Source organism: Spermophilus citellus (assembly GCF_964194105.1).
Source record: "Spermophilus citellus genome assembly, chromosome: 2".
Taxonomy (NCBI): Eukaryota; Metazoa; Chordata; class Mammalia; order Rodentia; family Sciuridae; genus Spermophilus; species Spermophilus citellus.
Genome location: NC_138183.1, coordinates 217210672 through 217282760, shown reverse-complemented (window position 1 = coordinate 217282760; position 72089 = coordinate 217210672). Strand labels below are relative to the sequence as shown.

General features: G+C 34.4%; 1 pseudogene across 1 annotated transcript; it reads right to left on the bottom strand.

Moving 5' to 3' along the window:
• Window positions 1–31813: 31813 nt before the first annotated feature.
• On the bottom strand, window positions 31814–57901 carry LOC308641793 (ribonuclease H1-like; annotated as a pseudogene). The gene is made up of 2 exons: window positions 57805–57901; window positions 31814–32497 (listed from the first exon to the last, which is right to left on the bottom strand). The product of its transcript is annotated as a ribonuclease H1-like (transcript).
• Window positions 57902–72089: the final 14188 nt, after the last annotated feature.

The following is a 72089-nucleotide window of genomic DNA, read 5'->3' as shown; positions in this document are numbered from 1 at the left end:
TGTGTTTCTTTTGTCGTCTGTGTCTTTTGTTTTCTGTGTTTCTTTTGTTGTTGTGTCATGGGTGCCGCATCTTCAAGTCCGCTTCTCCTGGCCCTAGATGGCCTGTTACGTTCCAAGGGCCTGGAAGTGAAGCATCGTACTTTACAGAGATTTTTACAGAAGATAGATATTGCTGCACCGTGGTTTGCATTTTCGGGCAGCCTTACCATACCTAGTTGGGATAAATTAGGCAAAGATCTTGACTTTGCTTCTGAGCAGGGCATATTAGAGGGCGGGGTGATACCCCTTTGGAGAATAGTCCGTAGTTGCCTCACAGAGGACAGATGTCATGACGCACTTACTAAAGGACAGGAAGTTCTAGAACAATTACATGAGGAGAAATCAGAGACGGCAGGAAGTGAGGTATCTCGGGAGGATGGAAGTGTGCGGAGCGTGAAACAGGGGAAGAGGCGATTGTATCCAGATCTCAGTGCGCTGCGCACACCTCCATGTGAAAGTGGGTCAGAGGAAGAGGAGAATGAGGAGGAGGAGCTTGGGAGGCTGTCTCGCCAGCTAGGGAGTTTAGCTGTAGGAGAAGGGAGCAAAGATAAGCAGGGGCTCAAGAAATGTGATCCTCCGGATCCACCGCCGTATGGTGGGGGTGTTTCGGGGAGAGCTTTCCATGCTCAAACATGGAAGGCTGTTCACGCTGAGATGGGTCTTGCTTATCCAGTTTTTCAGGACGATAATAGGGGAAGATTCCATGAGCCTTTAGATTTTAAAATTGTGAAGACCCTGGCGGAGTCTGTGCGCACTTATGGGGTGGATGCCGCCTTCACACTAACTCAGGTGGAGAGTCTGTCTAGATACTGTATGACTCCCTCTGATTGGGCTAGCCTTGTTCGGGCTTGTGTTTCCCCAGGTAAATATTTGGACTGGAGAACATTTGTGTTAGAGGGCGCAATAGAACAGGCCGCCCAAAACCATGCGGCGGGACATCCTCATTGGGATAAGGACATGCTTTTGGGGCAAGGTAGATTTGCTAATCAACAGACAGGATTCCCTCTTGAGGTATATGATCAAATTAATAACATTTGCATTCGGGCATGGAAGTCACTTCCAAACAGAGGAGAGGTATCTGGTAATTTGACCAAGATTATACAAGGCCCTACAGAACCCTTTTCAGACTTTGTAGCAAGGATGGTGGATGCCGCTGGAAAGATTTTTGGGGATCCTGATAGAGCCATGCCCCTTGTTAAGCAATTGGTCTTTGAGCAATGCACCAAGGAATGTAAAGCAGCAATCGCTCCTTATAAGAACAAAGGCATAGAAGCATGGATGAAGGTGTGTAGAGAGATTGGAGGACCTTTAACTAATGCAGGTCTTGCAGCTGCTGTCCTTCGGATTGCAAAAGGGGGAGGTCCTGAAACAGGGGATTCTATTAAGTATTTGGGAGCAACAATTGGGTGTGACAAATTACGACCACAAAAAATCACCATACGAACTCAGGATCTCCAAACTCTAAATGATTATCAAAAACTGCTGGGAGATATTAATTGGATACGAGGATATTTACATATTTCTAATGTTATGCTACAGCCTTTGTATGCTACTCTTAGGGGTGATCCAGATCTTACTTCCCCTCGTAGCCTCACTAAAGAGGCTAGAGCGGCCCTTATGACAGTAGAAGAAGCTATACAACATGCTACTTTATGCAGGCTCCAGAGTGATAAACCTTTCCAATTACAAAAACAAAAGGGGGGAATAGGAGCTGAACATACTCCTAAAGAACGCCTGTCCTTAGCTCTCTTTACCATTAATTTTTTGAATTTGGATATTCACGGTCGCTCTGCGGCCTATAGACATGTGTCCCCTCAGCCCTCTGTGATTGGCTATGTTAAGTGGAAAGATGTTCTTACGGGCCAATGGAACGGCCCCGACCCCGTGCTGACATGGGCACGAGGATCTGTATGTGTTTTTTCCCAGGATCGCACGGAACCATTGTGGGTCCCTGAACGCCTGACAAGAAGAGTCTTGACGCCAGCTACTCAGCAACAAGAAATACCACAGCAACCCCGTGAAGAGGATCTTCATTCTGCTGAGTGCTCTGGCTCTGGTGCTGGTGCCGATGACATGGACGACACCAATGCAGTGGTGGGCAGCGGCACGGGCTTGGCCAATGCCGATGCCGGTTCATGATTTAATGATTCCAGGAATGCCTCCCGTATCATTGGCGAATATTTGGCCGGAAATTGGTCCAGATAAAGCTATGATCATACAAGCTCTTGCAGCTTTAGAAAATGGCATCTCATCTCAAGTCTGGCTTGCGCAGATTAAACAGTAAATCTTTGACATGGTCGTTGCACCCCAAGTTTTATGAACATTGCACTGGGATCGACATGTCTTTCTTTGTTATTCTCTTAGTGTTGGAAAGCCCTTGCACTCTGCCAGCTTTACTGCCATTGCACGCAGATGGGTTTCCACACTAGTGCTTTTCTATCGCCTTAAGACCCGTGCCTTTCTTTTAGGGTGTTGCCAACTTGTTTGTCGTCGTATTTCTATACAGCCACAGTTCAGCCTCAGCCATCCCCCTTCGTCCACCATCATCACGATACAGGATGCGAGGCAAGGCACTGCACTTGAGTGATCCTTGAAGTGGACCTCAAGGAGAGCATGTCCTATTGCATGCGGGTTAGACGCGTCCACGCCCCGTCCCACGAAAAAAGGCGTCGGCTGATATGGCCTCAGATCTGGGGAAGGGCCCTCCTTGGGGCTGAGCCATACTATGCAGCCACTTCTGCACAGTGGGATAGGACCTCTACTCTCGCCTGTATTGTTTTTGGAAAACAAAAGGGGGAACTGTGGTGAGCCGTTTCTGCGGACTGTGGTCGCCATTACAAGATGGCGCTGGCTCCGCTGTGGTCTGTAACAAACAACTCCTTATTTGGGAGAGTTGGCGCATGGTTTTTTAACACCCTATGAGAAAGCTCCACGTGGCAGCTTCGCATTGGGGCTTGAGATGCTTTATTAAGGCTGGGAGAGGCATCCGAGAGGGAGAAGAAGAAATATCAAGGACCTGAATAAACGGCTGAAAGAAGATTCCTGTTGTTGCGTCTTCCTTGCGGGCAAGGGGGTCGCGACATTGAATGATGGGAAAAACATAGGGACAGTAAGCCAAAGAATGCAGTGCCTTTTTATATTATCCTAAAATTCTTGATGAATTACTAAATATTGAGTATGAGATTCTTGCATGAATACCTGATAATGGAATTGATTTGTGCAGTTATTAAAAGTATGACTTAGGATACTTTAAATCAGCAATGACCTTGACCTACACATATGAGCATCCTGAGATCTGACTTTCAAAACCAAAGCCATAAAGCGGAAGCAAGCGTCAGAGTTGCTATTCTTATTTATGTTGAAACTTGATGTTACTTTATGGATATATTTTTGAGGGGCAAATCAAGCAGATATGTGGGAAGAAATATGCCAGTTTTATTTCATAGTGATTAGTTAAATTACTTCCTATACATATGGAAAGTTCAACTCAAAGCAACTGGTTGCAGGGATAGAGAAATGACTTACAGAGCTATTACACCAAATTTTATTCAAACTTCCATTGTTCATTAGGGTAATTTTATAGCTTCTCTATAATAGTATTTGAAACACTAAAATGACAGAATAAAAATTTCAAATATCACCTGGAAGATAAATTTCGTACTGAGTAAGACATAGGGTTAATGATATGTAAGATCCTGAAAAATATATGTATGGATACACATCCTCACACACACAACTACCTGTACATAACTTTAGCTACTGTATTGAGGCAAATTTCTATTTTGCAGTTTATTCTGTAGGCGAACACGTCATTGCCTGAGGCAGCAGAGAGGTGAAGGTCTTGTATCCAAGGACCAAGTATAGTTTCTGTGCAGTACAAAAATTTGCTAACATGTTGAAGTGGCTAGCTCATGAATTATTTGTCTTTGTTCTTTCTTGATACAGTTCATATCTAGGGCTGAGTTATTAAAAACTGTTATAGGAGACATTCAGAAAACAGAATAATTTTCAATGTGCTATAGATTCTGAATTTTTTTACATTATACCCTATTATATGTGTATTGATTTCATCAGATTTAAATAAAACTTGGAAAACTATTTTTATGCACAGAGGAATATTTGGGGGAGCATTCTGTTATTTCCAGATGAGTGTAGTTTATTCAACTAACGGTGAAATTATTTTTGCTTGTTTTCCTCATAAGTCTCAAATGCCCATGATCTCTAAATAATGATTGGTCAGAATTCAATTCTGGATGTTTATTTGTTATCTAGAGAAGAACATTTGTAGAAAAAATGCCATGTAAACTTTCTTATGGAAAATAAATAATTAAAATAGGAATTTTCTGTAAAACTTTCCCAAAATAATGAAATATTATATAACCAAAAAAGTTTGGTTCACTCTGAATAACATACTCAACAATAGATTCTAATATATAAACATTTTCATTGATTAAAAAATGATACAAATTCTTTTACTACAATTATAAAATTTTAAAAATTACTTAGAAGTGATTAAAATATGAGTAGTCAAAATTACAGTTGATGGATTTTCAAAATGTGATATGACATAATGTGGTAAATTGTAAATGTTTTCTCAAATGGTTTTATTCATTCTTTCTTGAATTTGACTTTTTTTCAGATAATGCATAATTTTTTCCTCTTGTTAAGCAAGTTTATGAAAAGTAGAGGCATCTTAACTAGGAGAGATATGTGAGCTCATATCCAAGATCATTTTTAATAGCTGTGTTTTTGTCAATTTTTAATTTTTTCAGACCTACATTCCACATGTGTATAAAAAGAAGAATTTATTTCTTACTTCAAAGAGCTGTTTCCTGGATAAGATTTGCAATTTAAATGTCACGATATTTGATACATAGTAGGTGCTTAATCAATGCTAGTTCCCTTCCCCTTCTAATATATGCTAATTATCATTTCATTTGTAAATGTGAACAGCTTTTTTATGGGGGATGCATTCTATCTTTGAATTTTAATAGCTTTTGATCTCATTACCCATTCTTGACAGTGATTGCATATATAAAATACCAAACCATTTAGTTATTTCTGATAATCACTCCATGTCTTTGTCTGCAGTATGCTCATCAACAATTAACTAAATTTGATGGTGTGCATTTGCTATCAAAAGAACAAAAGATTCTTAAATAAGGTCAAAAGTTCAAAAAAAAAAAACAGAGTCAGTACTTATAGTTTAAGCATTGAAAATAGCCTGAGGTGTAGATGAATTTTGTATTCACAACTAAAAGTGTTCAAAATCTTTTGCTGATGGTGATTTTTTTCATTGTGGTCAGTTGGAGAGATAGTGGGAAAATAAGACTGAAGAAACAATTGGAAATAAGATCCTGAAAGATCTTGTAAGTGTGTCCTATTGAAGTTTATTAAGTTAGAAGTTTAATTAAGTCTGCATTTCTCAATTGTCCAAATTCTCTGAATAATGTTCTGATCCCATTGTTTCTTTCTATAGAAAAATAGCACAAAGTATCTACTACTAGGTCTGGAAGAATAGAAACTGGAAAGCAGAAGAGTGTGTTTTGTATTCTGCATTTAATTCCCCATACCAAATATGTCATTAAGAAATGTTTTGTTCTTTTTCCTTAATGGGAATTTCAAATAGCAGAAATGTTAAATTTTCATTAGCTCAGCTTATTATATTTTCAAAGTGAAGTTGATCATACTTTCATAGATTACTATTTTGTGTCACGTTAAACAGACGTTTGCCCTTAAAGGTCTTGAATATTTTTTTCTGTATTTCTAGAAGTTTTACAATTTTACCTCGCATATTTAGATCTCATTCATTTTGAATTCATTTTTTAATTGAAAATCTTACCCTTTCTTGTCAGCCTTGACACTTCTGTTGAAATTAATTAACTATGTATGTGAGGCTCCTTTTTTTACTCAGTTTCGTTTGAATAATTTGTTTCCATCCTTTCACAAATATCATATTCAATTACTCTTAAAATCATATAGTATAAGTCCCCCACCTTTGTGCTCGATCATAAATTTTGGAAATTGAAGCAACTTTGTTTTCTGTGTAAATTTCAGAATCAATTAGTCAATTTTCACAAAAATAATTCCAGGAAAAATACTAAATTTTATTATTAGGTCATATTTACAGTTCTCTTTAATAATGTGAATATTGTTGTATATAAACATGTCTCTCCATTTATGTAAGTTTCACGGAGTCAAAAGTTATTCTCAGGTTTTTGGTTTGGGTATTGTGGTTTTTGCCTGTCACATATACCTACTCCCCTCCTTGCTTATGTGTCCTGGATTTTGTTTCAGATAGCAATGTAGCCAACTGAAAACTTGATTTACATAAACCACATATGGGTAAGTATAACCAAGTGCCATAACTTTTGCCTAAGAGATGTAGTAGGAGTCTAGGTGTGGCTTCTGGCAAGCTCTGAATTTCTGTTCTTTATTTTAACAATGTAAACACTCATCAGGACTCTTTTCTCCTGTGCCTGCTCCTCCTCTCTGGGTGGGTGTATTGAATGCTTGGTAGACAGGAGTTAAGATGTAACTGGGGAAAGTAAGTCATTATATGATGAATGACAAAGGGGGAAAAAGGAACATATGTTTCTAAAATCAATGTTTAGTAACTATCTCACCCTGACTGCCTTCTTCCTAATGTTTATTACACAGAACCACCAAAACTCCGCTTATCAAAACCCGTATGAACCGATTTCTTTTCTGTTACATGAAGCAAAAATCATTTTGGATACAATCATACAGAGAGCCGGTGTTATCATTTACTGATATGTGGAAGAAAGAAAAAGGAATTATGTCTAGTATCATTCCATTAAGCCATTCCAGGGTAGGTATAAATGCCCATTTGTAAAGGTGTAATTTAGAATAAAGTAGAGAAGGCTGTTGCTTTGGTTTTAACTGTAGAGAATAAAATTGAAATACTGCTATTGCACATAAAGCTTCACATATTTTGTTTTGTGCTGGTGGTATATTTGTCATGGAACAAACTGGTTTCAAAAATAATACATTATGCTTTGGAAACAATGAAATACTATCTTAATTTGTAATTTTTGAGTGAGCCACATTTATATATACACCTTATGTTCCTGGAAGAAGAAATGATGTATCTAGTGTGAACCTATTTTCTGCATGTCCTTAAGTCCTGTGAATTATGTTGCTTACTGTAAATCATTGTCTTTGCCTTAACAATCAATAACTTATTTTTCATTAAATATGAAATTGAGCTTCACATTTTTGAAATGTGTCTCGAATCCACCAATTTTTTTATTTTTATTTTATTTTTTGTATCCTTCTTTATCTATAGCATCATATTTTAAAGTATCATTCAACTTAGCTAATAAAATATGAGTTCTTAGTAATATTTGCTAATTTTTTTCAATCATAATGAGAAAAATTTAATGGAGAAACATAAGACATAACAATTGTAGAGGTAGCAATAGAGTGACATAAATAAAAAAATCACATGGAACAATATAAAATAATTTCTAGGAATTATACGAGCCACCTAAGATCTTAGACATTAAATGCAATCTCCATCTGGTTATCCAATAAAGTAGAGGTAAAGCTAGCATTATCTAATTCATATTTAGAGGCAGATTTAAAATGATATAATATCCCATTATAGGTATATTTCTAATTATTCAGTTTGGCTTAATTTGATTCCCAAATTAATATTTTCATTACAATTTATTCCTCATTTATTTTTGTTCTTTAAAATACTTCTTATTATTTCAGACCAGGACACAAGGTAAAAACGTTCTTCAACTGTCAGTCAAAATCACCTGTCTTTACTTCAATATTCCTAGAGCTTTGCATCATATTTCTACCATCACTTTATTGTCTTCCCCTCATGCAATATTTACTTGTACATGTCTTTCCCATAAGGAATTCTGTTACTTCAAGGTAAATTCGTGGCCTTCTTCTCTTTTTGCCTTCTGTTAATACTTTTTTTTCTTCCTATACTCATTAAGCATTATTTCTGAAAGAATTTTTTAAAAACTACTATTATGCAAAGTGTAAAAAATAATAACATTTAAAGAAATATATGAATTATTTGATGCTGTCTCTCATGGGCATCATTATTTTGAAATTATTTTCTTTATATAGTATAAAAAGTAATTAAGAAACTATAATGGTTATTTTTATTGTTAGAAAGGACATAATTATTTTAAAAGAAATTGAGATAGAAACTATATAGAGAGTATAAATTGAACCACAAACTTCCTTTTGTACTTTTTTTGAAATTTTAAAACATACTTCTTCCAGGTTTTTCCAGTAAAGTAGGCTGGAAACAATGCCTCTCCTACAGTAATGAGCATCCTAATCTGACAACTTTCTTTCTTAATGTCTTCCTGTAAGGAAGAAAAAAAAAAAAAACATTGCCTAGAGAAATGTTTGATTTTAGGTATGACTCATCCATCAGTTCTGTGTCCAAGAAGACCCTTGGACTACAAGTTTTTCTTGGTCTTTTTTTTTTTTTTTTAATGTTTTGGTCCAATTTATCTGCCTCTATTTAGGGTACCCTCAACTCCCTAACTGACCCAGGTGTTGAAGTATCTTGATTATTTGTCTTCAACTTAGACCAGGAAAGGGAGCTTCTATGGTCTCAGTTTTTCAGTTGAAAGCTCAAGTCTGTTTCCTAACATTCATGATTGAGAGCACTCCATTGTACCATCCTTGGGAGCTTTCAACCAGGAAAAGTAAGAACATTTCTCTCTAGATTATACTAGGTGCTGAAGAAACTCACAGGCTTATGTAAACTGAAATATCATCAGAAAAGCATAAAATATTAATCTTCACCTGGTACTTGAAGCAAAACAAAGTCAGCCAGGCATGGTGACACATGACTACTGTCTCAGCACTCCAGGTAGGAGAATCTCAAGATTGAGCCAGGAGTTTGAAGCCAGCCTGGGCAACACAGAGAAACTCCATCCTAAAGAGAAAAATAAAAACAAAGAACATTTCTCCTCTGCTGATGGTCTACGGCTTTCTGTAAACTTGAAGATGATATAATTTCATGTTTGAACTTACCTTGGAAACCTGGACATGTAGGAGGAATCCCAAAACTTCAATACACTCTTATAATTTATTACAACAATGTACCTATCTATCCCTACCCTCAGTTCTCACCATCTGTAGTATTATAGCAAAAATGGAACTAAGAGGGAGAGAGCCAAAAATCCATGTTTAACCCAGTATTTTTCAAGAGTTCTCTGGATACTTGTTAGATCATAAACCTATTTGTATATTTTATAAATGTTTTCCTTCAATGTTGTTGATGATTTTCCCACAGGATGTTTAAAAGCTGATGTGTATGCATCCTCCCTTCAATGTCAGCCACAGATCAATCCAAAGGAAAATGGAAGGTTGCTCTCTCATGTTTAAATGAACTCCCTTCACCTGCTTTAGCTGTCTGGCAGGCAGCTTCCTGGCACACTACAGAAGTGCAACAGAGAAATCCATTCGTGACTAAAGAAGCAATCTTAGTTAAAACTAATGAGAAAGGTAATTGTAGTCGTTTATCTTCATGTCAGGTTCATTACTGTACTGAGGCTCTTCTTTGTGTTAAGGTGGTCAAAGTGTTCATGTGAATAAACAATTGATCAGTTTTTGCATTGTTGAAATTAGGGCATCAAAATGGAGTTTATTGCTTATTTAACTGATGCACGTATGAGAATAAATGTATTATTGCCCTTGACTTTTCATTTTTTAAAGTAAAATCTTATATATCCATACTCTTCATGAGGTTTGTAATTGAACTTCATGAGTTATGTGACTTTGCTGACAATTTCTGAAGAAGTTTCTACTAAGATATAGCAGATATTATAAGAACAAAAATTTAAAATACATTTAATACACTTTCTTTGATGATTTTATTACAAATCAAAAACTTTTTGAAACATGATTTTCTCTAAAGAATGCATTTCCTTAAAGAGCAAATCATAGTGCTTTTACAAATGAAATATGCCCTTTAAAATTTTGCCTCAGTTTATTGAAAAACAAGTCAACAATGACATTACAGATCATAACACAGATTAAATTACTTATAATTATCATATTACAGATTACATTATGTGTTGTAATTATCACATTACAGATAATTAAATTTTAAATATTTAAAAGCACCTGACGACTTCTAAGTCCAATTTCTTGCCACCATATGAAAATATATGTATCATATACATAGAAAAATATGATACATCTCAGTTTTTGGCAAAAGAGTGGAAAATGTTGGAAAAACTGATGGTATAAATGGATTAAAAAATAATGAAGAATCTATTTTTTTAATGCTGAAAGGTGAAAATGTGAGAAAGAAATGATATATACAGGGCCAGTTTTTCAGTTGAGTGGTTTCTGAATGTGTAAAGATTATGATCACATAACAGAGTTCTTAACACAAAATGTAATTTTCATAACTTCTACTTTTACATGCTTTCTAGCAAGTGACACTGATCTCCAAGTTGAACTGAATGATCCTGGCCAGTGGTCTGTGCAAACCTTGATTTTGGCCCCAGGATATTTACCAATAGATCTCTTTTTCACTATGCATGCACCTCCAAATAAGATCTTTCTCCCTTAACAATGAAAAATAATCTGATTACTCAGGGGGTCCTCTGAGTAAGTCACACTTCAATACACATTTGAGTTGAATTAATGCTGTACCTGTCCAGGGGCTAAAAGACTCAACTAGGGCAAACTCTATATGCAGTGGACTACATGAGATATGTCTCTCTACACTAATTAAAGAGTAATAAAATCATTTTTCATATCATTAATAAAAGCACTTGAAAATTGGTTGAAAATTGAGCAAGAAATCAAGAATGACATTACAGATAATAATATAGATTGCATTTTCTGGTAAGTGCTGTAACTAACACATTATAAATACTCTTCTTCTCTTGCTGAATGGCAAAGCCTGATTTAATTTATATGCATACATTATATATATTTTATAAAGATGATTAATTGGGATTAAATAGAATGATGATATAAAATTAATATTAAAATATCCCTGGACAGACTCTTTGATAAATGTCAAATAACAAAGGGCAAAATAAACAAAGGAAAGTAGTAAAGGATAAAGTAAGGAATGGAATGGAGAGGGAGGGAGGAGGACAAATAGTAGCATAATTCTTTTAAACTCAGTAGCAGAATGATTAACAAAGACCTGGGATTAACTCTATTGCTGGAGCTAAAAAAAAAATTTCTACTGTGCATGATTTGCCTTGATAATCATTTATTCTTTTTATAATTCAATTTTCATGATTTTTTACCTTCTGAAAAAAATTATTTATGCTGAGTGCTTCCTTTATATGATGATAGAAAAATAAAAATAAATATCAACCAGCTTTTATATGGGCATGGTGACATGTGAAATGATTTATTTTATGTAACACACTAAAATTAAAGCACATTAACAAGCAGGGAACCAGATCCCATGGACATCTGGATCAATATCACACATATTAGCATAAATATGTCAGAAATTATTTTCAAATTGATTTTTCAGTAGATATTTTACCATTTTCCTCATTTTGCCTGATGCCCTTCATCATATTATTCTTTTCTCTGTATTTATATTCAGTTTAGAGAAAAGGAAATAAGTAGTATTTAAAGAAAAAATACATAACATTTTATGAGTACTTTTAACATCCAAAAATGTAAATAATTATCTAAACAGTAAATATGGTGAATAATATTTCTAAGAATTGTGATTTTTAGATGAAAATAAATGTGACATCATGAAATTATAAGACTGATTGTGTTTGTTTGTATCATGATGTTAACCTGAACATCATAAATTGCAGTTGCAATATGTTTTTTATAGAGTCATTCAAATAAGGGTGTTATTATTATAGCCTAGTGAATCTGTTAAAGGAAATACCTATTTAGAAGTTTATGTATGTCCCCAAATTAAGTAATCACAGATCAGTTTATTTTTTGTCTTCTACCATTCTCTTAATCTTCTTTGTTGCCTCTCTCTAAAACACATTTCTTTCAAATCTTTCATGGAAATGGTTTTCCTGCTACATATTCTCTTATCAGCCTCTTTCTCCAATCTCTTTGCAAGAGAACTGACTCTCTCACAGGGACATGTTTGACATGTTGCTTTAAGACTTTTTATACAAACAAGGTAGGAAAGTAAGACTCTGATTTTGTTTGTTTAAAACACAAAAAGCAGAACTGGAAAATATCTGTTCATGTCCTTTGTCTATGTTTTCATCGGGTCTTTTGCTTTTGTTATTTTTGCAGTTGAGTTTCATGAGTTCCTTACATATTTTAGATACTAACTGATTATTAGATATGTGGTTTGGAGATGTTCTATCCTGTTGTGCCTGTTATCTTTTCATTTGTTAATTGTGTCCTTTGCCTTGCAGAAGTTTTGAGGCATCAGGTAGTTCCACAGGCTTTTTTGTTTTTGTTGTGTAGGATGTGGAAATGACCAACACTTATATGAAAATGTTCTCAAAATCATTAATCACTAGAAAAAAGCAAATAAAAATTATAATGAGAGATCATCTCATAATCACTAAGATGACTATGTATAGATAAAGTTATGAATTGGAAACAATAAATTCTGAGAATATAAATGCTATAGAAATTATGACAAATAGTATGGAGCTTTCAAAAACAAATAAAAATGGAAATATCATAAGATCCAGCAGAGTCACAGCTGGGTATATATTGAAAGGAAATAGACTCACTATTTGAAAAAGTTATGTGCATTTCCATGGTCACTGTAGCATTATTCTTAGTTGGCAAGATATGAAAACAACATAAAAGCCCATAGACAGATGAGTAGATAAAGAAAATTACACATACATAAATGCACACAAACAGGATATAATATTATTTTGCAAAGAAGGAAAACTTGTCACATGGGCAATATTTATGAACATCATAATCTTCATGCCAGATGAAATAAGGAGTCACTTAAGGACAAATGCTGCATGATTGAACTTAAAGGAGGTATTTAAAAATAGTCCCCTTATAGAATTAGAGAGTAGAGCAATGGTTGCCAAGAATTAGGGAGAGGGAAAGCAGGTTTTTGTTCAATGGGTTTAAGCTTTCAATGATAAAAGATAAATAAGTTCTAGAGATCTGTCACACGATGCAGTGCCCATAGCATTTTACTGTACAGTATAGTGACCTTCAATTTCATTAAGAATATATACATCTGTGTTCTTATGACATGTTTTTTTTAAATAATGATAGGAGAATAATGATAGGAAAAATAAATACCCATTTATATTACCTGAAGTTCCTTGAATTATTGAAGAATATAATCTCAAATACAATCTGTAATTTGAAAGATACAGAACTGGAGTTCAGGTCTGTCTTCCCCTACAACCGTCCCTTTTTTTTTTAAGATTTTTTTTTTTTAAAGAGAGAAAGAGAGAGGAGAGAGAGAGAGAGAATTTTTAATATTTATTTTTTAGTTCTCGGCGGACACAACATCTTTGTTTGTATGTGGTGCTGAGGATCGAACCCAGGCTGCACGCATGCCAGGCGAGCGCGCTACCGCTTGAGCCACATCCCCAGCACCCAACGGTCCCTTTTATTTGCTAGGCTACTTTGCCCTTTAGAAATGCAGCAAAATATTAAACCAGTTGTGGTTATTCACACCATGCTGCTTCACTTCTGTGCATTAGTTCATGCTTTCTTTGGCTTGAATGCCCTTTTAAAGCTCCTCTATCCTATTACCTGCAAATTAACCTCTAAAACACTCTTATGAACTAAAGCTTATAGGACGATTTCCCTGACCCTGAGTCTAGGTGGAAGAAGTTAGTTAATCTCTTTCAATCTTAAAATATTTTTTCCTTAAATCATAAGACTTTTCCTCCCAAATTTAAAAGTAAACTCATAATGTGATTAATTTTCAAAATCTTAAGCCTTTAATGGTTCCAAAATATTTAAAAACATAAGTCCAAAATTCTTACTTAACCTTCAATACTCTTCCCTTCCTAATTTAACCTGCTTGTTTAGCTTGGACTACTTCTACTTGTCCCATACAAGAATCAACATTCTTCCATTGCATGGGCTAGGGTTGTGGCTCAGTGGTAGAGAGCTTGCAGAGCACATGTGAGGCACTGGGTTCAATTCTCATTTATTTATAAAAATACATAAAAATAAATGTATTGTAAGTCCATCTACCCCTAAAAAATAAATATTCTTTCATTGCTAAGTCCTCATATCTAATATGATTTCCCTTTTCCTGTCTACCTTCCTGGGCCCACTTTGGCCTAGTATATCCTGTCGCCATCTCTGCAAATTAAAGTCCTTTCCATTCTTCAAGAATGGAATCAAGAATCAAAGTAACTTCTTCCTATAAATTGCTTTCATCACCCAAACCAAATATGAATTGTCTTCATCCTAAGCTGCTTTAGTTTCTGTCTCTTTTTTATAAAATTCTTTTCTGCCCCGTAGTTTTCATGATATATTTCATTACATAAAATTCAATAAATATTTTCACCATACCTTTTAAATATAAGTGTTGTTAGAAAGATTTAAAAATGGGAGAGTGCTATTTTAAGTTGCATAAGGTGAATTATTGGGTAATACGTTATGAAAACAGTGACCTGTTAGTGTTTTATAATGAGTATTATTAAAAATAAAAATAAGGATATTACAAGCCAGAACCAAATCGCTTACAGGGAGAGAATTTGAGACAAGAAAGCAGCAAGATGTCATGCTCGTTTAAGGAATAGTGAGTGCTCTGGTTTTGCTGGTTTTGTGTTTGTACATCCCCTTTAGTGTTGTCTGATGGCTTGGCAACAATAAACTTAACCATTATTGCCTCAAAGTTGCCTGAAGAGCTTCCTCTGGGGTGCATTCAGAGAGTGCCCAGAGTCGTCTTGATTGCCAAAGGGACAGACAGGATGGCCTGGTTCACTGAGCGAAATTCCTCCATCTGAGATTTTGCAGGAGCCTTTCCCTTTGCCTGTTAAGCATGGCTCCCGCAGTGACTGCATCTGCCTATGGCCCCATTTTGTTGAGATTGTTTAATAGCCGCCCATGCTGGGAAGGTTTATTTACTCACTTGCCAGACACCTGCACCTTCTGATGATTTTTTTTTCCTTTTCTTTCATAAATCAGAGTGAGGGTGAAACACATTTTATGTCCAATGAAAACGTTTAGGCATGACAGTAGACAACACATTGTTTTAATTTCACAGTCCATTGGAAACATTAGCTCATTAACAAACTAATTAAGAAAGAGGAAAAAGAGGTGATTTGGGATGGAGTACATTGTTTACTCTAGTGAACAGGCAGTGGCAGAGCCCATAGATCTTTAACCATTAAACACACATAAGATCTCTGCCTAACCTCCATCGACTCCTAACTCTATTAGATTTGGACTTCTTTCTTTCTCTTCTGTGTCACAGAAAATAAAATTGTTTCCCTGACTAGAAGTAACTGGGTCAGTTTTATATCCATGTTAGTTTTGTATCTTGGAAATTGAATGGAATGATATAGAAAAATAATATCTTCATTTACTACCCCTTGTCCTCAATAATTAAACATTCTGAAGAGTTCACGACCGTGGGAGGGGTGAGTGAAACATAGCCTTTGCCTTTCGTTTTATTCTTGAAGAACGATTTTTAAGGAAGGATTTACAGTGCAAGTAAATGACCAAATTAAACATCATAAAAAGAAGTGAAAAGATGAGATGTTTAGGGAGTGTTTCCCATAAAAGATGGCTATTTAAAGTTAGATATTTAATTTTGCTTTTTAATACACTGCATTAAAATTCTACCAAAATTTATATATTATGTTCTTCTATAACCATAACCCAAAGAGGAGGAGAGATTAAAGAAATACAAGTTATAGTTGCTACCATTGTTTGTTTCCTAGTTGGTTGGCCCTGCTGTATATGCCTGGCATGAATTTATTTATTTAGTCTTTATAAGGAAAATACCATTTTTATCACATCCATTTTGCAGCTCGAAATCACAAGCTTAGAAATGTAGGGTAATTTATCAAAACATCACTGAAAGCAAGTTGCAAAACCACATTCAAACCCAGGCAATCAGATCCCCCTGCATTTGGTTATAACACTGTGAAATGGAAATGAGAGATGTTGAAAAAGTGAGACAAAATTCTGTAGGAACATTAATCTGTTCAGGGTTCAATCTGGATACAGGTACCATACCAATATGGGAATAGGGTAATTTTAACCTAAAGAATTGTCAGTTATAACTACATTTAGAAGTCAGTGAAATTTCCTTAGGAAAAACAAATTAGGAAGACAGCTACCATGGTCATGCCTTAATATATTTAATTTATTGAGGCATTGTCTCTGAGACCCACTGTATTGTAGAGAAATTTTCTGAGATTACAGGGGAGGAGGGCAGTAAACCAACTACCTTCTATCTTCCATTAAAAATTGAGCAGGCACCTGTTTGGTTCTACAGGTAAAGCTTTCCTGAGGTGCATATTGGGAACTCTATGGCATCGCTGAGCAGGAAGCTGGAAGGAAAGCCCTAGACCAGGAAAAAAAAATGTACCCACACTGACAGTGGTATGAGCCCAATATAATGCCAAATAGTAAGCAAAGGTATGTACAGGATTGAGCTACAGTAATATAAAGTCATGGCAAACATGGGTTGATTTGCAGCACAGAGGCAATACACTGGTAACTAATATGGAACTGAAGATTTTTATAAATCCCAACATACAAAAATGCAGTATTTGAGCATATGTTATCCAAAATAAAACAAATAATACTTTATAAAAATAATAATATATTAAAATGTTTTGCATTTTCTCTAAAAACTAGATTCATATGTAAACACACATACAAACACACACACTCATAAGTAATAAATCATTTCAAGTAAATGATCTGTAGTTTAATATATATATGCTTTGTTTATCTATTGAAAAATCTAGCAATGGGGACATCTCTTCTCTAAAAGCCTGGACTGTAGACAAATAATGCATTTTTTAATTAATCTTCCAACAATATAGCTCTTCCTTTTTAAATTTATCTTTTTTCCATCTTTTGGAAGTTTTCCCATCTAGAAAATTTTCCTATTGAGAGTCTTATTCCTTGAACTACATGTAAATTGTTTCCCCTCCTATATCATAATCCAGTATTCTGAAATAAAATTCTTAAACTGAGATTAGTTTCATATCTGTTAAATATTGTCCTCTTCCACTATTTTAAGAATATGAGCCATGGGTAACCTTTTACCCCAATACAAACAAAGTAAAGTTTGTTTCAAAAGATGTACCATGGCTTGTTCTTATCCACTCCCTAGAACCTTAAAAACCCCTGGACTCTAAAGCAACACCTAAATTAGTACAAAGAGAACAAGATTATGACAACACCATTTGTTTTTGTGTTATAATTGATGACTTGGTCTTCAGAAAGAACAAATTTGGTCTTTGAAATTACAATGCTATTAAGTTTCTTTGGCATTCTGCAAGATATTTTTGTTCTTTTCTGTTTTAGGGAAAAAACTCTATGAATCTACTATACCAACATGTCTCAGGGTGTGAGAGAAAATGTATGTATAATGTCATTTATATTTAGCACAGGAGTTATAGAACAAGTATGGATTTGATTATCCAAAGAATATCCATTCATGTGTTTTAACTTTTTTCTGGATTTATTTGCACAGATTAAAATAAACATGGACCAGCAAGCATGCTGGCTCACTCGTGTAATATCAGAGACTCCACAGGCTGAGGCTGAGGTAGGTGGGTTCAAGTGCAAAGCCAGTCTCTGAAATTTAGCAGGAACCTATATCAAAGTAAAAAAAAAAAAAAAAAAAAAAGAAGGAAAAGGACTGGGGATATATATACTCAATCATGGAGGACCCTTGGGTTCAATCTCCATGACCAAAAACAACAAAAGCAAACAAAAACAAAAACAAAAAAACAAAACCCCATAAATTACAATAGTTCATTTCTAAGTCTTTTGTGGTTTAATTTCTATGATTTTATCATGAGTAAAATTTTTATGATGAGTAATTTTTTTTTTCAAATCAACTAATGAATTAGTCATTGTTTCATTAGTCAATACCCTGTAACAAAGATATCCTAAAAAATATATAAACTATGAGATTTATTTTAGTATTTTTCATAGATATACAGGAAAGCCATTAAAAAAGTGCAAAGTATCAAAAGTATCATTATTTTTAAAACTTTAAAATGAGATATTTTATTTCCAAATTAGAAAAATACCATGAGTTGCAGAATCAGAATGTTCATTGATGTTTTGGTGTTCTATAATATCCTTCATATTTAGAAATTCAGTACATTAAGTATATGAAAAATTTAAAAAAAATCTTTTGGGTCAGTGCATAAGGAAGAGGAAGGAATTACAATTCAGAGTGATTAAATTAATGGCCTGATTTTTTTTCCAAATCACAACAAGCAGTTTAAACTGTTGTTCAAAGCTTTTTTTCTTTATAATTTTCAAGTTTCTGCAATATCCAAAGTTTTTTTTTTTTAAAAAGTGTTAAAATCCCATTAATTTTTCAAGGAGGGTATAGAAAATATTCAGTAAGATATTGAAGTATTTTCAGGACTGTAATGTATTATGTAATGCAAAAAACAACTGACAGTACAAAGAATATACTGTTCTTTATAAAAGACATCACCAAGGAACACAATATTTAATCTCCCTTCCATAATATCCCTCAGTGTTTTTCTAGGCTCAGAAGTTTTTATTTTTCAATAAGAATGAGGAATCTTAATAGTCAGTAATCAGTAATTACAATCAGCTTGTTTAATTTTGTTTAATTAATTCTTGGGCTGCCTCATAAAATATTTCTTCATATTATCAGCAGTCAAACTTGATAAAACTCAAATAAGACCTTGGATTATAAAACAAATGAGCTCTGTTTGTGTTTTCTACATAACCAACTTGCTGTATGTGCATTTTTTTTTCTTCAAATGTACCTGGTATGTAGATGGGTAAATTTTGCTTTTAGAGACATTAATTTTATAAAAGGGTCTGGTATTACTATTAAGATCACACTCAACTTATATGATTAAAGAGCAACTGTTTTAATTAAAATTGAAAGATATTCTTGTAAAGAAATCACACTAAAATAACTGAAAGATCTGCTTCTTTCAAAGAATGAAATGGATATTGTTTAAGATTAGTCTTACCAAGTTGAAAAAAAGGTATAAACAAAGACAATTGTCTCTACAATTCAGGAGATCTTGCACAGTTATATCTTCTTCAAAAGAGTTGTCTTTCCAGTCAGCAACAACATTGTGCATTTTACTGATGTAAGTTGTTATCCTTTTTTTAAAAAAAAAATTTTTAAAGAGAGAGTGAGAGAGGAGAGAGAGTGAGAGAGAGAATTTTTAATATTTATTTTTTAGTTCTCGGCGGACACAACATCTTTGTTGGTATGTGGTGCTGAGGATCGAACCCGGGCCGCACGCATGCCAGGCGAGCGCGCTACCGCTTGAGCCACATCCCCAGCCCCAAGTTGCTATTCTTATAGACAATATTTTCCTTGATTTCAACTTGACATATATTACAAAATTTAACTCAATGTACTATTTGTTTGATTAATACCTATATATTTTTTGGAATTTTTAAATGTACAGCTTGATGAATTGTCACAAACAGTGGACACAACCATGTAACCACTCTTCAGGTCAGGAAGTCAAATTCTCTGAGCACTCAAAAGCCCTCATGCCTTCTCAAACCACTACCCTTACTTTATTACCAAATAAATACTAGTGATTCATAATTGCATAGTTTAGTTTGGCCTGTTGTTAGTATTTGCATAAATAGAATTTCACAGTGCACGTATTCTGAATTTTTTGCTCAACGTTATGTGAGACCCATTACATGTGATCACTCATTTTCATTACTATGTATATGGATTGTATTCTAATTGCCAATGCTGTAAAACAACCTCCTTCAGCCCAGAAATTTTCAATAGGATAAAGCAGTAACTTTATTATTCAAACTGATTGTGAGGAATGGAATATGGGCAGGTCCTACTAAGAAGTATTTGTTTCTTCTCCTCATATTTCTAGGTCTTCATTGAAGAATATGTGAAGGCCAAGGGTGTATCAATGTTTTGAGTTGGAATCCCTGGAGGCTTCCTAACACATGTCTAGTAGAACTCTTAGGATTCCTATGGGAAATCTGTCTTCAGAATTACATGGGTCTTGTCTGTGAACGCTTGTTTGGACTTCAGAACTACAGAATGACTGAGCTCTAAAAGTAAATATCTTTAAAAACCCAAGTGACATCATGACATCTGCATGATCTAACCTTAGGGGTCACATAGCATGTCTGCCTCCATTCTCTGTTGTAAAAAAACAGTATCAAAGGAAAAGTTAGTGTAAGTGAAAGAACTGTAAAAACAATCATTATATAGGAGGAGAATTAAAGTCAATTTTTTAAGAAAGGCGGAAAGGATGGGAGATACTGCTGTAGTTGTTTTTGTTAAATATAGTCTGGTACATGCTGTATTCAAATATAAGGGAGTAAAATGGAAACATAGGTAGTGAAAGAATAAACATACATGTCGATAAGCTTCTGATTTATTTACAGTTTATTTCCTGTTTGAGGCTATTATGAGCAATGTTGTTGTGAATATATCTGCACATAGTATTTGGTGTACAAGGTATACAATTTACTGCTGGGTCTGTTCCAAAAAGGGAATTTCTGGGTCACAGCAAATTCCAAGTTCTATTCTCAAGAAGCAGTAACTGAAACACATATTCAAATATAATTGATTTATCTAGGAAGTGATTTTTTTAAAAAAAAATATATAGGCGTGAGAGAAGCAGAATACAAAAAGGAGAAGTGTAGCTAGAACATCTTTTCAGACAAAGTCAAGACTTGGCCTCATCTGCAGTAGGGTCTCAGGTATGAATCATATTGCAGTGTTGTTTCCCCCAGGAGACATGGGAGCCAGAATTCTGTAGTATATCAGTTGATCTCAGCATGTGAGCTGTTCACCTCATTGAGTATAACAATTGGAGATTGGACAGTGGAATAGTGCCTCACTACAGCAGTGTCTACTGCCAAGTGAGGGCAACTGCCAAGAGGCAGTACTCACAGTAGTTGGGGTAACCAAATAGAAATCTAGTTGGAAGCATTAGCTTTATTTACCAAAGTACAATGTCCCTTTTGCACTTGAATCTCACATCCAATTCATTTCACCCACCAAAGTATCTGCATTCTTGTTTCACAATTCCTAGAATATTGTAGAAGAGGAAAGTTGTTGGTCTGAACTATAAACTTCTCCAGTGCAGTTGCTCCCAAGACTGATTATTGCTTTTCTCCTCCTTTACTTAATATTTCTCAACACCTATTCTTCACTCCCTTGGCAACACTTCTTATGGCCTCAATTACTTGTCTTGTGGAATCACCCAGATGCTCAAATATGAATCGTTAGAGACTTATTATTTCATATTGCTATACATGTCAACTTATAATTAAAATTTGGCATAGAAATAAATACAGGTCCTTTGGAAGATCATAGTACAAACACTTCCTCCCACCCACCATTGGGTAGTGGAAGGATTATCTCCTCATGATTACTATGGATATTTATCCTTGGAGGTATGCTAATTCCTTTTCTCTGTAACCTACAGATAGACTGACTCAAGGTAAGTACTTAACCATTATTCAGGGTTTTATGTTTAGAGGACATCTTTCTGTTTCCCCCAGGTAGAAGTAGTCCTTCTGTGAGAACCAGGATTTTTGGCCAAGTGAAATACACTTTTTATAATCACTGGAAATTGTGGTAAGTCAGGCCATCACTACTTCAACTCCTACATTCTGAAATCTATGCCTTCAACTTACTGAGCCCAGAGAATCAGCCAGACACCATTGGTTTAGGAAGCACCTAACATAAAAAAAGGCAACAAAACTGGTAATTATTACCTTTTTGTTTTAGTTGTTAAAATTTGTGTTTAATATTGTCTCTTTTCACTTACATGGAAGTTCTCTGTGTTGGTTAATTTTGGTAAATATTGTCATTGACATTTTAAATATCCTCTTTTGCAAATTCCTATTCCTGTCTCTTAACCACGTTTCTAATTTAATTAATTACCATTTTTTCTTATTGATTTGTAAGTATTGTTTTACACATCTTGAATATGAAACCTTGTCTTCTAAACAAGTTGCAAAATCTTCTACCAATATGTAGCTAGTTTTTCACTTTATTAATAATGTCAATGATGAACAATTTTTATTTTAATATAGTGTATTTTGTCATCTCCTTCATAGGTAGTTATTGCATTTTTATTTGGTGCTTTAGAAATATTTGGCTAGTTCAAGGTCATAAAGATCTCCTTTGTTACCTTTGTTGTTTACATATGCAAGTATATAAATTACTGTTTTGCCATTGATATTTAGAGTGAAAATATTTCCATATACAATCATGTATTGTGGAGATTTTAAAGTGGTTCATTAATTAATTCTTAATTAAAAGAATTCAGACAGTGAGCTAGGGTTGTAGCTCAGCATTAGTGCACTTGCCTAGCATGTGCAATGCCCTGGGTTCCATCCTCAGCACCACATAAAAAAATAAGTAAATAAAATAAAGGTATTATGTCCAACTATAACTAAAAAAACAAATAAATGAATATTAGAAAAAGAATTGACAATAATATACCCCTTATCTTTTACTTTGTAGAATTAAAATGAAGATAAAATAACTTCATTCTATTTTGACAGATTTTAATGGCAATATAATTCAATGATTTATAGACTAATTTGAATTGATTTTACTAATTTTTGCCAATTTTTGGTAATATTAATTGAGGAAATTTGTTCCCATAAATTTACTCATAATATGGATCTTCTCATAGCATATCCTGCATTGTTAGATTCAGGTAGTGATTTTTTATTCTAGCATTCTAGTACTATTTGAATATGCTCAATTATTTTTAACTAAAATTAACATGAACTAAAAGAAAAAAATTGTTTTTTAAAATATGTAAATAAATGAGAAATTGGAAAATCTCCTTAACCAAGAGGTAAAATATGTTCTATTCCTCATGACAAATTGAAAACAAACTGAACAGTTAACAAAAATAGACAACAGGATGTTGTGAACATTTGGAATTTGCCTTATTTTGAGATTTGGTTTTAGATGTCATTGCTTTAGATGTTGTGTTTGACAATTAAATACATGTTTATTAAAAGCAGGCATATGTAATTTCTTAACACTGGGGCCATGTGTTTGTTATGCTTTTCTGAATTGACAATTCTTATTGTTATTCACCAACTCCAAGAAAGCTTCTTAGACATTGATGGCAATGAACCTATGAGAATGTAGCTGGGATTGTCCAAGGGAGCCTTAAGATACATCAGCCTGTTTCCTAGAAATGACTGGCCCCAATTCCTTTAGCCACTTACTTCCACCTGCTGTCTCCACATTTATTAATTTTTACTTTCACATTGTAGAGAACAACCAAATCAATCTCTCCACACCAGACTTTACATTTTCCGTTAGGTCACCCCACTCTTTAACTGACAATGGCCCTATAGACAACTCCATCCTGCTGTATCCAATGTCAATATATACTTTTCTAGAACTATGAATGCATGTCATCCCTGAATTTGGTTCTACTCTTCTAGTTCAGTGCAAAATAACATTTGTTACCACTGTGCAGTCCTAATAAAATATGACAGGATATTTATGAGCTATTCAACCCTCTGTAGTACTGTCTTTTTCACTTGCATAAGTACATGAAGATTTTGCTGTCTCATGACATTTCTTGATCTAAAGTATCTGTCATTACTTGTGACATTGCAATTCAGACTAAAGCTCAGCCTGCAGCATTGAGTCCAGTGGACCTTGAGTTCCTGAGAGTGGTTCTATGCCACACAACTTCACTGTGGGCTTGTCTGTCCCAGGTTGGGGCTCTCCTGACACAAAGGCTGCCTTGCTTAAGGTAAGTCTATTATTAAAGTTTTCTGGCTTAGTGGAAGAAAGAAGGTCTCAACAGGCAGGTTTTTGAAATAATATAATTATAAAATCATTTTGAGAACTAAATCTGTTATTGGTCCTCTGCTACACATTTTTCTGCTAGATTTTCAAGATAATACTAGATTTTCAGATTGCTCTGTCCATATGATATTCTAAGTGACTAAAAATAAATTGATTAATGAATAAATAGAAAAACGACTAAATAGGACAAAATAGAAAAAAAAATTGTAGTATAGAACTCAGGATCCTTATGACTAACCCTTAGGACAATGGTGATATGGAAGAAAAAAATAAGTTACAAAATTTTATTCAGCTTCTTCATGTGCCTTTCACATATCAGTCTATATATATATATATATATATATATATATATATATATATATATATTGATTTTCATTTTTGCCAGCAAAACTGAAGTGAAATTGTTACTAGCTAAGTCATTGTATAGTGGAGAATGAAGGCCCTGGAAGATGTAATATAAGATGAATCATCAAGTGAAATGATATCAAGATTAAATCTTATAGCAAGTATGATTTTGAGTGGACATCTTAAATGTTCTCAAGTATTAAAAAAAAACTTGCATGCAATACATAAAAGTGATTAATTTGGTAACATTGCCAAGGAGTTAGATTTCATTATAAAGACTAAAACCATTAATAAATGGTAGATGAAGTTATTTTTTAAAAGTAGTTGATAAATCAATGAATGAATACTATTAGAGAGAAATACTATTATAAATTGACTATAAAACATACTTTTGGATGCTGAGGACCCTTTAAAACCTGAGATTCATGGTAGGTACGACTTCGAAGTTATTTTTTAAAAGTAGTTGATAAATCAATGAATGAATACTATTAGAGAGAAATACTATTATAAATTGACTATAAAACATAGTTTTGGATGCTGAGGACCCTTTAAAACCTGAGATTCATGGTAGGTACGACTTCAATAATCTAATCTGGGATGTTCTGGGTAAAAATAGTAGACTGAAACTAAACTAAATATAAATCCCACTGAAATTACAACAAAGGGAATATTTTAAAGACATATATCCATCAAAACAGAGAAAATGAAAAATTGAACGAGAAAAACAAAAGTTTGGAGGAAACAGAAATAGAATTAATCCATTTTTCTCATTGTTTCAGATAATGAAGGAAGTATATAACCTAACTATACTATATGATGTACCATATATTTATATCATATAATTATATATGATTGACGATTTATTACACTATAATTATAATATTAGTTAATACAGTATATAAGTTCTAGATTATTATTTCCAACCTATCTTAAAGCTTCTGTCTCAATTTTTTGGAATATTCACAGAATTGAAAATTTGGGACTCAATGAATTATAAGAGCATGATACTGGCATAAAAGCTCTTATGAACATAAGTGCAAAAATTTTCAATGAAATACTAGCAAATTGAGTTCAACAGCACATCAATAGGATCATACACAACAATCAAGTGGGATTTATCACTGGATGCAATGTTATACACAATGTTAGCAGAATGAAAAATAAAAATCACATTTTTTCCAACAGATGCATAAAAGCATTTGACAAAGGTCAACAATCATTCATGATAAAACTTGAAACAAAAGAAAAGTAATTTTTAGAATTTAGACTCCAGGACATACAGGATCACATGTGTAATAAAGGATCACTAAACTTGGAGACCAGGTATTTGCTTTTTGGTTGCACCAACTGTGAGACCATGGGCATGTTATTTTTCTGTATGACCTTCAGTTGTTTGATTAAAAAAATAACAAAGATTTGGATTAATTACATGTTGTTAAAGCCCTTTTATTAATCCACAATTTCAAAGGGAAAAAGACAAAGTTTATTTATAGTCATTTATGGTTGGAGTGACAGTCACATTTAGAAATGACAAGGTCAGAATTGCTGAGATGAGAGTGATTCTCCTAGGAATTTGTCGCCTTCTGACTTTGCTTATTCCTAGGAACTGAATGATATTTTATATGGGAACCAGCATCTGATGACCTGAAAAGAAAACAAAATAACTTGAGATATGTTCTCTCATTCCACTTGAGAGATATAATTTGGAATAAAAAAAATAGTGCAACTGGAGGAAAACTACAACTATGGGCTTCACCTCTTTTATGCTCATCTGTTAAGGTGTGCTAAAGATGGATCTAGTGCTAGGAATTGAATCTACACCATAAGTTTTTCTAGTTGTTGAATGCATTAAGAAACATTAAACAATGTGTTGTTTAGACAAATGACTTCAGGATGCATGTCCTTAAGAAAATATAATTTATGTAGAAGAAAGAATAAAGAATGTCTCCAACCTGTATGAGCTTCACAAGTAAAAGATGGAGTCATTCTTTTTAACAAAACACTCAGGACTTTATGAGAAGTCTTAGAAAACTAGCCTGGACTAAAAAAAATCCTGGATTCATAGTTTTTCATTTTCATTAAACAAAGATATTATTTGAGTTTTCCCTGTATACTTTTATTTACAGAGAACATCCCTCAGTTAAAACAAATAATTATATCAAAATTTATATACGCACTTATAAATGCCTTGCCTTGAAGAACACCAGCAAATAAATGAAAGAGGGGAAACAAATATTTTAGTGTTCTCTGCAACGTTTCTTCCGCTTATGCTACTTAAATTTTACAAAATGCATATTGTTAATAGTGCTATAGAAATTACTGGATTATTTCATATTGGTCTTTCTTACTGGAAACAGGAAAGCAGAATTGCATATCCATGTACCAACAATGAAGCTTTGGGACTCCTTTAAATCAAGAGTGCAGGGTTTGGTTATAACCAGGAATTCTTCCTACTGTAAGTTTTATGGAGTTCAGATTTTAGTCGATATTCCAAGTGTTTGCCTTTTTCAAATATATTTGAATTTACTGCATTTTAATAATCATCTTGAACCATTTGAAAGGAATAAGTATAGTCAGTGAGGTAACAGGCTAAAGTAATGTGACAATTTGGTTAAAACATGGTAACCTTTCCATCACTAACAGGTATTTATTCTAAAATAAGTTCTTTAAAATCTTCTCTAACAAACAGCTGAAATTGTATGCCTCAATACAGATGGCCATTTTCAGTTTTGTATGATGTTTAAAAGGGTCAAAGTTTCAGAAAATGGAGCACTTTATTTAGCTTTATAAATTACATTTTTTCCCAGGGAGAACTCCAGATTATAGTGTATGATTAATACAAGTACTTTTAAAGAACTTTCACTACTCTCATATCGCTCAAATAAGTGTGGAGCAAGTGTACAAATAATAACCAGGAATAATAGTTTTCTTATATGAAATTCAGGCATGCTGGTGACAAAGCAGAATACTAAAGTTTTATGGTATAGGCCATCTATTATTTTAGAAAATGGGCTTCTTCAATTGCAAAGTATCTTTTAAAATATTTTTAAGAACATGTATATGAATAACAGCACATATCTCAGGATATTCAATTGCAGTTCATCACATTTTCAAACTAAGATTGAGTGCAAAGGCAAGTATATAGAAGTTCATACCCCTCTTTTTTTTATTGGTTGTTCAAAACATTACAAAGCTCATGACATATCATCTTTCATACATTTGATTCAAGTGAGTTATGAACTCCCATTTTTACCCCAAATACAAATTGCAGAATCACATCAGTTACACATTCACATTTTTACATATTGCCATATTAGTGACTGTTGTATTCTGCTGCCTTTCCTATCCCCTACTATCCCCCCTCCCTTCCCCTCCCATCTTCCCTCTCTACCTAATCTGTTGTTGTTGAGTTCTCTCCCTCTTTATTTTAGTAGTGAAAATTTTAACTCCTTTTCCTGTTTCCAACTCAATTTTTTTTTCAAAACAAAGTTAGCATATAGTGTATTAACTATTATAAGTTGTATCTCAACTATTAAAAGGAATTGAGGTTCAGGACATTCAGAGTAGCAAAAAGTATTGATGAGTCTCTAAGAACTTATGTCCCTGAACAAGCAGGGCATACACATGCCAAAAATATCCAATGCAAGGTGGAAAGGAACCCAACATCAAATAGATGTTAATTAAAGTCAATAAAGAACAGAATTCGGGCTGAGGTTGTGGCTCAGTGGTAGAGCACTTGCCTAGCACATGTGAGGCACTGGGTTCGATCCTCAACACCATATGAAAAAGTAAACTAATAAAACAAAGTTTAAAAATGTTTTGAAAAAAAAATAAAGAATAGAATTCAAGAAAATTATTTATGCCCGTGGATAACCAGAAAAACATAGTACAGAAGACTGCATCCAGGATACTGAGTTGGATATGTGCACACATAAAACAGAGAAATGGATTTATTGTACAGACTGGAAAATAAAGGGAACATGAAAATAAAATGATAGAACTGTTACAGAAATACTAAGAAATATTATTTGACTTGAATGTAGAATGCATAAAACATTAGGAGATGTGGTTGGGATATTTTAAAGATGCATTTTAGTTATTTTTGGTGACATTTCACTATAGTTTATTTCACATAAGTTTTTAATATTCATGGACTCATTTAGGAAAACTCCCAGTTCTATGGAAATGTAAAGAAGAAAAAAAAGCATTAAGCCATTCTCACACTATTTTTTTTAATTTAATTTTTGCATTGCTGGGGATCAAATCCAGGGCATTGTGCATGTTGGACAAATGCTCTACCACTGAGCTACACCTCCAGCACCTCATGTTTCTTGTTTGTGTTTTTAAGGTATGAACATTGATGTGTCATTTAAAAAAATAAATACTGAGTTAAATATCATAAGGGAAATTCAAACATTTCAAGATTCTGTATAAAATTATGTTTATGTTGTTACTGTACTTGCCATAACTAAAGAAGGAGGAGAGGTTCAGTTTACCTATAGATGTCATCAAAAGGGTAAATGGTTGAGTCGATTTTGAAATGTAAGTACAGTTATCTAAGTCCTTGCTAACATTTGGGTAAATGGCTTGTGGGTCAAATGTTATAAGTTTAACCTTTTTTTGGCTGTCAGTAAAAGGCAATTGTCAACATTTCACATGGGTAAGAAGCAAGAAAGGAAATCAATCAACATCTCAGTGATATTAAGCATCCTTTCACTCTTTTCTCCTTTGACATATAACAAAGGACTATAATTCTTATATTGATCTTTCCTATGTGAGACTTAGAATCCAAAGCAAGGCCAAGGGCTTCAAACTTAGGTGGTTCTGAGAACAACAGAAATGAATACAACTTGATGTTGGTTGTATAGTTTTCCAGGGGCAGAAGTTAAAGCCTTTGTGGTAAATAGAAAATTGTTTTCTACATGGGTATAAACAGTCAGATTTAACATAATAAGATTTCATTTACAGATATAGGCAAGAACCCAGATTTGACTATAGGCCACAGTTTGCTTACCCATATTTTTAATTTTTTTTTTAGTTATACACTGACACAATATCTTTATTTTATTTATTTTTATGTGTTGCTGAGGATCAAACCCAGTGCCTCACATGTGTGAGACAAGTGCTCTGCCACTGACCCACAACCCCAGCCCTGCTTATACATATTTAAATAGAACCCATTACTTCCATAACTATATGTCATAGTTTCTTTCTGATTTGTTTTTAGAGGTCTTATGGAAACATTTCACATTGGCTGCTCAGACATTTTTTGTCTGTATCTCCAAAAGAATTCAAACTCCTACAAGGAGGGTTCTTTGTGTTTTTCATTTCTGTATTCTCAATTCTTAGAATGGTCCTGGTACCCTGTTATATTATTGTAGATTTCATTTTTTTTTACCTAATTCTCTACCTCTCTTTCTACACATGCCTTTTGATTTTGATGTTCAACCTCAACACATAGCTTTAGATATGTACAGATAGGATAGGTAGGTCCAACTCTGACTTTGCATGCCATTTTTTGATCTACTCTAACTTCTACTATTACCAAGATGAGAAAATTCCCTAGTATCTGATATTCTATGAAGAATGATAGAAATGTGGAGCACATAGATCTAATCTGCAACATTACTAAAAGGTCTGCATTACCCAGACTTTGAGAAAAAAAATCCTTTTAGTAAAGTATTTCACTTATTACTAAGATTTTAGATGTTTCAAACATAAGATAGGTTAAATCCTCTCTAAGTCTTAAATGAGTACAGTTGGTGCATCAAATGAATTCATTTAATGCTATCATTATAACTTTCCACTGTGTGTCCTTGATAAGTCCCTTTCCATCATATTCAAAACCTCTGCATTGTCATTTCAATGATTTCTACAGCCACAACTCCTATGGGTTTGGGGAAAAGTAACTAATTTCTACTTCTAAGCCTCTTACTAGGGAAAGTGATATGTTATTAATAAGGTTTAATAAACATAATTTTCTATTCTGCATAATTCTGAACAGTGGTTGCAATATTTGGAAATTTGATTTCATTATTCATGAGCTACTTAAGGCAAGGGGTGGAAGGCTGTTCTGGAAATTATCACTGAGAACATTGTTGAATTATAAATTTGATGTGGGGGAGCCACTGGGGATTGAACCCAGGGGTGCTTTCTATTGAGTCACATGCTCAAGACCCATTTATTTTGAGACAGGGTCTTGATAAATTGCTCAGGGGCTGGATAATTTGCTGAGGTTACCTTTGAAATGCTGATCCTCCTGCCTCAGCCTTCAGACTCACTGGGATTACAGGTGTGCATCATTGCACCCAGTGAATTATCAATTTTTGAATATGCATGGAGTAAGAAGATACAGATATCTATTAATGTAACTGGACTTAGGACCTGGATAGCCACAAGACTGGGTTGTAGAATTCTCTGGATGATTATGAAAGACATCTTAACTGTATATGAGGTTTCTAAAAAGATTATATCTCTCTTCAATTTTATATTTTTAATGTGGCTTCTTGGAACTGTGGTGCAAAGACCTCTGAAACAGCAAGGTCATGACTCTTAGAGTTTATTTTTATTGTAGAGTTAGTTTCTTAATACATTCCTAGTTTGGATGTCTGTCCCGTTTCCTCTTTGTATTTGGAGTATTCTCGCAGGTATTTTTTCTCATATATATTTCTGAATTTTGATACAACACATATTAAGTTGAGGCTTTATTTTCTGTATAAAATATATGATATGTCAAATAATTTCCTATAAGACTCCATATTCAAGTAGTCTTAGTTATTAAACTTGGCTTTGTGAGTTTCAGGAAAGGATAAATATAACAATTTTATTTTCTTGCATCTTTATCAATTTTCCTTCAGGTGCCATGCTTCCTTTTTAGAGTTTATGTTATTTTATTAGTATTTCTTTCATTTTTTATGTTATTTTATTAGTATTTCTTTGTATTCATTTTCCATAATTCCATATTTTCATATATCTTACACTATATTCCCCTTATAATTTCTACTCATTTGTTCCCAATTTTATCTCTATTTAATATGCCATGGCATGCAGAAAGGAGAATAAAGAACTACTGCTTTGGAGACGTTAATATATGCCAGACATTCTACTACTGCACTATGATAAATTATATATATTATTTATATACATAATTTTTTCCTGTATTCATCTTTTAGCCAACATTCTTATAAAACTCAAAGTGCAAAAATTTTGGGCCAGACTGCAACAAAACAAATGGAAATATACCAAAACTAATAAGCATAAAACTGATCTCTGAATTATTGAGTTTCAGACGTTTACTTTCCGACACATTAAGCAGTTATTATCAAGATGTTTATTAGACACCACAGTGCCAGCTGGAAAGCTGTGTACCCCTCTACTGCAGCCGTCTATTCTGTGAGGTCTTAGGTCCACACCAGGGAATGATAGCCACAAGAGCCACTGCTTGCCTTCTTCTGAGTACGCCAGTGACTCCCCTCAGTCTGGAGAAAGCTCAGCCCCTTCTCTTGCCAGCCTATCAGCCTTTTTATTCTCCACAAATCGCAAAATACCACGGACATGCTTTGCACTGAATATCCATGCTACAGGTGAGCTCCTCCAGCTTCACGAAGTCCTCCTTGTTGATCATCTCCTTTCCTGCGCTCGTCCTCCACTGGTTCTTCTTCCAGCTTTGGACCCAGTTAGTGATGCCACATAGAGTAAACATGCTGTCTATATAGAACCAATTTATTCATGTTCTGAACCCTTGGCTTGTTTGATGGCTTTGCAGACTGCTTGGATTTCTGTTCTTAGGTTTGTCTGTTGCCTGGGAAGTCTAATGCCTACAATTAACGGGTGACTGGGCCCAGTAGACAACTATTCCTGCTCTTGCTCTCCTCTGCCCATTACTGGAGCAGCAACCATAAGTGTAGAATATGCCATCACAGATTCTCCCATATAAGAAAATGTGTCCTTGCCCATGTTAGGGGCTAGCTTTTCATTCTGTCTTGAGTATTTTGTGCTTTGCTCTCAATCTTTTTCGTTGAAGGGCTTCTGGAGCTGCTTGGTTACTTTCACTTGGGACACCTGGACATGAGTATTCTCCTGCTTTTCTGAACTATCTGGGTTGGCAGTTTCCAACAAAGGCACAGGCCACATCTTCTGTGGCAAACTTCTTAAAAACTAGCAACAAGAAACCAGTTCATTTATGCTTTGTGCTTATTCCAGCTAGAGAAGAAGCCAGTCCTGAGGCCACTGAGCAAGTTTAGAACATCTGGAGCCTGCAAACAGCTGTGGCCACAGCATACTGTTTCCAAGGAGACTGTGCTGGCCAGAGGCAGCAGCATCCTGTGCATTGCTCAGCTGTGTGTGGCCCACCACATCGTACTCCCAAGCTCCAACCCCTGGAGCTCACTTCCAGAGGAGGAATGGAAGATGTATATTAATATGGATATATTAATATGGAGAACCAAAGAGGTGAAGTAGCACATCTAAAGACTGCACGTGGTGGAGGAGTAGCATATGGTTGAGAGTGGTGTTCAGATTGTGTGAGTGAAAGCAAAAGTGAAGCATACAACTAGGAAGGTATCCTTATTTTGTCCTTGTATTTCAGGGAGCTATGGGGATTCACGATGGTTCCTTAAGATAACCATGACTATGTGGAGACACAGGAAGAATTTCTTTTCTGTGACACAAATACATGCTATTCAAACAGAATTTCTTGTGGCTCAACAATAAGGAAAACAGCAAGGCAGAAGGATATTAAGTAGGATTCCAGCAGAGACCAAAGAGCCTTACCAACAGAAAGTCACTCACTTAGTTCCCTTAGTGAATATTTAGTGAACATTTAGTGGGTCAGGATCTCTTTAAGTATACAGACTCTTTTTGGATCACAAAATCATCCTACAAAAGCACTTATCTTCTTTTCATCATGCATCTTCTATTTAATTTTCTCATTAATCAATTATATTTTTGACATTTAACCTCATAGATTTTCTTCCTCTCTTTGTTTTGTTTCATTTGTCAGGTTTTATGCTCAGCCACACTTCTGCAACTTTCCACTTGGTACTTTAATCATGAGTGCATTATCTCTGAACCTACATTGGTATATTGCAGCCCAGGAACCTGAAAGGCATACCTACTGGAAACTCTTTAGTTCTTCTCAATGTATTGGCTTTCCACTTGGAGTATTAACAAGAGATAAATCCAGAAAATTGCAAAACTTCTACTATCATTCAGAAGGAGAAAAATGTTGAGCTATAACTGAAGCTGAGTGTTAATTTAACCACTTTGAACAACATTGCCATTATCAGTTTGTAAAAACAGGAAATGTTGAAAAATTTGAGAAGCAACATTTTCTTACTACATCAGATGGAGGCACAGACTTAAAAAGTAACACTAACCTTTCATGTGAAAGTGTACTAAGAATATAAGGATTGCAAAACAACTAGAAAATGGTTGAAATTTATTTGATCTTTTTGTGGCATGGTCATGTGAACATACATTTCGCTGAAAGGTCAAACTTGTAAATGTTCCACTGAATATTCTGCGCCTCAGTATCTAAAAATGTGACCTTTATGCTGTGTTTATTCAGCACAGGCAGAATACACTCTTAAAATATTAGGCTATTATCTTGATAGATTTCAGAGCTCATCTACTGGTAGTTGTCATATGCATATGTCTTTTGCTGAAAGATGCTAGTAAAAGATATTTTCCATAGTGCATGTAAAGGAGCATATTCATAATTGATCAGCCATTTGGAAACTGGATAAATCATACCAGCTGCATTTATGAATCATGGAGTTTCTGCTTTACTTATAAAAATAGTAATTACTTCTTTTGAATAGGTGCATTGCAGTTCTAGTAGGTGAATTTATGTGTTTTAAAATGTATTTCTATATTTCTTGTTTAAACTCTGAACTTCTTTTTCAATGAGACATATAAGTAGAAATCTTTTGAATAAATGACTTCTTCATTAGAACAGTTGGTAAGAAATCATATTTCTGTTTATCAAAGGACAGACACATCTATTATAGAAAGAGAAGAATGAACTTTGGAGTACACACCCACTTAACCCTGACTTGATCACTTTATTATTTAGGTGATATTCCCTAAACAGTCTATGAAATAATTTATTGAACTGTGTCACAAAGAAAATTGAAAGTCTTTGGAGATATTGCACAAGGGAAGAGTAATTATAGATATAGAATACTTAATAAAAATTAGAGAAGAAACTAAAATGAGTAAAATACAATGAGATTCAATAGAGATAAATGTATAGATAAACAACAGAGAGATATATGTATGTTTTATATATTTATATTTCAGAATTTATTTTTCAAAAAATATAGTTTTCATGATAATATTATTAATTAAAGCAGTTAGAGGAAGAAAAACCTGTTAAAATATAGGTGGCTATGTTCTATCATAAAAAGTCATTCTCTCAGGAACAAGTTCTCAATTGTGAACTTGAACCTTGGAAAACTCATTTTACTTTTTAATCATAACTTCATTTTTTTTGCAAGTGAGGTGATCACATTTCTATTCTATCAGTGATATATTTTTCTTGAATAACATAAAATTAGGAAATGTGATGACATGACTTAGATACCTGGGGCAGTGATAAATCAGTAGGTTAAGAGAGTAAGTTAGAAATGAGACACACTTGAAAGAAAGATGCATATCCCCAAAGAGATCAACAGAAGGAAGACTGCTAGCAACCCTAGGTATGCATATTTGTACTTTCGTCTAGGAAAGTGGAGACTCAATAATAAAATTGAGGCCTGCAGAGATATCTTATTTTTCTTTGGAAGGGATTCTTCCTTTGAATTGAGGTTTTGTAGAGACACTTGCCATTTAGTGTCCTGTAAGGAAGCCCTCATCCATTGATCTTTTACACACAGCAACTTCCTTTGTGAACAGATTACTGAACAAATCAACAAGGGATACAGATATAGTTCAGTGGTCGAGTAGTGCTTGCCTGGCATGAACACCACCTTGGATTCAAACTTAGTACTACCAAAACAAAAGAGAGAGAGAGAGAGAGAGAGAGAGAGAGAGAGAGAAGAAAAAAAGACTTCAGTAAGTTTTAATTATGTAATATATATATATATATATATATATATATATATACACATATAATATGTCTGCATATCCTTGATAATCCTATAAAAGATACTAGCAAGTTTATGTGAGGATAGAAAATTCAGAATCTGATCATCAGAAAAAAAATTATGTTAAAAAAAAAAGAAAAACACATCTTTTAATCTTCTGATATTATGCCTTCTCTATCAGGTCATATCAATTATAAAGCAGAAGGTTTCACACCTTATGTTAACCAGTATACAATATTACATACCAGGAAAGTTATATTGATTTAGTATTGAATGAGGATTCATGCCATCAGATAGTAGAAACAGTAATAGAAAGGGTTTCAGATTTTTCTCCAACTCCCTTTTTTATTCCGAGCACTAACTGGAACCCAAAATTCCATTTGAAACCATGCTGTGCTGGGCAATTGCTGCTTCTTTTCAAATCCACCCTCACCTTTACCCAGTTATACTGCATCATAGCAAGTCAAATTTCCTTGCCTGGGTAGATTATTTTCTGTGTTATTGTTTTTCTGTGTAAATGTTCAAGAATATCCATATTTCCTTAATTGGAACCTCCTGGTGCCAAATGATTATTTGATCTTCTTGAAAAGAATCATTTAGGAAGCTCTTCATTTGAATCTAATTTTACTCTCACTGGATCTATATATAGTTGATCTCTTCCTTTGTTCAGTGGGACAACATGGTTTATAAGAATTTTAGTGAGCTAAGTAACTAGGCATTTTTGTTTTGTAGTCACATGTAAGGAAAAGATTCCTAAATCTAATTTTACCATCTATTATGCCTGTCAAATCTCCCACTAATTTTAATCACAACTAGCTATATTTGGCTAGTTTGAATTATGCATATGAAACTATATTCCTGTTTTGATGTATTTTTTTAATTAAGTTTTAATTGTTTTATTGTCATAAAAGGCCATAACAATTTAGGTATTTATAGTCCATTGTTCTTTAAGCATATCTTATTCAAGATTCATTTGAGTAATTTAAAATTATATAATTACTACTAGTAATTAATGAATTACTAAAGAGAATGGCTTCACATATTGTTCTTTTACAAAAGAATTTTTTCTTTCAAATGAGAAGGTAGATAGCAGATGACTGTGTTGGGTATAATTAGCTCTGATTCAACCTGTGGTTTTGCTTATATTTTCAGTGCATCTATAGATAGGAAAGAGTAATGGGAGGTTAAATATTGAAGATGAGGAGATAGGATTGAGAGAACAAAGTTGTTTTCATCATGACAATACTACCTGATGTAACATATAATGCTTGGAACTTCAGTACAGTATATGTAGACTTTCATATAATATGGAATTAATGGATGATCAAAAATCAACGTCTTTGAGAACTCAACACAGCTTCCTCATTGCAGCTGGCTTTATGTAGTGTCTGCTCAACCAGAAACTATAGCAACAAGGTCATTTAGAGTCTTACCAGTGCTCATTGCAAGAGCACAAAGTAATTAAGATTCTTGACTGTGAACAAGCAATCTCAAGAAGAATGCTATTGTTTTCTCCACTTGTTTCATTGCTATTTTTGTTAATTATGCCATATACTCTGCTTTAATCTTTTCCCCTGATATTGTTCAGTCACAAGCAACCAGCTTTGCTTCTGGTGCTTTTGTTTTTTATTGTTTTTTTTAAATTGTAGGTGTACAATAAGGCGTACAATAATCAGATATACATAAACATAGTGAACTGATGAGTGTAGCTAAGCTCATTAATGGCCTCTCTCTTCACTGCCCCTGGTGCTTTGCCTTTGCAAGATTTTTTTCTTCCTCCTCATTCTGCTGCTTAATGGAGGTCTTTAAAATATTTTCAGGAGTCAGCATCCTCATAGATTTATATTTCCAATTGTCCAACACCATCATGGTCACCGTTTCCCCTTTGATTCTTTGAGTATAGTATGATTTTTCCTTAGGCTACCAAACAAAAACTGTCTTCTTTCTTCATTAATTCTGTGTAGGGACCCCAGGATATTGATTATAAAATATTTAAATAAAATATTTAAATAAGAGATTATTATTGACCAGTCTAGATGTATGAGCAACTCAATTTTATTCACTGAAAGAGAGTGAAAAATCCTATCTGGGAGTAAACAGAACAGATGGCAAGAGGTCATTTGCATAAAAAGGAGAGGCTTTGTGTTTAAGAGTGAAGTACTAATGAGGTTCCAGGAAAGGGATCAACACCAGGAATGATGGCCTCTAAGCTTGTTGTTTGACCTTCTTCAGCTCCACTAGGTACAACTAGTCGATTTTGTCAATGTCGTGCTTATAGCTCTGGTTGTTGGCTATCCAGAGTCAATAAGTACTATTTTGAGCCACTAAGGACACAGTTCATGCTCTGAATGGCAAACAGATATATTTATTAAGAGCATATCCTTTTCAGGGATTTTTATTTAAAGGCTTAAAGAAATAAGTAAAGCAGACATTTTTGGAGATGTGCTGTAATAAGCCCTAGTACATATATGCAAAAATCTATTTGAAACCATCATATATCTGCTGTGTCTGCTCTTATATAAGAGGAGGGAGTAAGCAAAGAAAGAAGTTTCTTTGACAATTAAGTGATCAATTAAAAAGGCAATTTGTATATAAAAATATATATAATAAGAACAAAAATATATCTTAGAACCTGATTCTTAAACTTTTCACACCCTTCCATAAAAATAGAAAAGTTAGTTTCAGAGGAATATTTGAGTATCTTTGTTCTGCATTATACTCTGGAGAATAAAATAAGAAATTTGAAATTGCACACAAAATCTTATCTAAAATATGCTAAAATCTCTGCAGTGGCAAAATTCTTTACTATTGAAAGAGCTCTTCAATTATGACAATTTTGTACACACTTGGATGAACTGGAAGGCCCTGATATCACCATGTCAAAATTTTCTGGAAAGCACTTTTAAGTCAATTCCACATTTCACTCTATTTTTGAGAGAATAAACTCCATGGAGCTGTATATAATTAGCCCTGTGCAATGAGCCAAAGTACTCTCTCAACGATGCTTTTATCAAAATAAATGGAAAAAATGGATTAAGGGGTAATCTGAGGAACCTTCAGTTCTTTAATATTCCCTGAAGATAATTGGCTATAATCTATGACTGATAAAGAATGAAAGAAAAAGGAGAATAGTGAGGACACATATTTCCAGAGATGCAAGACATAAGACATTATTTTACTTTCTCTGTGATCTGGATGAGTACCAAAGAATTCCAGAAAAAGCATTTTGTTGTGCTTTCAATCAGAATTCAAAGGAAATTGGTGTCTCCTTTAAAAACCTATTTTTAAAAGTGCCATAAAATATAATTATAATTAAAAGTGACAGTTCTTATACATCTTCCCAATGTGGCTTTGAATAATGTGATAACAGATATGACTTAAATTACTTTTTGCTACCTAGTATTAAAGCATCATTTGGAAGATGGAGATGTACAAAAGAGGGGGGGAGGGTGGTAGAATATTTAAACTCAAGTTTAATTAGCCTAATGGTGGCTCACTTTAGAAAATTAAAGTCAAAATTATTATTATTTGATATAAAAATAATGTGCACATTCATTCATTTATTTTTCTATTCAATGAATGCTTATTAGGCATATATTATGTGAGACATTTAATTATGATCTGAAAATAAAAATGATATTTGCAGCTATCATGAAACACATAATATTTAATACAATAATATAAGTACTATTGAGGAGATGTATATGAGTTTATTACTTAACATGTGGTTTATGCACCATCAGCAACTGGTATCACTTAAAAGTTTATTTAAATCACAGGATCTCACATCACATATGAGATCTTCTAAATTAGAATATGTAAAATCCCCTAGGTGATACATATACATATTCAAATTTGTAAATCACTGGAATGGAAGATATGATCAGAGAGAAAGAATAAATTATGGAATTTTTGGTCAAAAAGTAACCTCATTATTTTTGCAATTAAAAAAAATTTGGGTGCATATCCTTTACATTTTATAATGCAAAGACTAAGTTCCTCTTAGATACCACCTAAATAAACTACAATTTTACAAAGCCACACTTCATAGAGAATCATATTAAGCTAACAGCCCAGTGTATGATTTAATATCCATTTATGAGTTGACCATTTGTTTGGTCTAGACCATGGTTGTAAGTCACATTATTACATGTTCTAGTTCAGGCTCCATAAGTAATTTGGAAAATATGCTCTGGACTAACAACTTATTTGTTGTGGGAGAATCAGCCCTATATTCTCTTTTTCTTTTGTCCAGATACTGTATAGCACATTATATGCTGTAGAAAAAAAAAAGTAGCTAATGTACATGTGCAAAACTAAATGCAAATGGAGTTTTGAGACACCCTGTGATTTATTGTACATCTCTCCCTAAGGATTGCTTCCTCAAATCTCTATTATCTAAACTCTCCTATATTTATGACTCTATCTGGGATGAACAAATAAGCCACTGTATTTCTCTCTCTTGCAGACATCTACTTTGCATGCAGTCATCAATTAGTTAATTAATTAACCTGAAGATACTGAATCCACTCATTTTTACTAGACTCATTTCTTATTTTGATGATAATTATTGTTGAGAAATAGTATTTACAATTCTCTGTTTTACAGAATTTTTATGTTTACTCAGAACAGTTAAGAGATATCATATTTTATAAAAACAATGTGGCATTATAATTATAAACTAGGCTTGGCATTATAGGAGCTGGGTATAATGAAAGATTATTTTTTTCATTAATTTCTTCTGGATTTCATTATAACTTATACTATATGTTTTAAAATTTAATAATTTGTGAACATTATTTCAGCTACTAACTGAATTTTTTAAAAATAATCATGATTTAAATTGAATATCTCTAATCAGCCTTTAAGTGCTCTGCTAAAGTGTTGTACACAGATTTTTGTCTTGCTTTAGAGAAACGGCACTAGATTTCTTCTTTGAGAAACAGGCAGGTTTAAACTGTTTAGTTTTTTTTGTTGTTGTTGGAAAAGCATTAAAATATTCCATTTTTTGGTTGTGATTCTCTTTAAAATACACACATTTTAAAATTTCAGTATCATGTTTATTCAGAAAATTCTTGTAGATTTTTATTTAAGGCTAATAACATTATCTGTATGAAGACATGCAAATATATGTTTTGAGTAGACAACAGCAGCAATCAATAGATATTTAAATATAGTTTTACTACACTGAGACTTCATCTCACTCTAGTCAGAATGGCAATTATCAAGAATACAAGTAAAAATAAATGTTGGTGAGAAGGTGGGAAAAAGGTACATTTACACATTGATATTGGGACTACAAATTGGTGCAAACACTCTGGAAAGCACTATGGGTATTCCTCAGAAAACTTAAAATGGAACCACCATTTGACCCAGTTATCCCACTCCTGAACATATATCTAAAGGATTTAAAATCAGCAAACTGTAGCATCATGGCCACATCAATATTCAGAGCAGTTCAATTCACAACAGCCAAGCTATGAAACCAACCAAGGTACCTACCTTCAATAGATGAATGAATAAAGAAAATTGGGTATGTATACACAGTGGGATATTACTCAGCCATAATGAAGAATGAAATTATGTAATTTGCTGGTAAATGGATGGAACTAGAGGCAATCATGCTAAGCAAAATAAGCCAATCCAACAAAAGGAAGAACTGAATGCTCTCTCTGATATGTGTATGCTGACCTATAATAGGCAAGGGAGTGGGGGAGCAGGGAGTGAAGATTCACCAGAACAGGCAAGGGAGAAAGCGGGGAATGGAGGGGGGTTGGGAATGGAAAAATAGTAGAATAAATTGAACATAACTTTCCTACATACGTATATGAATACATGACCAGTGTAACTCCATATCATGTATAACCACAAGAATAGAAAACTATACTCCATGAATCTATGACATATCAAGATACATTCTACTGTTATATATAACTAACTAACTAACTACCTAAATAAATAAATATATAATTTTAAATAATCCATAGATGGATAATAAAAATGAAACATAGCTACACCTGATTTTATTGCAGAATAATTGCTCTCTCCCTACCTCGACCTATAATGGAGATTGACTGTAGGGGTACATTATTACTGAGCTATATCCCTATTATAGACATCTTTTTCACTGCTGTATCTAAAAGCCCTGGCAAGAACAATTTAAGAGGAGGAAGAGTTTATTTGGCATATATAGCTTCAACGGTCTGAATGCATAGAGAGCTGGCTTCATTCCTCAGGACTTGAGGGGAGGCAGAACATCATGGCAGGGTATGGTGGAGGGAAGTGGTTCTAGACATTATACGAGGAAACAGAGAAAACTCTCACTATGACAAAATATATACCCCAAAGGCATACCCCCAATAACCTACCTCCAGTGACACACTACCTGCCCTATAGTTACCATCCAGTTAATTCCTATAAGGGGATAAATGCACTGATTAGCTTAAAGATTCCAAAACCCAATCATGTTGCCTCTGAACTTTCTTGCATTTTATCACACAAGAGCTTTTGGGGGACACCTCATATCAAAAGAATAACAGTCCTCTACCCTTTTGTTTGTTTTATGGTCTTCATTGCTAGAGGCCTCACTAAGTCTCTGAGGCTAACTTTAAACTTGTGATTCTCCTGACTCTGACTTTGTCTTCGCCTGAGTTGCTAGGATTATAGGTGTGTGCCCCTGGGCCCAGCAATAATAAGTTTATGATATAAATAATTTGTGTTTGAATTGTGAAATAACATTGTTATTGTTACTATAATTTTTTGAAGATCCCAAATAAATATTATTCCCAAAATACATTGTTTCATATTTTGTTTGATAAAACAGAAGATTTGGTTGAAATACCTTAAAAACAAGTCAAAATGGAAAAAAAAAAACTGAAGCTGCTTTTATTTTATGCCATTTAGAGTGGCATAAAATTGTTAAAAGTTAATATTGGGGGGCTGCTGTTGTAGCTCAGTGGTAGAGCCCTTGCCTAGCACATATGAAACACTGGGTTCAATCCTTAGCACCAGATAAAAATATATGAATGAAATAAAGGTGTGTTCATCTGCCACTAAAAAAAAAAAATTAAGTTAAAAATTTAAATTAAATCTTTTAAATTAAAAAAAATTTAAAAGGTTAAAATATAATATTATGATACTTGGATATGCTCTAAATTTGTACAAAATTTATATTATTTATATAATCATATATTCAAATATCATTTATTCTCTTCACTATTTCTATTACTTCTGCTTTTCTGCTACTGTGTTTACTACTATCATTACTAATAATCATAATTCTTGCCATCATTTATATTGTAGATTTCTGCATTCCTGACACTGGGTTAAATAATTTTAATGCACTATGTCACTCAGTAAATGTTTGTTATGTCTATTTTATGTCATGTGGGATTTTAAGGTATACAGAGAATGAAAACCATCACTTTTACACTGTTAATTTAGATGAGCCAAGTCTTAGGCTGGTGTGTCTATCATTTAGCACTGACCGATATGAAGTCCTACAGTTTTCTTTATTATATAGGTTAGCTTTATTTACAAATGTTTTATATTTCTCGATAGATATATTTGAGTTATACTTTATTGAAAGAAATGCCATATATTTTATTACCATTATAGCATGAAATACACTATTTGCAATTTGAAGAAATAGACAATAGACGTGGTCATACTGGGCCCACCACAGACTGCCCTTGACAATCACAGTTTGCTGATTGTCATGTGTTAAGATGTTAAAAGTACTGTCTGACAACTGTATGGTGAGTTGAGTGAGATCTACTGAAAAACCAAATAGTCTATTTTTGAGTAGAGAATAAAGAATATACACAGGAAAAGAACAATCATTTCAGCTAACAATAAAGGTGTTTTCAAAGTAATGATGTAGATGATATATAAGAAAGAATTCAGGATAAAATGATAAAATTATTTTTTGAGAAATCAGAAATACAGAAGGGATTAATACATAACACTACTTAGAGACAAAGTGACCTCCTAAGGATCTCAAAGTGCGCCTTTTGGATCCTGTTTATTAGACAATAGTCTTTTAAACTTTTTTAAGGGCAATATTCCACAATGGCCTTATGGAGATCCCAAGTGTAGTACCTAATGTGGGACAGATGATACTCTGAGAAATGTAAGCAGCCACAATCTATCCTCTGGTCAAGGACTTATCTCAAATAATTTTTGTTGTTAGAACTTTTGTCTTATGAAATAAATTTTATAGTGATACAAAAAAAAGGTAAAAATTATATTAGTGTGCAATGACTCAGAGAAAGATAGTATAAAAAAAAAATAAGAGGGTTCTGAACTCCCATTTTATGGTCAGGAAAATGGTAGAGAAATTCATTCCATTGTAAACCCCAGCTACTTCTTCAAGTTAGGATCTATGGAGAGAGAATCAGGAGTTCAGGAAATGAAAGCAGAGGCCATGAAAAACAATTCACAGGGAGTTGGTGTGAACTTTAATGAAGTGGCTCTGGCTTCTTAGAGTACAGAAATGGCATGGATCCGTGACTGTTATGCCTCCTTATTTTTTTGTTTTGAGTGGAAATAGCAACGTTTTCTTTTGTATGTTCTACGATGTCTGTTGTGTGATAAGTTTTGAAAAAATAAATCATTTGCTTCCTTCATTCACAGGTTATAAATTTAAAAATAGTAAAAGGAGAACACTGAGGCACAGATAGAGATGGAGACAGAGATGAAGAAGAGGCACTACACTCAACAAGGCTGTTTGACCTAACTTAGAAAAGGGAATTTTAGGCCTTGAGCTTGAAACTTGGACTATAATGGGATAAGAATTTTAGAGAAAGTTTTGAGAAGGGATTAATTTTCCATATAAAAGGGAGTTAAATTGTGGTGACTAGAGGATAGATTGTGGCTGCATACATTTTCTCAGAGTATCATCTGTCCCACATTAGGTGCTAAAAACTTTTCACTCTATAGAAAAATGGGTGACTTTATGACTTACTTACAAGCAAGAGACTAGATTAAAGAGAATATTCAACCTCACCCAGCACATGGCTTATTCCTGCAATCCCAGCATGCCTGTAATTCCAGCAGCTTGGAAGCCTGAGGCAGGACGATCACAAATTCAAAGCCCATCTCACCAACTTAGTAAGGTATTGAATAACTCAGTGAGAACCTATCTCTAGATAAAATATATATATATATATACACATATATATAGCTGGGAATGAGGCTCAGTGGGTTTAATCCCCAGTACAAAAACGGAGAAAAGAAAGAAAATTCAGCCTCATCCTCTGCAATATTTGTTCTTGGGGGCTTCACAATTGACAACAGTAGCCTGCAACTACTACCCTACTGTGCATAAACCCTAATTCTCATTTAGACACTACATGAAAGGAGAACAATACTTGTCCCAATCCCAGTTTCTTCAGAATCTTGCTTTTCTAGCCTCATTTACTACCTGGCTAAAACTTCAAGAGAGAGCCTAAATTGGAACTGCCTAGCCTACTAGCCATTTCTAAATTATATACATGGATTTCATGATAATGATAAAAAGGACTGTTTCAAGGTAATTTGTTTCCCCAAATTAGGTAATCAAATCTAACCCCGTTTGTTCTTGCCTCTTGCTCTTCCAGTTCCTATCACTATCTCAAACTTTGTGCGAGAATCTGTTTTATTCAGCATTTTTGCTACTGTGACCAAAAGAACTACCAAAACACTTAGAGGAGGAAAGATTTATTTGTGCCTCACAGTTTCAGAAGTCTCACTCCATAGATGGCGGATTCCATTGCTTTGGCACAGAGAGGAGGCAAACATCTTGACAGAAGAGAGTGGCAGAGGAAAGAAGCTCAGGACATGGCACCAGAAAACAGAGACTAAGCTCATAAAATAAATACTTCAAAGACACACTTCCAGTGACCCAACTCCTCCAGCCACACCCTACCTGCCTGTAGTCACCACCCAGTTAATCTCTAAAGTGGATTAATGCATGTGTTAGATTTAAGCTCTCATAATCCAAGCATTTCACCTCTAAACTTTCTTGCATTGTCTTACACATGAGCTTTTGGGAAACACCTCATATCTAACCATAACAGAAACCAATTTAGAAATTTCCTTTAGGTACTATGCTTATACAATAGTTAGTTGGTAACAAAGGATTGAATTTGCTTTCACACAGGCCTTCAGAGCAGACTTCCTTTACTTAAGAATGAACTAAAAAAAAAAAAAAAAAAAAAAAAAAAAAACAGGACTCTAATATTGTGTTAAAACCTAGAAAATTAACTAATGGTCAGTGAATATTTAATACTAGGCCCTAAAATGTACTAATAGCTATTTGTCTTATACTAGCCTAATACCCTTTTAGGTTACAATTGGTAATGTAATAGGACATTTTTAAGTAGCTGATATGAAACGCTAAGATATGGCTATAAAGAGGTTCTCCTTTGACCTGACGTACACACAAAGTCTATTCTCCTCCTTCTCTTTTTTAATATGGATACAAGGTGAGTTATATCAGGTATTGAAGAAAATAGTTTTATTTTCTTTAATAAAAATATCTATTTGGAAGTAGCATACAGAAAAAGGTAGAAAGATAATGGTGCACTTGTAATTGGATACAAGCCTCTGTAATTTAAAATTGAAGATCGTCTCTTGGTAAAATTGTTATTTCTAACTACTTAGAGAATTTTATTTTCAGGATACACAACTAGGTGAGGAATTGGGAAGATAGTGTTTTGTGTTGCCATACTCACCATACCATAGTATCTTTCTGTTGACCTACAAATGTAAGATTGGTAAGAAGCAGCATGTGTGAAATTTGCTTGAGTCTGATGGCTTGGGATTACTCAATATTAGCAGGTATGCTCCTGTGAGAGTTTTCAAGGCCTGTGGAAGTTGAGTTGTGTGAATGTAAAAAATGAACGAATATTTCATGAAGAATATGCACATCTGATTGATAAAATCAACTTCTGAGAAGTCCTTTGTGAACTTTAAGAAATCTTTTGGAAAATATTTGCAAATTAGGAAGAGGGCATGCTTGAGCTGGTGGATGCAAGACTAAAAGCTTTGTGTAATTTATCTAAAAAATATACTGAGGGGCATAGGAGTAATCCAGTGTGTACTGATATTTTAATGTGGAAAGGATACATTTTAAAATCTAGAATATCTATTTTTCTTAAAATAATTACATAAATTTAGAGTTTGCCATATATAAATGCATATAATATTTTACTTGACCTTCACAGTACAATTGTAAGGTGGGTGCTACTCTTTCCTTTGATTAGAGATGAGGAAACTGAAGCTAAGGAAGTCTCATAAGTTAGCCTATATTTTCACATGTATCAAGCCCAGGAACAGGACTTGTATTATTATTTCAAAGCAATATATTGTCCACTTGGGTATTATTTATTCAAGACTGATTATCAGATTATTTAGTAACCTGCAAGGCCTACAAACCAATGTGAACAATCACTTGACAAGACAGAACAGATGGGCATCAGTTGCATTGCAGTACTTATATCTGCTAGTTTAGAGTAATGATGTATAGAATTAAGCCAAAAATGAACTGAGGGGAAGACTGGTATATAGCGTATTGCCTCTCTTCTTTCCCATGGAAACATTATTGTTTTCAGTTATTAAAATGAGTCACAGAAAAGCTTAGATAACTTCTTCAAGTTCACACCATGTTAATTTGGCTCCTCTGAGAAGCAGATACTATGGATAGGATTCCTTATACAAGCAATTTATTAGGAGAAAAATGAGGGTAAAAATGAGAAGAATGTCAAAGTGTATGGGAGAGCAAATTGTGAAGTTCTCATTTACCCTATAGAAGAGGATTGAATCGAAGGAAAGATGAGTAGGAAAATATTCTAGACTATAGTGAAGTCCTAAAAGGTCTCAGAAAAGCTGATGATTAGGCCTCAGAGTAGTCACTCATGTGTCCCTCAAATGGGTCTGTTTTAATCTACATACTATGTTCAGTCACTAGCTGGACACATTCATCTGAAATCATGGCATCAGATGTAAGAGCATATTTTATAGAATCACAGGGTGAATTCTGCCCCATGCATTATGCTTCCTGAAAGGCACATGTTTATGGTTACCATGTGCACATATATGACTGATACAAAAAAAGTAGACACTAAGTTTTAAAACTGTCTCTGTGATCCAGAGAATTGAAAGGAGACTTCCAGTAATACCTTAACTCTCAGTTTAAAAGGAGATATAAAAGTAGGTTATTTGAGAAAGCTTTCTTGGAAGAAATTACATGGTTACTAGACAATTTAGTTGATATATAAACAAATCAGATATTGACAGAAGTATCACTCATTGTCTAAGAAAACAGAGAGTATCTCAGGCACTCAATTGCAATCCTGAAGTCCTATAAATGAAGTGTAAGGATGAACTGGAAATTTTAAAATATCCCGTAAGTACTGGAATATATATATATATATATGTGTGTGTCTCTCTCTCTCTCTGTGTGTGTGTGAAACAATAGATGAAGATTATATTCCCAAATAAAACTGTCTTCCAGAATCAAAAGCAAGTCATTTTTTTTAAGGAAGAAGGCACAATTCAGAGTTCCATTTTATTTCCTCTTAATGCCATATAAGAAGTATGTTATTTAATAGAATTAACAAAATACACAAAACAATAAACTATGACATTTACCATGGAGAAGGAAAAACAGTAAAATCAGACTTCAAAAAGATATGGGTAGACAAGGTAGTAGAATAGAGGAAAGCTGTATTTCTTCTCACTAAGCAACCCAGGATTCAAGCAGCGGGAATACTGCTTCTCTGCAAGGTGGATAAAAGAGGGATTTCACTAAACCTCAATATAGGACAGAGTACCTTAAGGACTTAGAAATTTAGGGAACAGTCAACAAGGAAAATGGACAACATTAGAAATAAACTGCCAGTGATACCAGCAACATTGGCACAGAAAGAGGGAAAGCACTGAGAATCAGAACGCACAGTCTTAGTGAGCAAACTCCTAAGATTGGAGGGGCAGCCCTAGGCTGTACTGCACAATATACTGATGCATAAAATATGCTTTATGTTTCCCAATGGTCCATGGAGAACCAAGACAACGGAGATGCATCAGCATGTGGCTACCGACCTGGAAACCTAAGTCCAAAAGATCTGAGCTGAGTCCTATACATGGTCTTGGCACACAACTGTCAGGAGATCTAGACTATGCCTAACAAATGGCGAGAAAAATAGGTATAGAGAGTGTTTTAACCAAGGTAATTCTTGTTTGGGGGGCACCCAGGAAATAGATTCAGGGTTCATCAGGTAGAAGAGGATTCAAGCATTTAGGATAGTAGCCATGACATATTCCGTGGTGGCCACAGACTCCTGTCTCCAGCTTCAGCATCAGCTCCCAGCCAGTTTCATTTTGCTGCCATTTTACCCTTATTAACACCCACTAGCCCATTTTACCTCAAATCTTTTCCATAGGTCCTTTTTATATGCAGGTCAAATAAAGAAGGTACACTGCCAACAGGTTATATAAGGGGGCTCATGCTACAAGTTAATATTTATGACTTGGAGTATATATGTTGAATCAGAATGATTCTGGCCTTGACTAACCATAACATAGCTAGTTCACGACCCTGGCTACACACTAAAAACATAACATAGTGCACAGGAAGTATGGAATAGGGAGCCTACTACAGCGATGTTGAGCCTGCTCCAACAGTCCACCCCTTTAAGATTTCTTACTATAAAATCTATGTGTCTGAAGTCTTCTGCAATGATCCCTTAGTGAAGAGGGCCAGAGTCCTCCATCCACAGGCCACAACAACAACATAGCTGTAACAACATACAACCAAAGGCCAGTCATCTTTATGATTAGTGAAAGCCATTGTCAGTTTTATCCCATATCAAGGTGGCAATAAAAGTCTTTCCTAGCCATGTTCAAGGACAGACTGGATTCACCAGTTGTCCAACAAAACTTAGGCATTTTACTGCATACCCAATAGGTACCTCTGGTGTAGGTGTGTGTCTAGTTCACAATGGTGTTGGTAAGACCACACCTATAGATGATAAAAAAAAATCAATTACAGGAATTAGCACAGATAAATCACATCCATCTGTGAAAATGCATGTCAACTTTGAATCCCGGGAAAGTATAGTGGTCATCTGTTGTGGCTTCCCTGGGAGCTGATACCACACTCAATCAGCTTGGCTTTGAACTTCAGCAGGTTCTGTATACTCCAGCACCAGGGAACACACAATTGGCCAAAGGGAAATAGCTAAAGTGCCCTTTAAGACCTGTGCCGCATTTGCAAAACCCAGCCAATTCACATGTATAGGGCAGGGCATTCACTAGTTATAAGGAGATCACACTCCAAACCTTTACCCCATGGGACTAAAAGGATAACCCAATGAAGGAAGGAAAGTGTTTATTGTCCAGAGCCATGTCCAATCTACATTTTGCCCCTATTTAACATAGTGGGAACAGGCTAAAGAACATTCCCTTGTTACTCAATCCCAGATTTAAGTACAACATCCTTTGTTGTCACCTGGACCTGTGTTAGGGTTGTTGTGCAGTGCAGTAAAGCTTCAACAGAAGCTGATCCCCCTCACTGGAAATGCTCATTCAGAGCTCTTAGAATGACCCAGAGGTGCTGTGCACACCTTTTCCCAGAAGGTAGGTTGGGTGGAGTTCTAGGTCCTTGCTTAAGCAGGTTGTTATCTCTTTATTTTTTTTTACTTCTTTATTTTTTGATTATTAGTTGCTCAAGACAATACAATGATCTTGACATATCATACATTTGATTCAAATAGGATATGAATTCTCATTTTTCCACATGTACAGATTGCAGGATCACATTGGTTATACATCCATGTGCATACATACAGCAATCCTAGTGTCAGTTGTATTCTGCTGCCCTCCTTATCTCCTCTCCTCTCCCCTCCCCTCCCATCACTATTCTCTACCCATTCTACTGTGATACTTATCTCTCTCTCTCTTTTTTTTATTCTCTTCCCCCTCACACCATCGTATATGTATTTTGTGAACCCATGAGGGTCTTCTTCCATCTTTTGTGCAATTCTCCTTCTCCCTCCCTTTCCCTCCCTCCTGTTTTCCTTGTTTCGTGGTAATCTTCTTCTCATGCTCTTCCTTCCTACTCTGTTTTGAGTCACCTCCCTAATATCAGAGAAAACATTTGCCATTTGTTTTTTAGGGACTGGCTAACTTCACTTAGCAAAATTTGTTCTAGTGCCATCCATTTCCCTGCAAATGCCATGATTTTGTTATTTTTTAATGCTGAGTAATATTCCACTGTGTATAAATGCCACATATTTTTAATCCATTCATCTGTTGAAGGGCATCTGGGTAGGTTCCACAGCCTAGCTATTGTGAATTGTGCTGCTATGAACATTGATACAGCTATGTCCCTGTAGTATGCTCTTTTTAGGTCTTTTGGGTATAGTCCGAGAAGGGGAATAGCTGGGTCAAATGGTGGTTCCATTCCCAGCTTTCCATGGAATCTCCATACTGCCCTCCAAATTGGCTGCACCAGTTTGCAGTCCCACCAGCAATGTACAAGTGTAACTTTTTCCCCACATCCTCGCCAGCACTTGTTATTGTTTGAATTCATAATGGCTGCCTTTCTTACTAGAGTGAGATGGTGTCTTAAAGTGGTTTTAATTTGCATTTCTCTGATAGATAGAGATGGTGAGCATTTTTTTTTGTGTGTGTGTGTATTTGTTGATAGATTGTATATCGTCCTCTGTGAAGTGTCTGTTTAGATCTTTGGCCCATTTGTTGATTGGGTTATTTGTTTTTTGTTGTTTAACTTTTTGAGTTCTTTGTATACTCTGGATATTATGGCTCTATCTGAAGTATGAGGGATAAAAATTTGTTCCCAGAATGTGGGCTCCCTATTTACCTCACTTATTATTTCTCTTGCTGAGAAAACACTTTTTAGTTTGAATATGTCCCATTTGTTGATTCTTGATTTTAACTCTTGTGCTATAGGTGTCCTATTAAGGAATTTGGAGCCCAACCCCATGAGATGGAGATTAGGGCCAACTTTTTCTTCTATTAGATGCAGAGTCTCTGGTTTGATTCCTAGCTCCTTGATCCATTTTGAGTTAAATTTTGTGCATGGTGAGAGAAAGGGATTCAATTTCATTTTGTTGAATATGGATTTCCAGTTCTCCCAGCACCATTTGTTGAAGATGCTATCCTTTCTCCATTGCATGCTTTTAGCACCTTTGTCTAATATAAGGTAGTTGTAATTTTGTGGATTGGTCTCTGTGTCCTCTATTCTGTACCATTGGTCTACCCACTTGTTTTGGTACCAGTACCATGCTGTTTTTGTTACTATTGGTCTATAGTATAGTTTGAAATCTGGTATTGCTATACCTCCTGATTCACACTTCCTGCTTAGAATTGCTTTAACTATTCTTCGTCTTTTATTTCTCCAGATTAATTTCATGATTGCTTTTTCTATTTCTGTGAGGAATGCCATTGGGATTTTGATTGGCATTGCATTAAACCTATAGAGTACTTTTGGTAGTATGGACATTTTAATGAGCATGGTATAACTTTCCATATTCTAAAGTTTTCTTCTATTTCCCTCTTTAGTGTTCTGTAGTTTTCATTGTAAAGGTCTTTCACCTCTTTTGTTAGGTTGATTCCCAAATATTTTATTTTATTTTTTTTTTGAGTATATTGTGAATGGGGTGGTTGTCCTGATTTCCCTTTCAGAGGTTTTGTCACTGATATACAGAATCTCTTCTTTATGCCTGCAGACTCTTGATGAAATTAGATGTGCAGCTTCCATTGAATCTGTAATTGGGTTGCCCATTGTTGCACATCTTGATCTGAAAAATGAGTCCCTTTGTCACTTTTTTGTTGTGATGGGCCTTCAACATGGTCAGGGCATGAATCATAGCACACTGATTTGCTTGACCCCTGGACCAGGCAAACAACAAGCCTGGTGCCATATTCACTGCCATCAAGGCAAACATGTCCCTTTCTGACTTCAGTAAAGCACCAATGTAGTCAACCTGCCATAATGTCAGAGGGATTCATTCCTACATTACCTGGCCATCTATGGCTCCAAGGCATTGGGTGTGTGGATATTCCTGAGCACAAATGCCTAGCAATCCTCTACCAGGGTATTTGATTTTGAAGACAGACTCCATTGTTTGACTATATTTCACGTAGTTTTCACATCTGTATGCTGTTGTCTGAATTGAGCCAACCCTCTAAGTCAGTGTTAGGCACCTGCTGTAACAACCACACCCTAGCCAAAGCATCTGATTCATTATTCCCTGGACTAAACAGGTGGTATGACAAGTAACTTGCCCTATAGTCAGCTTTTGCTACAGAACTTGTCCCTAGTATACAGAACAACTTTTGAGCATATCACTATGGAGGATGCTTTATTTACTATCACCATTTAGCTCAGTTAATTGGCTATTTTGTCTTATACTATAACCAAACTGGATGATGTCTGTATTCAGCACCGTAGCCAACCACTGTCATCCACACAGGCAATTCTTCATCAATGGAGTCATTTGTGTACCAAACACAGAACATTATAGGTGCCTTACCTCCAAGCTATTGGGTTGTTTATGGTTCATCTCTATAGGTAATGGACCTTAACATCTCTCTCTTTCGGGACCCCTGCCAAGCTCTTACTACACTTGGGCTCTCTCTTGGCTGGGCTTTATTGTTCCTCACTGATCTTTAGCACATGTGGTTTGTGCAGAATCAATAACTTGTAGTACATGGGGTTTCATGCCTCTGTCAGCTCTAAGCACCCCTAAATCTCACAAGGGTAATATCAAAGTGTTCAGGGGCTCTCTTGGCCTCTGTCCAAATTATTTTCCCAGATCCACCAATTCTGCTTTGTAGATGGATTGTGTTGAACTTGGTTACCTAGGCCGGCCCTGCTGGCAGCTGCCTGTCAGAGCCATCAGCTGCTGCTGTTTATATTTCTGCATTACCCCTGGCTAGTCATGCAAGCATTAATCTTCTTCCTCCTCCTCAAACTCCAACAGTACTATGACAGAGTTTGAGGAGTATTTTCAAGGTACATGTCTTCCTCCAGTGACCATACTCTGGCTATTAAGGCCTCTTTCTTATCTTGTAACTTCCTCATCTTGGGAATCTCTTGTAACTCTGTATCAGTTTTTGCTCTCAAGCTGTAAGAAGCACTTATTCCATGAGCCCAGTGGCTGTGATAGCCAGCTCCTCAGGTCATTTGCCTCATCTGCACTTCCACTGCCATCTTTGTCCTTGTCCATGGCCTGGTGGCTGGGCTCCATTGCTCAGTTCACAGTAACCTCCGCCGGATCCAAGTTTACCACAAGGAAATCATAAGTCTTTATGTTCATAGGAAACCCATCCACAGTATCCCAACTATACCCAGGAGTTCATGCTAATATCATTCATTTGGCAACCAAATGCTACATGCTGCTCAATAACCATAGGTTCCTCCTGTCCACCAGGGTTGATTCATCACTCACCTGAGGAACAGACTGCCCACTAAGCCAACTTTCACATGGGGGCTCTGACCCAGGAAACAGATTCAGAATTCAGCAGGTAGAAGATGATGCAAACCAGTTAGGATAGTAGGCATGCTTTATTCAGTAGTGGCCATAGACTCCCACCTCCAGCTTCAGTTGCAGTCCACCAGCCAGTTCCATTCTGCCCCCATTTCATCCTCATTAACCCCCCCCATTAACCCATTTCACCCTGAGTCTCTTCCATAGGCTCTTTTTTATAATGCAGGTCAAACAAAGAATGCAAATATAAGACACACACAAGTTACAGTTTATGACTTAGAGTATACATGTTTAATCAGAGTGTTCTTGCCTTGGCTAACCATACACAGCTAATTCCCAGCCCAGGCTACACACTAAAAACATAACCAGAAATCTTGGTAAGGGAGCCTAACTACAGCTGTTTTGTGCCTGCTCAATCAGGAATACAAGTCAAAGAGGCCAAGGAGAGCACAGCTCCCTCCCTACCTTTGAGTCTAGTGGCTTGAAGGACCAGCTGAAGTGGCTGGAGAATTGAATAGGTGCTTGTGACTATACCCTAAGCCTGGGAATTCAGGAAAGGCAGGGTCCATGGGCAGCAGAAGGGGCAAAGAATCGTCTCCTCACCCTCACAAGTGGAACTCTGGAGAGAATCCTGGGATTTAGTTTCCCAGTGTAGATCACCAAATGCTGGGCCCAAGAGATGCATTGATTTAATATCTCCAGACCGGTTGACACTCAACAAAGCACTTGGACGCTGACTAGACTTAATCCCTGCCTTTAAGAGTTCCACCTACAGCAACTCCTGTCACAGAACTCTTCAGGGACTCCACCCAGAGAGTGGACCTGACAATACTTCCCTTTTCACACTACCTCATACTGCCTGGAAAGAAAGCTAAGAATTTATGAACTTTAACTGGCAAATTGGTGTACAACACACAAAAAAGGAAGGGTTTGACTGCTTACAGTCTCCAATTTTGTGCTCAATACGTACCTTAAGAAGAAATGGAAGAAAATACAGTTGGGCACCACAGTGAATATATATTCTCATTGACTATTTTGACCACTGCAATGGAAATTATTTTTAATTTTTCATCAAGAATATCTTTTTATTTTTTCTCTTCTCTCTTTTTCTTCTGTCTTCCTTTTCCTGATCCATTTCTCCTCCTCCTCTTTCTCCTGTTCTTCCTCCACCTTCTCTTCCTCCTCTTTTTCCTCCACCTCCTCTTCTTCCCCCTCTTCCTACTCATCCTCCTCTTCTTCCTCCTCTTCCTACTCCTCATCCTCTTCTTCCTCCTCTTCTTCCTCCTCCTCCTTCTCTTCCTCCTCCTCTTCCTCTTCCTCCTCTTCCTCCTCCTCCTCCTCCTTCTTCTGTTTGTCTGTTCTAAATGGTTTATGGAAATTTATACATAATCATATTGGCTTCTTGTCTCTCATTTATACCATTTTTTGATGATAGTTATTTTTTCTTTGTCTTTTGAGGGTTAGGGTTTTGGATTAGCATATATGGGTTTTGTTTTTTATTGTTTTTCACTTGTATGTTTCCCTTGTTTCTCTTTCTCTCTTTTTTTTTTCCAACAGCAAATCTCTGTTCTATTTTTATTTGTTCTTTGATTTTTTACTAATTTTTTTCTCTTCCTCATAGTTATCACATTCTACAGATTATCATTTTCCCTGTTCATTTTTTGAAATTTCAGACCTATCTATTCTTTTTCCTCTTAATTAACTCAATTCCTAATATATTTTAACACTAATTGGTTTATATAGCACCTGTCTCCACCACTAACTCTGTTACAATTATTAATGCAGTAGAGGTCATAGATGACATCTGTTGTATATTTTATGCCAGATATAATACATGATCACTTACTAATTTTTCCTAATGGCAATTGCTGTTCCTAACATTTTAATTTATTGTGCCAATTAACACTGTGGATGTCATAGTAGGAACTAAGTATTTAGTTTAGTACTGTATATTGTGTGCATTGGGTGTTGTTATTATTTGTTTCCCTCTAATATGTGAGGTGCTAGAAACTTATAGGGACATTATAAGTCCTGCTGCTTCAGATCCATACTGATAGATGAGTAAACACAAAAACAATATGAAAAAGCCAAATAAAGATACTACAGAATTAAAAAGTGCAATTAATAATTTAGGTTTAACAGACATTTATAGAATTTCATTCATCAATGACTAAAATGCTTTCAGCTTAGCAGCAACACATAGAATTTTTTTTTTAAATAGATCATATTTTAGGCCACAAAGCAAATTTTAGCAGATGCAAAAGAAAAAAAAAAGAAATAATTCCTTGCATTCTATCAGATCATACTGAAATTAAATTAGAAATAAATGATAAGATATAAACAGAAACTATCTAACAACCGGAAACTAAATAATACACTATTATACACTATTAAATGATAAGGGGACAGCAGAAGAAATCAGGAATGAAATAAAAAAAATAAATGATAAGATATAAACAGAAACTATCTAACAACCGGAAACTAAATAATACACTATTATACACTATTAAATGATAAGGGGACAGCAGAAGAAATCAGGAATGAAATAAAAAAGTACTTAGATATAAATAAGAGCAGTGATACCAAATATCAAAATCTCTGTGACAGTATGAAAATGGTTCTAAGAAGAAAGTTCATAGCATTGAGCTCATACATTAAAAGAAGAGAAAGTAACCAAATAAATAACATTATATTACATTGCACGTCACTATAAAAATAAGAAAACACCAAAATCAGTAGAAAAATTAAATCAGAGCTGAAATCAATAAAATTTAGATTTTTAAAAATTCAAAAAAATCAATGAAACATAAAGTTGGTTCTATGAAATAATGAACAAATTGTTAAACCCTTAGCCAAAGCTAACCAAAGGAAAAATACAAGTTATTAAAATCTGTTATGAAAAAAATATGTATATATCACCCCAGACACTACTGAAATACAGAGGATAATCAACAAATTATTTTGCAAATTTATACTCCAATAACCTAGAATTAATGTTGTTGATGAAGAGATCAACAAATTCCTACAGATATATGACCTATCCAAACTAAACCAGAACAATATAGAAAACTTAAACAGATCAATTTTATGTAATGAAATTGAAGATACCATCAAAAAACCTACCAACAAAGAAGAGCCCAACACCAGATAGATTCTCATCCAAGTTCTACTGAACCTTTAAAGAACAAATACCAATCCTCCTTAAGTTATTTCATAAAATAAAAAAAAGGAAGAGTTCTTCCAAATTCATTCTATGATATCACCCGATACCAAAACCTGATAGACAAAGATAACTCAAGTAAGAAAACTTCAGATCAATATCCATGATGAACATGGATGCAAAAAAAAATTAATCCTTTTAAAGCAAATCACATACAAATATACATTAAAATGATAGTGCACATTATCAAGTGTGTTTCATCCTGGGGATGCAAGATTGGTTCAACATACAGAAATCAATAAACATAATACATTTTATAAACTTAAAGCAAGAATCTCATGATTGGCTGGGAGTGGTGGTGCACATTTGTAATTCTGGTGATTTGGGAGGCTGAGGCACGAAGATCCCCAGTTCAAAGCCAGCCTCAGCAAAAGTAAGGTGCTAAAAAAAACTCAGTGAGATCCTGCTTCTGCTTCTTAATAAAATACAAAATAGTACTGGGGTTGTGGCTCAGTTGTCAAGTGCCCCTGAAGTTAATCCCCGATACAAAAAAAAAAAAAAAGAATCACATGATTATTTCAATAGATGCAGAAAAAAAGCATTTGACAAAATACAGCATCAATCCACGTTTAAACACTAGAAAAACTGGATATAGAAGAAACATCTCAACATTGTGAAACCCATATAAGACAAACTCAAGGTCATGTTGGTACCTTTTACCTCCTTTGGTACCGTGGCCATTATTGGGTGTTGGCTGAGGTGGCCTCATGGGCTCTTCCAGAGCATTTTCATATAAGTGACCTGGCTGGATTGGCATGCGGGCTTTTAGCCCCAACTCAGGCTTTTGACCTTAGCCCCACAGAATGGTTTAACCTGAAATCTGCCTAGGCCCCTAGTGATAGTGACATAACTGCCCCCTATTGGTTCTTGCTACTTTCTCTTCTTACCCCCTCCTTCTATCACTATATAACCTTGTCCCTAACACAATAAAGTTGAGATTTTCAGCACCTTCACGGCTGACAAAACTCCAGGCTCAGTGTGGTTTCTTCCCAATCTTGTGATGGGGACTGGGCCGCGACACTTACCCTCTTGCTCAGCCCCTCAGAGACGACAGGCTGGTCTTGCCTGTCTCCCAGGTACCCTTGTTGCAGGGAGCAACACTCATACATTGTTGGTGGGACTAAAAATTGTTACAACCGACCATGCTCTGGAAAGCAGCATGGAGATTCCTCAGAAAACCTGGAATGAAGTCATATTTGACCTAGTTATCCTATTCCTGGGTATATATCCAAAGGACTTAAAATCACCATACTATACTGACAAGACCACATTAATGTTTATAGCAGCTCAATTTACAATAGTTAAGCTATACAGCCAAACTGGGTACCCTTCAACAGAAAAATGGATAAAGAAAAAGTGGTATATTTAAGCAATGGAATATTACTCAGCCAAAAAAAAATAATGACTTCATGACATTTGCTGGTAATGGATAGATCTATAGACAATTATGCTAAGTGAAATAAGCCAATCCCCAAAACCAAAGGACAAATGTTTTCTCTGATATGTGGAAGCTAACCCACAATAAAGAGAAAAGGGGAAGAACAGAATTTCAGTGGATTAGACAAAGGAGAATAAAGTTAAGGGGGTATAGATAAAGGAAAGACAGTGGAATGAATCTGACATAATTCTCCTATACATATGTGAACACATCACAGTGAATTTCACCATCATGTGCATCCACAAGACTCGGTTCCTAATTAGAATAAGATATATTCCATTCTTGTATAATTATGTCAAATTTGATCCTACTACCATGTATAATTTTAAAAAGCCAATAAAATAAAAAAGATGTAAGTAGGTTAATGTTCAAAAATGTAGATTCATCTGATAATTACTATCCAGAATATATATGGAAATTAACTCAAAAATAAAAATGTATACCACTAACTAAAACTCTGGGTGACAGACATGGATAGTCCTTTCTTCCATAAAATAGAATATATATGTGGTTAAAATATACAATTGCAATAATTTTATTAAAATGCACATTAATGTCACAGTGGAATACTTTTTCACATATTGTAATATAGCTAAACTTTAAACAGTAAAAGGTGGGAGAACAGAATATGCCTCCTCAAAATATGAAGGCAATTAAGAAGAAATGAATAGATGAGAGGTCTGAGCTTTCCATTTGCCTAAGACAAAGAATACCCTTCTACTCTTTATGCCACCAAGAACAAACGGGTAACCACTTTAACAAATGTCATTTACAAACCTTCACTGGACAGTTTTTTGCTTTCTTCAAGTTGCCACAACTTTACATTCAAAAGTGCCGTATGTCTTATTGCTACACTAAAAATGTGTTTGCTTTTGTTAATGATGCTGTATAAAAGGGAATTCAAAGTCTCTTTTCTGAGAAGGATTTATTCTCTGTGTGTTTCCCATATGTATATGATATAGATGTGTGAATAAGCTTCTGTTTGTTTTCTTTTGTTCATCTTTCTTTCATCACAGGGGTGTATTCCAAGTAACATGTATGGGATGTTATTTTTTCTTTCTGCACAAAGTTAATAAAAAATGTTAGTGTCACTGAGATACAATTGGAAAACTTGTATTTTGCTGCTGGGTATGTAAAATTTTATGGTCATCATTAAAACTACTTAGAAGTAGTTTCTTATAATGTTGAATATATGCTTCTCATTCAGTCCTGTATATTTGTACAAATCAAACATAAAACCTTTGAAAGTACTTACATAAATTTTCAATAGCATTTTTGTTCAAAGTATCCCAAAAGTAGAAACCACTCATAAATACATTGTAGTAGGTCCAATAAAAAACAACTGATTCATGAAACCACTTGGGTCCAACCCATATTCAATTTTTTTTCTTGTGCACATTAAGCTGTATATGGAAGAGTCCATATGGAAAGGTTCCATATTCTGCAATCTGTGTTCTTTTTATACTGAAGCGACTTTTGACGTTTTCACTTAAACTATGGTGACACAATTAAGTATCTGATGTTACTTTATAACATAAAGTGGTTTCCTAATATGTGCTAGCTTTTTACTTCTATGATCATAATTAATGCTTACAAAAAATTCTGAGATAGTTATTAGATGGGAAAACTAAGGGTCACAGAAGCTAGGAAATATTAGAACAGATCATATACATAAATAGACACTTAAATTCAAGATCATCTGTCTACAAGTATCTGCTACTTACTGTCAATTTCCATTCTAGATATGATTGAGGGAAGACCTATAAGCAAAAGGTGATCATTTATCTCTGAATTAAAATTTTTTCAATAACTTATTAAAATCATAGACAAAAATTTGAAATAGCCAGGAATTGAAGTGCACACTTATAATCCCAGGGGCTTTGGAAGCAAAGGCAGTAGAGCAGCAAATTTAAAGTCAGCTTCAGCAAATTAATGAGGCCCTAAGCAATTTAGAGAGACGCTGTCTCAAAATAAAACATCAAAAGGGCTGAATATGGGACCTGGTGATTACATGCCCCTGAATTTAATTCCTGATACAAAATAAAAATAGTGTAGTTATCAATGAAATAGATTGTGTCACAAAAAGTTCATAATGAGTGGTTTTATTTTATTTATTTTTTAAGTAAAGAAATACTGGATTTCTTTTCTTTTTCCCTTGTTTTATAAGAATGGTAGTTATAATTGCAGTTTTTCAACTATCAGTGACCCATAAAGAACTACTTGGCCAATATGTAACTCTGGGAATAACTCCAAGAAAGAGGCTCATATAGGAGGCAAATACACATTTCTCTAAGGCTTTCAATACTCTTGGAGAATATTGCCTTTTCAGGTCTAAGATTCTCTCATTATTTTAGTTCTTTCATGGTTTATGAATACCTATCAATAATTAAAGACATGCAAATCTGTTCATGTTATTAAAGGTCAATTTTTAAAAAAGGTGGTTGGATTAATTTTTAAAACCTCCAAATTAGAGAATGAAACTATGATTACTATAGAGTTAGATCATAATATTTTTGTAAAATGATGAAAGAGGCCTCAGGATAATATTTTATATGAAATATTCAAAAATATTTCATAATTTCATGTAAGGCCATATTCTCTTTAATTAATATATTTTTGTGTATGCTGTAGCTCATATTACTGAAGTCAGAAAATTATTTTGGTTGTCAAATGACATCCACAAGAATATATTTCTAAGTGTTTTGTAACAAATTCTAAAATGCACATATTGTTTTCTACATCCATCTCCAGTTCTTGGCAGAAAGCTTCTAAAGACCTTGAAGATAGGAGCAATAGAAGAATCTTCTGTTTTGATCTTCAGTCCTTGACTGTAGGTAGTTGTTGATCAAGAGGTTGTAAGACCTTTGTAATTCCCTGCATGATAAGAGCATCCTTTGTCTAATGAGCTGGTGTTTGGTGGATTCTGGATAACGCCAGATTTTTGACTGGTTACCGGGGGAACAAACCTAGGGAGTAGAGGATTGGGAGTTTTAATCTTGGTCCCTGATTTTTAGGTAGGGGAGAAGAACTGAGTGCCAAGTTGGTCATCAATGGCCAATGCTGAAATCAGCCACGTATATATAATGAAGCCCTTTTAAAACTCAAAATAACCCAGTTTAGTTAAGCTTCCAGATAGCTGAACATATAGAGAGATTCTTGAAGGAGAGGCACACCCTGCTGGGGGGGAATTCGTGAAAGCTTCGTGCCACTTCCCACACATCTTCTCTTATTCATCTCTTCTATCTGCCTATTTGTATCTTGTGTAATGTCTTTTATAATATAATACATGGGTAAACAGAAACATAGTGTTTCTTTGAGATCTGTGACCAATTCTAGCTAATTAATTAAACCTGACCCCAGATGTGTAGCTGGTTAATCAGAAGAATGGGTGAGGCAAGGCAGTCCTGTGCAACTGAGCTAGCTCTCCATCTGTGGGTTGTAAGCCATCTCAGGTAGATAGCGTCAGAGTGGAATTAAATTTAGGGAATGCCCGTTTGGTAATCAGTGGCAAATACTTTAATGTGTGGAGAAACACCCACCCCACTCCTCCACATACATCTGGTGTCAGAAGAAATTGTATAAGGAAGTAGGAAGATCATTTTGGTTTTTCCAATATCATTAGTTGGGTATTTGAAAATTACAAAGGATGATAGCCTTCCCATTAAGATCTCAGAGGCTCTCTGGGGAAAAACAGTTACACATCAATGAGAAAGTTAAGAATGCCAAATGGACAAAAGGGACATAGACTGAATGGCTCATAGGAGATTTCTCAGGAGAAGCAAATCTTCAGTTAACTTGTGAACATCTCTTGAAAATTTCCCTATAGTTGTAATGAGATGTGTACTAGCATGATTTCATGAGCTAATTCTACTTCAAGTTGAGGTAGCATGTTTTGTTACTAAGGAGTCTACATTCAAGCCAGTTTTATTTTTCCTAAATGTTATCCATGCAGTCCGGGAAGGTCGATCTCTGCACCTTAATCTGTGCTTTTCTGTCTCTGTGAAATGCCTTTTCTTCCATTTCCTTACTTTCTTCATTAATGACTCATCAAAATTTAGTTCAAATATCAATTCACTCTGGACTTCTACGATTGCAACACAACTGGATGTGACCTTTGCTTTGCCAACCTTTAAACTCTTCATACTTTGGTTTATATTTGTATTTTTGCATGCATTATTAAATTTTCACAAACTGTGAGGTTTTAGCATGAGGCTATTCAATTATTCATTTCTAGCTCATTAATAGCATTCATTAATGGTGGCATACATTGATGCCAGATAAATAAATAAAAGTTGTTAATGTTGATACTATTACTTTAGAAATTATTTATTATGTAAGAATGGCAGAGACATCTACAATACTGCTCTCTCTAATATGTTCTCAACCTCTGCAATCTATCAGGAAAGTCATGTTCTGAAAACAATTTCCTACTGCTTTTGTTAAAATACTAAGAAATCACCCCACAGAGAGATCACTATGTGTTTCTCTGTTCTGTCTAAATCTCCTCCATTGACTTCAGAGGGAAGAAAGTAAAAGTGCAGAATAATATTTAAAAATAATAAAAATAAAATAAGTTGTAACCCTGGTCTTCACTAGCTGAGACTAAAATTGGAGAGTATTGTAAGGAGAACACGAAATGAACCCTGATCTACCAGGATGGTCTGTATTCCTCTAAACTCCAGGTAAAAATGAGTCCTGAAACTCAGCCAGTAATCTTCAAAATGTATGGAAATTTTTGTCTATACTCCTGAAAATTCTCCCAGTAATTGTATTCAACTATGTCAGAAAACGTCATTAAATTGTGAATTAAATATAACCCTTACTAATAAACCCTAATGATGTCCCCACTTTTGGTCACATACGGCCATGTTGAAATACAGAATTTTCTGCAGACTTCTAAGGAATGTCATCATCTCCTTGAGAAATATAAATGTCCATTCTTTGTTGTTTCAAGTATTTGGCAGCAGAATAAGTGAGTCTGAACTATGAGGTTCTCCTAAGTTCCTAATGATATTTTTTCCGAATGCATTTGTTTGTATTTCTATATAATTTAGTTTGTTAACTATTCTACAAGCTTCTATTTCTTAGGCCTCACATTTTCTCCATTTGTTTCTTCTCATGTGAGAATATTTTTTTAAGAAATTTTTAGAGCATAATAATATTTTTCTAATACTAAATATATTTAAGGGAAAAAAACTTTTTAAATATAAGAAAGTTTGTATCACAAACTATTTCTTGTTTCATCATTATGTTCATTTTGTTGAAATCTATTTTGATTCAGTAATTATGTAAACATTTGAAGAAGTACTCCTGGTGCTACCCCCAAGACGCACTAATTGTAGAAAAATCAGGATTTCTTAATTCCCTATTCAAAACATTCTATTCTTTGAGCCCTTTGCACATTTTGTTATTAGCTTCTCTTGTTTTATTTCTTGAGGTAGCAGTCAAGCATGTCAACAACCTGTCTCTAGAATGTATATTCATCTTGGTTTATGTCATGTAATTTAACAAAGTCTTAGTATTGGAAAACTGTTAATCCAGCACAAATTTCCTAGGGTAACTCTCTGTGACCTAAGGCAGTACTCACCATTTTCATAAAATGCCGGTTTTTAAACAATTCTCCTTATTAACCTAATTCCAGTTATTTATTTTTTGAATATTTTTCTCCCGATCATCACATTAGATGCAAAAGCCAAACAGAAGAAATATGTTTCCTTTCAAAGTTTGCTTTATATCTTAGGTCTTTTTGAATTTTGCTTTCTCTGACATACATATATTTATATTCATGTATACTATATATACAGAATGAAGCATATATGCAGAATGAAGCATTTCATTCCATGCTATTAATGTGCATCACCAATATATAGCACTTTTCGCTACTTAAATGGAACATCATATAAACCAGAACTTTCTGAATAACAAAGAAAGCACATGATTATTAAGTATAATTTTGATTCCATTTCACAATCTCTATGCTATCATTCTAACATGGAAGGAATTATTTTAATTATAATTAATAACTCTTGGATGGTAGGGAAGCTGGTAGGTGAACTTGGAGTTCACCTAGTGATCTTATCACAAAGACATAAGAATTTGACAAAAGTAATTGCATTTGGTTTGTCAAGTGTAAAAGCCTTTATGGGGCCTATGGGTATTTAAACTAATTGCTCGGGCTGGGGATGTGGCTCAGCGGTAGCGCGCTCGCCTGGCATGCGTGGGTTCGATCCTCAGCACCACGTACAAACAAAGATGTTGTGTCCGCCGAGAACTAAAAAAAATAAATAAATATTAAAAATCCTCTCTCTCTCCTCTCTAACTCTCTCCTCTCTCACTCTCTCTTAAAAAATAAATAAATAAATAAATAAATAAATAAACTAATTGCTTTCCAGAAGGTTAGGTTTATTGTGAATATGTTGAGCACAGGACTGAGTTTAGATTGGGTAAATCATAACCTCAATCAGCTCGGTTCACTCTTTCAACTCATCAGGCAATTAAAGAAAGAAAAACAAACTCTTCAGATGTCAAGTTTTGGATTGTAAATGCTAAGAATTTCAACAATGTTTCTTAAACCTAAGGTGACTGCTAATTAAAAAAGAAAGAAAGAAAGAAAGAAAGAAAGAAAGAAAGAAAGAAAGAAAGAAAGAAAGAAAGAAAGAAAGGGACTCATATTTACACACTAATCACAATCTCAATTTAGATATATAGGGGGTAATTTTGCATTTGTAGGAATTGGTAAAATACTCATACAATTTTTTTGTAAAATTAGTGGGCTTGGATAAATTTGCCATGAACTAAGAATGTGAAAATGTAAAGAGAAAATTAAAAGGATCACGTTAGAATTAGCAAGTTATAAAAATAAGATTTATCAAAACTTTGGAAAATATTTACCAAAAATGTAAGTAATGAATATAAATATTTATATGTGAAAAATATATTCAAAGGAACATAAATTATACTAATACTCTCAAAATTATATTTGAACTTTGAAAATTATGAAATGTAAGTTGCTTTAGAAAATCACATCTGAAAGGTGAGAAAAGTCGAACAAATTTACATGGTAGGAAGACAAAGTAAACTGTATTATTTCAGAATTTAAGGTGATCTCAGAAGCCAAAATGAACAGTTAAAACTAGTGAGTAAAGTACATGAAATACAGGGGTACAATATTTAAGTAGAATTTTGATACACATATGGGGAATAATTATTATCTGTCATTGTTTTTGATATTGTTAATGTTCTGTCATATTCTCTTAGCTCTGTTTATTGCTTAGTCTGTTCAAGTCACTATAAAAAAATCACACCTTGGCTAGCTTAAACAACAAATGTTTATTTCTCAAAAATTTGGAGGTTAAACCCAAGATCAAGCAGCACAGAGGTCTAATGTCTGGCAAAGGCCAGCTTCCTGGTTTGTAGACAGCTGTCTTCACATTTTATCTTCACAAGGGTAAGAGTGGAGAGGGAAGAAACAACTTCCTTGGTTGTTTTTATTAGGGGGTTAATATCACTGATGTGGACTTCACCTTCATGACCTCATGACCTTTCAAATGACCTTCACTTAATATTAACATATTGGGAATTAGGATTTCAACATAAGCATTTTGGTGGGAAACAAACTTTCAGAGCATTTCACTGTGCTTTCTGGCATAATACCAAAGACTAAAAAAGAAATGCATTAAAAATATCTGTCTAGCTCTATTTAATCTCATATTCCTGGGACAAACTTGACCCCAAGACCCTTGTGTGTCTGAAGAGGTGATGATGGAGTTTTCCTATTTACTCTATTGCCATATCGGGGACATAGACAAGTGACCAAAGAGCTGGCTTAAAACAAGTCTAGAAAGGAACCTGAATGAAAACTGCCCTTTCAAACAAGAAGGATGGTTCCATGAGCCCTCTTTTCCCTCAGAAATTTAAATAAGAATAGAGAAGCAGAGACCATGGGTTGCTACAGAAACAATGGTCAAAGTATATCTTGAATGAAGGTATAAGAGAGTAAGCCAATGTGCAAGTAAATTTCCAAGGAGCTTATAACTAAGTAAAAATGTGTATCACAAATGCCCAAAAAATTATAATTTTTTAAAAAATTGTAAGTGCTAACAAAAGGTCAAAAGAATACAGGAGTCCAACAACAGATGAAAGGAAAAATAAAAATGTGTTATATGTGTAATGTGTACATTTGTACAATATGTACAAAGAGTATTTAACTTTTAAAATAATATGAATTTTATCCTATAACATGTATGAATGTTGAGGACCTTATGTTAAAGGTAGTAAGCTTGTTACAAAAAAATGCAGATATTTAAAAATTCCATTTGTATGAAATCCCAGAATAATCATATTCCCACAAATAAAAAGTAGAATGGCAGTTTCCAGAGGTAGAGGAAGAGAGGAATGGGAGTTACTATTTAATGGGTACAGAGTTTCAGTTTTACATGTAAAGAAGTCTAAAGACAGATGATAAGTTTGGTCACACAACAATGTGACTATATATATATTGCATGTGAAAATAGTTAAGATGTTAAATTTCATGTTAGGTTATTTTATTGCATTTAAAATTAATTTCATAAAAAGTGAAAGTTTCTGAATATTATAGGATTTGTGCAAACCCATGTACATGTTTCATGGCAGAATTGTAAAAAATTAGTTGAATAATGAAATTTGCATAATATCAATAAAGGAATTTGTTTATTCTGAGAACTATTGACAGAAAAATATAAATAAGCTCAAAATTTTGTGATAAACTTTCAGCAAATTTGAAATAAAGGAAATCATCTTTTGTTTAAGGATATACATGCACACATAATCCTCAAACAAAAAAACAAAGCAACAAAAGCTCTAATGGGCTTAAGTGAAGTATTTAGTACTGTATTTAACCTAAGACTGGAAGCTCTTTGGCACTAGGTCTGTTCAGTTATCAGGGAAAAAAAGGATCAGAAAACTAAGAATTGGAATAGAAGTCATTAAAAACAAAAACAAAATCAAATCATACATAAAGCTGTGGATGTTAAGGGCTGGGGGTGTGGCTCAGTGATAAGAGTGCTTGCATAGCATGTGTGAGTACGAGGCACTGGTTCAATGAAATAAACCTACACTGACAACTAAAAAATATTTTTTTTAAAAAGTTGTGAATGTTAAAGATTTTTTTGAAAAATAAAACTAGTAAACAAATTTAGCTATATCATTTAATGCAGGTTGATCATAATAGTTTTTATTTTATATGAACAAAAATTAAATAAAAACATGAGATATAAGATATTTTATATTATATATAGTAGTATAAATTTTAAACACCTGAAAATAAATGTAAGGAAGGATGGATAAAATATCTACACTGAAAAATTCAGAAATGAGAAAAACAAAGGAATTGATAATTGGAGTGGTAAACTACCATGAAATGGAAAACTAAATTTTATGATGATGTCAATGCTCTCCATACTGATCTATAGGTTGCAAGCCATCTCAGTTAAAATCCCAACAGATTTGTTTGCTAGATTGTGTGGTAATTAACAAGCTGGCAGCAGATATTTATAGATGAATGTGGAGAACAATATCTATTTCAATATTTTAAAGCTAAGCAAAGTGTGTTAGTCCTAACCTATCAGAAGTAAGGTCTATTAGGAATGCATAGCATCCTAATAAAGACAGTGTGGTATTGGCACAATATAGGCAAACCTGCAGAGAAAGAGTTTATAAATAAAACAAAATTATCCCACTCATATGTGGTCACCTATTTTTATGACTATGGTATTGGTACAGTAAAGAAAAGATGATCTTCAAATAGCACAGCTGGATTTGATATTAATATAAAAATATGCCTGGACTAATAGACAATTAACAAAAATTAACTGCCGAAGAACTCTATATCAACAGGTACTTCAAAAAATATTAGAAAATATAACATCTCCCTTGGAACAGGTACATTTTTTGAAAGAGGACAGTAGTAGAACTAACCCCAAAGTAAGTAATAATAATAATAACTTGGTCTAATTTAAAACAAAGAAATTCAGTTCATCAAATGGAATCATCAAGTAGGTGTTAATCAAGTTGTCAAATGGAAGAAGATATTTTTGATGCATGTAGTCAACAGAAAGTTGTATCCAAATAAATACAGCAAGGCTCCAGACAAAAAGAAGACAGACAACTAATAGAAAATTGTGCAAAAGACAAATATACTTCACACAATAGGGTCCACCATACATGTGTAATAAAAAAAAGAAAGAAAAGGCTATGATAGTTTTTATTTTTATACAAACAAAAATTAACTAAATAAAAACATGAGATTTTATAGAATATATAGTATCATAAATTTCAAACACCTATTATAGCTTTCAGAAAAATGTAATTTAAAATTATGGTGGAGTATCATTATACACTCTTTAATATAGCTGGACTGAAAAATGTAAAATACTGTCATGGGTCTGTTTGAAAGTAAGTCCTCTTCACGAAGTCTAAAGTGTAAGGCTTGCAAATCATATGAACAATTTAATCACTACATGGTAGTTGGAAATGACTAAGAATCTTTGTTTATTCATTCATCCATTCATTTGTATTTGAAATTATATAGATGAGAGGAAGCATACTTTTTTCAGGGAAAGGTAATATATACTTTTATCAATTTCCCTTTGGCATTTTCCATTTTCCATTTCTCACAGATCCAATTCCTTCTTCCCTTTCTTCACAACATCCTAGACCTCTGGCAAAGAGAGTTCCAACAGAGCTATAATAGACAGACCAGGTCCAGTTGCTCACCCACCCACCCATCCAAAAAAGGGAAAAGTAGTGATGAAATGGGGAAAAAAACTTATTCTGTGCAGCTACATGGGAGAGAACCAAGGAGACTAAGTATCCTCAGCCTTGTTGTCAAGGAGCTTATAAGGGTTATAGGAAAGGAATAAATGGTGAGGGACATGTATAATGAAACAATCTTGGCCAAATTGTGGTCGTGTTAACACCATCATTATCTCAGCATGGCCACCAGGAGCCTTGTCAATAACAGAAAGTTGCTGCTGCCTGGGAGAAGTTTGGACTCTTGTCACAAGATATTTATCACTCAGACCTGCTGTACTTGGAAACTAAGGTGTCTGCAGGCAAGAATGACTCAGAGAAGAGGACAAGTCTTCCTCTTGAATGCATGCTCTTTCAAGTTTAGGGAAATGACCAGAAATTTCTAGGTACCATTCTGATGATTGGGAATAAGACATTTTAAAAACCTGTGATTGACAATTTCTCAATCAGTATAATCTTGCAAATCTTGTAAATGACTTAGTTATTCTTGGTGTCTTCAGTGTTGCAGGGGAGGATTACCAATTATAGCCGAATATTTCTTACATGATTTACATTGTCTTTGTGCAGAGTTGAGTAGGAATTTAAGCAAAATTTAAGGTAGTAAAGAAGACAAGTGCAAAATTAAGGCAGATATGTCAAGCTTAATCCTGCTTTAGTTACCCATCAGGAATTTCAAGGGCCAAGTGAAGATAGAGTACATTTTACCAAAAACAGACTTTAAATCCGTTTGACCAAAAGAGGAATGCTCTTGTCCATGGGGGTATGTTTTCACTTTTGTTAGGAGATCCAGCTCCCTCATGTCTCCAGTGGAAACTTTCAGTCCCTTGTAGCTTCCCTCACCTCTGTTGCCAGGGTAACTATTCTGAGCACTTAATGTTAAGTTCACTTGGGGAAAAGTAACATGTCAAAGTTTTTTGATAAAATCTGGCAAGATGTGTAGTTCCTGATTGTATTATCTCAGCAGGAATTCTGGTAAACCAGTAGGAAAGATGTTGTCAGGCAATTAAAAAAATGCCAGTATATTACTCAACACTCCTAGCATAAAATCATGCCTTCAAGGATGATCTGTTTCAAGATTCTTGTATTTGTAATGCAAAGAATCACAGCAATTTAGTATCAGTATTCAATTCAATGAGCACTTTCATGTATGCATACAATCAATATTCAGAATTATACAAATTATATACAAATGAATTGATATGGACTCTCATCCCAAGAGATATGACTTCTAATGGTGCAGATAGAACATGTCCAATCACAGTTAAACCAAGTTTTAGTGGCAGATGAGAGCACAAAACGTGGAACAATCAGTTGTGAGTAAAATACCTACGGTGCTTTCCTAAAAGATAAAATTTGAGGTAACCTCTTTCATACCTATCGTGGTAAGACATTAGAGACAGAGAAAAGTGAACACATATAATCACAGACATCATTTTCCAGAATTGCTTAGAGAAAGACAAGTGTCCTTCTAACTTTCAGTATGCATGAACATGGTGGTAGAAGAAAAATAAAACTGAAAAGGCAGACAAAAAAAATAATTTAAGTATATTTAACACCTATCTTTCAAGTGATTTTATAATAACAATTTCACCATTTCTTTCCTAATATATAATCTTAAAATTCACAGAAAAAAATGACTTTTTAAAAGTTTTTTTAAAATGCAATTGTTTTAACAATATCAACTTTTTGCTGTTGTAAAATATTACATTAGGTTAAAGGATATGAAACCAGTAGTTTGGGAATTATAAAAGTTCAATGTCAAATTTTCCACTAATAATATTAATAAGCAATATTTGCATGACATTAAATACTGCATAATTCACCAGTCCACAGATCCTCAAAAATTGTAACATGCATAGACATTTACTGAATTTCTTTTCCTCCAAATGAGTGCATCCTACAATACCAGATACATTTACAGATGTATTTCCTATATGAGAGTTGCATATTTTGTGTATGAGGAAGTAGGTCCCATATAGCACAGGGTATTTAGTGTGTGTGTGTGTACGTGTGTGTGTATTCCCTGAATATAGACGTAGTTGTAGTTTTAGATATCTTTGGATAACAAAAATAGAATTCATATATTCATAGGCAGATTATAAAACACATTCAAAATATAAAAGCAGTGGCCTTGTTACTCTAATGATTCCTAACCCAATAAAATTTAAAGTTTTGTTATACAGAAGTGACTTTCTCATCTTTACTTTCTAAGGATATGTTTTTTCTCATGAGGCTATTAGAGCTTTGAATTAAGCTGACAGAGCCATTGATTTTTTTTTTCCTTTTTGTTCTGGCTTATGCTTTATTTTATGAAACTATTTGCAACAAATTACTTACAACCGGGAAGCACAGACAATTGCTCATGTCACTGACTGATGCCTATAATAAAAGTTGAAAATAATATTTTTACTCATGAAGAGGCATTTCTCCTTTTGCTAATATTGAAAAGAAAGATTACTTCTATTGGTATAATTCACTTATAGAGTTTAGTAATTTTGAATTATTTAAAACACCAAAATTTTGTCATGTATATGATTAAATATTGTTTTGTACTTCAAAAATAATTGCTTCCAAAAATTAAAAGGAATAACTGGTCATAATTTCCAAAGCTAAACCCAAGATTTCAAAAGCTAATGGTTTATTATGACTTTCTCCTAAGAATGTCTCATAATTTTGGTTCCATAATAACTTTATCTGATAACATTTTTTTACTTGAAAC